General features: G+C 34.9%; 1 pseudogene; it reads left to right on the top strand.

Annotated features, from left to right (window-relative positions):
- Window positions 1-27,393: 27,393 nt before the first annotated feature.
- Window positions 27,394-49,751, top strand: LOC115845784 (YEATS domain-containing protein 4-like; annotated as a pseudogene).
- Window positions 49,752-72,089: the final 22,338 nt, after the last annotated feature.

Here is a 72,089-nt window from a genome sequence, read left to right as displayed (position 1 = left end):
AGCTTTGGATCTGCCCCTGTCTCTGTGTGTAGGTCGCCGGAGGGCAACTGTTCTTCGCTCAGACAGGATGGAGTTAAAGGAGCTGCTGATACGGGGGCTCTGGCTCACTCAGGCCAGGGGGAGGGAGGGGTACAGAGTGTGGGGCAAGCCTGTGGTGGCAGAGGCTGGCATGATGTTGCACCAGCCTGAGGCATGCCGTGCGTTCTCCCGCGGGAGTTGTCCTGGATCCCGGGACCCTGGCAGTGGCGGGCTGCGCAGGCTCCCCGGAAGAGGGGTGTGGAGAGTGACCTGTGCTCGCACACAGGATTTTTGATGGTGGCAGCAGCAGCCTTAGCATCTCATGCCCGTCTCTGGGGTCCGCACTTTTAGCTGCGGCTCACGCCCGTCTCTGGAGCTCCTTTAAGCAGAGCTTTTAATCCCCTCTTCTCATGCACCAGGAAACAAAGAGGGAAGAAAAAGTCCCTTGCCTCTTCGGCAGGTCCAGACTTTTCCCTGGACTCCCTCCCGGCTAGCCGTCGTGCACTAACCCCTGCAGGCTGTGTTCATGCCACCAACCCCAGTCCTCTCCTGGCGCTCTGACTGAAGTCGGAGCCTCAACTCCCAGCCCCACTGCCCCGCTGGGTGAGCAGACAAGCCTCTGATCCTCTGTGTAGTAATCTCTCAGCTTTTCCCTCCACACCCCTGTTACTCTGCTCTCCTCCGTGGCTGTGTAGCTTTCCCCTCCACAACCTGCAGTCTCCACCCATGAAGGCACTTCCTAGTGTGTGGAAATGTTTCCTCCTTCATGGCTCCCTCCCTCTGGTGCAGGTCCCATCCCTATCCTTTTGTCTCTGTTTATTCTTTTTTCTTTTGCCCTACCCAGGTATGTGGGAGGTTTCTTGCCTTTTGGGAGGTCTGAGGTCTTCTGCCAGCATTCAGTAAGTGTTCTGTAGGAGTTGTTCCACATGTAGATGTATTTCTGTTGTATCTGTGGAGAGGAAGGTGATCTCCGTGTCTTACTCCACTCTTGCCACTCTTATTCAACAGTTTTTGAAGACCTAGCCACAGCAATCAGAAAAGAAAAAGAAATAATAGTCCAAATTGGAAAGGAAGAAATAAAACTGTCAGTGTTTTCAGAGGACATAATACTATACATAGAATTCCTCAAGATGCCCCCAGAAAACTAGTAGAGCTAATCAATGAATTTAGTAACATTGCAGGATACAAAATTAATACGCAGAAATCTCTTTCATTTCTATACACTAACAATGAAGGATCAGAAATAGAAATTAAGGAAACACTCCCATTTATCTTTGCAACAAAAAGAATAAAATACCTAGGAATAAACCTACCTAAGGAGGAAAGATCTGTACTCTGAAAACTATAAGATGTTTTTGAAACTAATTGAGGACAACACAAACAGATGGAAAAATATACCATGTTCTTGGATTGGAAGAATCAATGTTGTGAAAATGACTATACTACCTAAAACAATATACAGATTCCATGCAATCCCTATCAATTACCAATGACATTCTTCCAAGAATTAGAACAAAAATTTTACAATTTTTTTGAAACACAAAAAACCTCGAATAGCCAAAGCAATCCTGAGAAAGAAAACTGAAGCTCGAGGAACTTCAGACTATACTACAGAGCTACAGTAATCAAGACAGTATGGTACTGGTACAAAAATAAAAATATAGATCAATGGAACAGGATACAAATCCCCAGAAATAAACCCACACACATATGGTCACCTGATCTTTGACAAAGGAGGCAAGAATATACAATGTAGAAAAGACAGTGTCTTCAATAAGTGGTGCTGGGAAAACTGGAAAGCTACATGTAAAAGAATGAAATTAGAACACTCCCTAACACCATACACAAAAATAAACTCAAAATGGATTAAATACCTAAATGTAAGGTCAAACACTATAAAACTCTTAAAGGAAAACATACGAAGAACACTCTTTGACATAAATTGCAGCCAGATATTTTTGGACCTACCTCCTTAAATAATGAAAATAAAAACAAAAATAAACATATACGACTTAATTAAACTTAAAAGCTTTTGCACAACAAAGGATACCAAAACAACACAAAAAGACAACCCTCAGAATGGGAGAAAATATTTGCAAATGAAGAAACTGACAAGACTAATCTCCAAAATATACAAACAGCTCATGCAGCTTAATATCAAGAAAACAAACAACTGAATCAAAAAATGGGTTGAAGACCAAAATAGATATTTCTCCAAAGAAGACATAACAGATGACCAAGATTCACATGAAAAGCTGTTCAACATCACTAATTGTTAGAGAAATGCAAATCAAAACTGCAGTGAAGTATCACCTCGCATGTGTAAGAATGGCCATCATCAAGAAATCTACAAAACAATAACTGCTGGGGAGGGTGTGGAGAAATGGATACCCTCTTACACTGTTGGTGGGAATGTAAACTGATACAGTGCTATGGAGAACAGTATGGAGTTTCCTTAAAAAACTGAAAATAGAACTACCTTTTGATCCAGCAATCCCACTACTGGGCATATACACAGAGAAAACCATAATTCAAAATAATACATGCACCCCAATGTTCATTGCAGAACTATTTACAGTATCCAGGACTTTGAAACAACATAAAGGTCCACGAATAGAGGAATGTGTAAAGAAGATATGGTACATATGTACAATGGAATATTAGTCATAAAAAGGAAAGAAATTGTGTCATTTGCAAAGATGTTGATGAGCCTAGAGACTGTCATACAGACTGAGGTAAATCAGAAAGACAAAAACAAATATTGTTTATTAACACATATGTGCAGTATCTAGAAAAATGGTACAGATGAACCTATTTGCAAAGCAGAAATATAGACACAGACATAGAAAACAAACATATGTAACCAAGAGGGGAAGGAAGGGTGGGATGAATTGGGAGATTGGGATTGACATATATACACTACTATGTATAAAATAGATAACTAATGAGAATCTCTGTAGCACAGGATACTCTACTCAGTGCTCTGTGTGACCTAAATGGGAAGGAAATCCAAAAAAGAGGGGCTATGTGTATGGCTGATTCACTTTGCTGTACTGCAAAAACTGACAAAAACTGACACAGCAGTGTAAAGTTACTATACTCCAATAAAAAAAATAAGTTAAAATTTTTATTTCTTTCTGCATTCTTCTGCTGGCTAATCTTAGACATACACAAATTCATATTTATGTATTTGTACCAAGGAATAATAGTCAGAACCTCATAGGATGATTGAGAGATTTAAATAATATAAATATCTGTATCTCCAGAGAACATCTACACAAGAGTCCCTTGGTAAGTATTAATTTCCTCCCCTGATCCTTAGCTTACTTTCTAGTTCTGTAGAAGAAATAAAGGATAAAGGATAGTAAATCATGCACACAATATAAAAAGGATAAAGTATAGTAAATCATGCACACAATATAAAAAGGAACTCAAATGTTAAGAAAGGTTCAATTAGGAAACCAAAAATCCATGATTATAGATGTAGTACTGAGAAGGAGGATAAGATGTTTTTACTTTAGTAATGTCACAACTTTTTCTTCACTTAAATCACATGAAGAAAAAACCTGGGATCTATAATTAAGACTTCATCTCTTTCTGTTACTGAACTCAGTTTCAGCTGCTCACTGCTCAAAAGTCAATACTTAAGGGGTAAATTTGGTAGAATGGAAAGTTGCGTTAATCAGAAAGACAGTGATCTAGGGAGCATGTGGACTCATGTCCTAAAAACCAACTCTAAAGATCCTGCTCAGCCATAACAGTTTTTAAAGGGGAAAGTACCTCTGTGAATCATCAAGGCAGAAGTCAAGCTCTGAGTCGTTTTCCTTTGCCTGCAGGCTGGCTGACTCTCATTGTCTTTCTACAGATGTTATTTCATCCCTTTGTGGTCTACCTGCAGTATTGTTAAGGGGGCTACTAGGGGTAGAAAGTTAGTCATTCTTTAACTACTTAATTCTTCATTTCTACTTCTTTTAATCTAGGGAAAGAATCAATAGGTTAGGCATGGTATTGTGTGCATTTAGCAGGGTATAAGTCAGCAGTTGTGTTAAATGTTACCTAGTAATCTCATTTTTATAATTAAGGTTTCAGTGGAACAGAAATAGACAAAATAAGAAAGGTGCAAAAGACCTGCTTACAAATACCCACTTTTTAGACATCATTCTATTTCTATGAGATTAGGGGCAAAGTTCAGTCTTGTGTAACTTCATGCTGACATAGGATACTTAAGGTGGAAGATGTTGACATGGGTCTGTACCATCTGTTTGTTGATAATTTTAGTTGCCTGATTACATAGACAGACAGAACAAGCAATATGAGCAATAGTGCTAATCCATTCTCTTAGGACAAGTTCTTGGAATTGTGCTAGCCATAGATTCAGTACTACTCAAGATGGAGCAGTTTATGTATTGGCTACAGTCTGGTCACCATGTACTTAGCCTTTTTTCTCCGGTGGCAGTTATAGTATCTGTAAAATAACTCAGGAATGTGCATCAGACACTGAGTCTGTGACTCTATAGTCCTAATTATTAACTGCTTGAGCCTGCAATTTTGTGACTCAGGGAGGCCTGGGAGACTTCAATTTTTCTACAAAAAGGAGTCAGTGGACATAGAGGGGCCTTTGTACTGGGGGGGAAAGCTGTGGGTTTCTGAGCAATTCCATTTATATTCCACAAGAATTTAAAAAAAAAACCTGCACATGAATAACTGATAGTATATGGAGATTAATTTACAGCTCTCTATTTTGTTAAAGGTAGTTAATTTGCAAAATTAGTCATTTTACATATTGTTTGTTACAAATTATGAGGAAGAGCCCTCACAATCAACCTCAGCACAGGCAGATCTAAAACATTCAAGATTTGGTTGTGACCCAAATTCTAGATCATAAATCTTAACTTCCATAAAAGTATGCAGACTATAATATAATATGATGAGATATATGGTTTTAATTATCTGATCTTTTGAGCCATTATCCAATAGAACTTTAGCCTGCCTTTTCAGCATTTAGAATTGTTGTTTTGGGCTTCCCTGGTGGCGCAGTGGTTGGGAGTTCCCCTGCCGATGCAGGGGACGCGGGTTCGTGCCCTGGTCCGGGAGGATCCCACATGCCGCGGAGCGGCTGGGCCTGTGAGTCATGGCCGCTGAGCCTGCGCGTCCGGAGCCTGTGCGTCCGAAGCCTGTGCTCTGCAACAGGAGAGGCCACAACAGTGAGAGGCCCGCGTATCGCAAAAAAAAAAAAAAAAAAAAAAAAGTTGTTGTTTTGTCTTCAGTCATTTAATATTCACTGAGTACCGACTATGTGTCAAGAATCATTCTGATCTCAGAAAACCCTAAAGAATTGTCTCAAGAGTTTTCCTTCCGATTCACTGCTATTAATTTTGGAAGAAAAAAAACAGTCTGGAATTTGTGAACATAATGTTATCAAAAAATTTACCTCATGATCATAGAAAGTTAAAATTGAAACCACTTCCAGGAAACTACAGTCTCTTTCTTGTTTTTATTTTTTATTTTTTGGTTAAGCATTGAGATTATGTATATTTGATAAAAGCTAGTTTACTTTAATTCAATTTTCAATATTTTATTATAATATTGGCTTTCTGGCTCTAAAATTTATTGCACTAAAATAAAGTATTACAAAAATAAATAACCAGTAGATATTAAATTGGAAAGATAGAGATCTTCAATCATACTGATCCTTCTGATGGAACTCTAGGAAAGTATACTTGTAAAAGAACATTAAATTGTGGGTTTTCTTCCATTCTGACATACTTTCTCCCCAACCCCTCCCATCCACTATTGGCACCTAGCCAATTAATGGCTACACTGCATGTTGAAAATTGGATTGCCACTGACTTCCAGACAATTGCTTTAGAAAATTGTTTTGTCTTTATTCACAAAAGTTTAATTAAAAATCTCCTGTCCCTCTGTTAGAGAGCCTGGTGATAACTCGGATGCAGATGGAGGCATAAATAACACTTTCCTGAAGATCTCAGCATGCTGTAGAAACATTGTGGAGGGAGGATTTTTATAGGTCTTTAATCATGATCAACCCTCAAGGAAATATATCCAGTCTCATTGCATAAACTATTTTAGTTTTAGCGTTTGTTTGTAATTATCTGTTATTCTCCACTACCCTCACACTGTCAACATATTAACTTCAGCAGTTATCAGGAGGCTATTTAGTATTCTGAAAAATATATAAATAGGGCACTTCTGTCAGGCCTTCATAGGTTGAAGAAACAAAATGCAGTTAATCAATATGTAGAAAACAAACTTATGGTTACCAAGGGGAAAAGGGGGGGGGGTTACATTGGGAGACAGAGATTGAAATATACACACTACTATATATAAAATGGATAACTAATAGGAACCTACTGTATAGTACAGGAAACTACTCAATACTCTGTAATGGCCTATATGGGAAAATAATCTATGTATGTATATATCTGATTCACTTTGCTGTACAGCAGAAACTAACACAACATTGTAAATCAACTATATGCCAATAAAATTAATTTTTAAAAAAGGATGCAGTGAATCAAATGAAATCCTACTTCTCTGCCTTCCCTGTCCCCAGTGGAGCTGTGACAATAAATTCAAATTCTATTCTCTTTTCATGGAATTGCAATATAAGTAGGTATTAAGGTGTTACAGAATAATGAGATTACAGACTGTCTGGAATAGACCTTAGAAATAACCTAGGCAAAGACTTTATCTAAAGCAAAATTTCTCACTCTTGCATTTCTCATAAATACTCATTTTTCCTATCCATTTGCACACCAAAATAAATGTCTAAAATATTTTGAATTCACTTCTTCATTTTTATTTTATTACTACTGTAGCCCAAGCTACCACTATTTCCTGATTAAACTATTGCAATAACTTCCTAATTGTTACTTTCTTATTCTCTCTCAGTCCCATGAATCTATTTTCCTCTCAGCAGCTGAAGTGATCTCTTTAATCCATGTCACTTTTTTAGAAAATTCAATGATTATGTTTTAAAAATAAAAATGAAGACTAAAACCTCACAGAACCCTGCACAGTCTGGATCCTGCTTAATTTTCTTGATCCATGTAAAGAATGCATTTCCCCATGAATCTAAAGAATATTTTTCTCCATCCATATTGATTTTATTTTAGTTTTTTTTTTATTTGCACTGAGCAACTTTTGTGTTTGTCTCCTGCTCAGGTGTTTCCTTTATCTCTTCATTTGGCAGTCTTCTCAGCTAGAACATCACGTCCACATAGAAAGCCTTCCAAATGAGCCTAATTCTCCTACTACGTGTTATTATAGATCTTGTATTTGTCTTTCATTAAGATTATCATAATTGAAATTTAAATAGTTATTTGTATATAAGTTTTATATCTACCCTCTTCATTTAGCCTATAGATTCCATGAAGTTAGGAATGTGTCTGTCTCAGTCACCACTATATCCTTGGCACTTTAAAAAATGTCTAACACATGGTGTGGCTCAACAAACATTGGTTAATCAAAAGAATAGAGGAATAAATGACACTCAGGTAAAAGTAGCATTTCCAGTTACTCTTTTGTAAATTGGTCATCTCATTTACGGTACAACAAATACCATATAATTTTAGTATGGTTCTCTGGAGCTACAAACAATTTGGTCCTATAGGAATCTGAAGATAGCACATTTCCCTTAAGCTCTTATTTCTATTTTTAAGCTAACTTTTATTAGTAACTTTAATTCTTTACATAGGATTATTTTTCTGCTGCTAGTTGCTATCCTTAGGATCTTGATTTTTGCTTTACATAAGGGTTTATATTTAAACAATTATGCACATTGACTTTAACCTGCCTAAATTGTATGGGGAGGTAAACTTTAGAGCTGAAGCACCCTGAAGGTAATTGTCCCTCTTTTTGTTTTCAGGACACTGTACTCTCCCTTATTCTTTAACCTGTCTAATCTTTTCCTCTTAGTTTCCTATATTGGATCCTTTTCCTCTGAATGACTTCTATTTTTTTGATGAATTCACAATCATATTCTCTACTCCATTCCATTAATTTTGCATGCATTCCCTTGACAATTTCATCTTCTCCCATAGGTTTTAAGAGCACCAGTTTCTGATAGCTGTCATTTTTATCTCTTTCTTGTGCTCAGCGCCTAAGCTGCAGAAAGAAGAAGCTTGATTTAAACAGCTATTTGAAAGTATTTTTCATGACAGTCTATTTTACAATATGCAAAATATTAACTTGATGCTAGTGCTATTAGAAACAGTTGAAGTTTGTTGATCAATGTACTCACAGCATGTGACATTGGGCCTCTGCTCGACGTCACTTTGGACATCAAATGCCAAGAGCTACAGGGCTTTGACTGCAGCCCTGTCTATAGTATTATTAATTAATTAATTAATTTTTATTTGGCTCATAAAGATGACTTATAAAGCAGGCATGTAAATAGTGCAAGAGACAAAAATTGCAAAGCTCAGATGCAGAAAATATGGGATATCAGTCAATTGGAAAGACATGAAAATAGAGTTAAAACTGAAAGTGTGAATTTTAATTGGGATTATAATGAAGATAATACCCAAATGTTTTGGTTCAAAAAATCATAAAACATACAGAGATGCTTGAGATCTTATTTAAAAACTAGTTCATGCAGAAGAAAAAGCAACTTATTAGATACCATGCTTAATATGATTAAAGACACAGTGGTGTGATGCAGTTACAAAAAGTGAATGCAATTTTAGGCTGAATAAATATAAAAATACTAAAAATAAGAAAGTCAGCAATTGTATTGCTCTTGGTGTATGTCAAATAACATTTGAAGACTTGTATTCAGTTTTGGGCATCACGTTTCCAAAAATATTTATCAAAGTATGCACTACTTTAAGTAACAAAGTCTAGTATCATTTCCTATTTGCATACTGACAAGATAAAAATGAGAAACACTGCTAAAAAGAGTTAAGCATAAAATTATGGAGGCATTAGCTATTTTGTAAATCCTTCCTGGGATTTAAGATATGTTTTATCGTAAAGTGACTCTTTAAACTACATATAGGGATCTTCTTTTACTTTATTCATGGTCAGGATTGATTCTCCTAATCGACTGATATTGCTGACTACACAGATGTTTATATTCTCTTTCATTTACTCTTTATGTGTGTACTAGAATCCCAAAACCATGTCGCTGTCAGGTAATTTGAAATTTTATGCCCTATCGATTTATGAAACAAAACAAAACAAGCCTGTAACATATTTCAGTTTAAGCTCTTCAAGTGGCAGTATACCATGGGTTTTGGTGCTGTCAGAGAATCATGGCTCTGTCACCACCAGCACTGTGACCTTGAGCAAGATTCTTAATCTTGCTAAGTCTTAGTTTTCATGACTGTAAAATGGAGATAATGCCATGAATCCCTTCACTCACTGTTACATTTTTAATTAAATATTTGTTAATGTCTACTCTAGGCATCTATTTAGTACTTGATAAACGTTAACTGTTCTTCTTATCAAAAGTAAATTCCAATGACTTCATCATCTCAACCTAATTTTTTTTTGGTCATGCCATGTGGCATGCAGGATCTTAGTTCCCTGACCAGAGATCAAACCCGTACCCCTGTAGTGGAAGCATGGAGTCCTAACAACTGGACCATCATGGAATTCACTCAACCTATTCTTTATTCAATCATTATCTGCTTCTTTTGGTAAATTAAACTTATTGTACCAAATTTTCCCCATCTTCCAAAGAAAGGAACTAAAGTTACATTTGTTAATTAGGAAGATGAACGGAAATAACTTTTTACATTTTGAATTCACTAACATCTATACATTTTTATTCACAGAAACAAATTATCTACCTGTAAAATTGGCATTTATTATAATTATTCAATGTATTTACTTATCAATAATATAGCAGAAGTGAAGTTTATAATGCTGAAGCTAATTAAGTTATCTTTCTATTTCTTGAAATTTTCCCTAAAGTTATCCAGACTTATAGCTACTAGCAGATACTGTTTTGAGAATGGCTGGTGGTGTCCATGAGTTTGACTCAGGTCAGAAAATTCAAGTTCTCAGTAATGCAGGAACATGTCTGAAGTATTCATAATGGCCATCAGGCTCCATTTTGAATGCCTGAACAGCAGTTACTCCATTTTTATTTTTAAATGCATTCTTTTCTTTAATGGTTAAATCATATGTACAATGTATGTTTGATAGGTCACAAGACAGGCTGTTCTAGTTCAAGCCAAATCATGTATAAACCAGAATGACCTCTGCATACCTCAATATGTGTAAGAATTTCTTCCATCAGCTGTGAGAGAAAGCTTTGGCAGATGGCAAGTGAACACAAACAGAATGGGGATCAAATCTGCAGGTGAGGGTAAGATCACCAATTGGAGCCTTAACACTGACATTGGGAAAGCAAAAGGGAAGCTGTTAGCACTTGATCATGGTATATTGCAGGATAGAAAGAAAGTATACAAGTTTAAGAATTCTGTCACAAGAGGGAGAAATAAGTGTGAAGTAGGTGTATATAGAAGGTCTGAGAAAGTCTCAGAATCCTTAGCAGGGCTGGCAGAATGTATTTCTCTCCCAAAATAGCTAGGAAAAATGGAGGAGTTACTCCTGGAAATTAGTAAAATATTAACACAAACTTCTGTATCACACATGCTGGTTATTTAGCACATTTTGAGGTACACATTCTGCTAAAATACATCAAGAAAATCTGGAAAATGATGTACTTTATAGAAAAGAGAATTTATAAACTCATGTAAAGAACACACATAAAGGACATGAAAGTCATAATCTTGTGTGAAAATTTACCACACCAGCCCCCTGTCCCATACTATTGCTAAAGAAAAGAGCTAATTATTTTCTCTCTAAAGAGAAAGGATAGTTCTATATCTTATTTCAGTATAGATGCCATGATAAAAACATCTATGTTTAAATAAACTTAAGTACACATGATTTGAATTTAAAAGATGGCTTAAAAAGAAAAAAGATAATTTAGTATCATTTTACTTGGTGAGTTACATGAAAAGGAGGCTACCAACTAAAAGTTTGATTAAACTGAATATTAGGTCTTCTGTGTTTAGTTGCACTCCCTCTTGAAACTACTTTTGTGTTACTTTGTAAATACCTGCAGGAATGTTAGGACATGTAATTTATTCATATAAATCATCCCTGGGTGTGAAAATTCATGAAACACTGGACTCAATAAATAACAATGAACAATTCTAGCAATAATCAAAATATAATCCTATTGTTCTATTTAGATTAGTTCTCTATCAGTACCAGTTACTAAATTTAAAGTGACAGTGATACTGCCAGAAATTCTAGCCTCTCAAAGTTTACAGTAAAGATCTGGCTTTCCCAAGCTCTATATCAATATCATTGCAATGAGAAAAAGCTTTCTTTAGAATATGTTTACATTGGGGGAAATTTGTATTAGATTTGACCTTGTTTTTAAGGATTTTACAATACTATTGAGATACAATAGGCAAAACAGAGAGTAAAGGTCATATATACTTATTACATTATACGACTAGTGATAAAAAGATAACAAAAATATTAAATTAAATAAAAATTGTGCTTATGTTATGTTTTGAAAAAAATCAAGTTTGAATCAATGTTTTAGCACTGGAAGGAAATTTAGAGAAAATCTGGGCTAAATTATTTATTGAAATGAAAATGTAAGGACAAGATTAAGATACTTGACCAAAATTCTATAACTAGAGATAGACTTAAATTACTTTAATTCAAATATCCTAAATACCTGTATTATTTTCTCTTAATGACACTATAAGGAAGAAGAATTTGCCACCCCAAAATATTTCTCTGGAGTATTGATTCTTTTAAACTGGTTATTTTCAGAGAAACAGCAGAGATGGGAAGGGCTCTGAAAAACAAGTGAAAATTATCCTTTTGTGAGAAACACATTTGTAAGGGTGTTTCCCTCTCTGTGCCTGAAAAGAGAGGGAGACCAAATTTCTAGAAACTCTTATCAATGGGGAAAACAATGGCTTAAATCTGCATCACAATCACTCTTATTTACTGTGCTTTTTTCTGACTGCAATGGCAGGAAACTAGAAATCACCAGCAGAAAAAGAAATGAGAAAAACTTGATTGCATGGAGACTAAACAACATGACACTAAAAAAAAAAATGGGTCAATGATGAAAGAAAAGAAGAAATCAAAAAATACCTTGAGAGAAATGACAATGAACATAGAACCAGAAAAAAATCTATGGGATGCATCAAAAGCAGTCCTAAGAGGGAAGTTCATAGTGATACAGGCCTTCCTCAAATAAACAACCTAACCTACCAACTAAAAGAATTAGAAAAAGAAGCACAAACAAAAACTAAAGTCAGCAGAAGGAAGAAATCATTAAATATCAGAGAGGAGATAAGTAAAATAAAGATTTTTTTTAAAATAGAAAAAATAAATAAAACAAAAGCCATTTTTTTGAAAAGGTAAACAAAGACAACAAACCTCAGGCCAGGCTCATCAAGAAGAAAAGAGAGGACCAAAATAAACATAATATGAAATGAAAGAGGAGAAATGACAACTGAGACTGCAGAAATACAAAACAAACAAACAACAACAACAAAATACAGAGAGAGAGAGAAAGAGAGAATACTACGAACGATTGTATGCCAACAAATTGGACAACCTACAAAAAATGGACGTTTCTACAAACATACAGTCCACAAACACTGAATCAAGAAGAAATAGATAGTTTGAATAGACCAATCACTAGACGTGCAATAGAATCTGTAATAAACATAATTCCCTGAAAACAAAAGTTCAGAACCACATGGATTCACTGGGGAATTCTACCAATCATACAAAGAAGAATGTATACCAATTCTTCTCAAACTCTTACAAAAGATTGAAGAGGAGGGAACACTTCCATAATCATTTTATGAAGTCACCATTATCCCTATACCAAAACCAGACAAAGACACTACCAAAAAAAGAAAACTACAGGCCAATATATTTGATAAAAATAGAAGCAAAAATTCTCAACAAGATATTAGCAAACCAAACCCAAAAGCATGCAAAAAATATCATATATCATGATTAAGTTAGATTCATACCAGGGTCACAAGGATGGTTCAACATACACAAAACAATCAATGTGATATGCCACATAAGCAAAAGACAGGACAAAAACCACATGATCATCTCAATAGATGAAGAAAAAGCATTTGATAAATTTCAATATCCATTCATGATAAAAACTCTTACAAAAGTGGGTAGAGAGGGAACATATCTCAGTACAATAAAAGCTTTTTATGGCAAATCCACAGCCAAAATAAAGCATTCCCACTAAAATCTGGAAGAAGACAAGGATTCCCACTCTCACAACGTCTATTCAACATAGTATTGTATGTCGTAGCCACAGCAATCAAACAAGAAAAAGAAATAAAAAATATCTAAATTGGAAGGGAAGAGGTAAAATTATCATTATATGCAGAAGACATGATACTGTATATAGAAAACCCTAAAGAATTAAAAATTTGCAGGATAATATTTAAGGTGTTTTGGAGTCAGGAGTATTTATAAAAACCCACAACAATTATTACAAATAATAAATATTGGAGAGGGTGTGGAGAAAAGGGAATCTTCCTTCCCTGTTGATAGGAATGTAAATTGGTACAACCACTATGGAAAACAATATGGAGGCTCCTTAAAAATCTAAAAATAAAGTTACTATATGTTCCAGCAATTCCACTCCTGGGTGTATGTCCAGAGAAAACTATAATTCAAAAAGATACATGCACCTCAATGTTCATCACAACACTATTTATAATAGCCAAGACATGGAAGCAACCTTACTAACCTAATTGTCCATCAACAGATGAATGGGTAAGGACAATGTGGTCTATATACACAATAGAATACTACTTAGCCATAAAAAAAAAGAATGAAATAATGTCATTTGCAGCAACATGAATAGCCCAGAGATTATCATACTATGTGAAACTTTCCAATTGTTATCTTGTTATTGAGCAGAACTTGGGTCACTTGCCTGCAAAGCCAATATATTGACATCAGGTTGTGGTTAAGGAAAGTAGAACATTTATTGCAGGGCCCAGCAAGGACTATGAGTGGCTCATTCTCAAAAGACCAGAATTTCCCAATGGCTGTCAGGGAAGGATTTTTAAAGGCAACATTTGAGGTGAGAGTTGCAGGGGTATGACTTGGTTGGTGGGGAGGTAATGGGGTGAAGTTTCAGGAATCTTAATCATCAACCTTCTGGTTTCAACCAGTCTGGGGTCTACATGCTTGTGGTCAGCCTGGCCAGGTCTTAGTTTCTGTAGAACATCTCAAAGATATCCATCAGATTTTTATGTATATCCCTTGAAGAGGAACTAGGACTTTGTTTTATAGCTGAACTATTGTTCCTTGACTGCTTTTCCTTTGTTTCTGCATTCCCTTCTACTCTCACTAGCAACTGCTTGAATCTGTTCTTTGGGGCTCTGGTAAGGCCTAGGAGACTAAAGCTTTTCTTTACAAAAAAGAAATGTGGGACATAGAGGGGATTTTGTACCTGGGAGGGCTCTACAGGATCCTGCTGGGTTTCAATCTCTCAAAAGAGGTTTTACAGTTTTCTCTGGCTTTGCTTTAGTTCGTGCCATTCTCCCAGTTGGGAATGCCAGATTCATTCCCTTCAACTTCGTGAACATGCTTAAAATTTCAGACTTTGACTTGGAAATTAAAGTAGATGACCTCAAAACACTCTTCCATTTATCAGATTTTATTTTATTGTTTATCAGTTCCTTTGGTGTCATCTGTCATTCAGCTATAGACAAAATAGATTTTGCTCTTGATTCAAGAGCAATTCTAGCATTATTTATGGTTTCCCACTGACCATTAAATGATATGACCATATCACAAATAACAATTTTGAAAGTTCTGAAACAGTTCACATTGAAGGCATATTTGTAGGAGACATATATGAGCAAGGACATGTAAAGCAGGAATTGTTAAGCAGGGCCACAGACAAAAAACAAAGAGGTGGACTAAGGTTAAAGGATACTACAAATGCCAGAGACCAGAAAGGACAATGTGTTGTTGAACTGGGAATATCACCCAGGCTGTAAAGATCTAGCAGGAGTTCAAAAACTTATATACAATAAAATGATTCAACTTTGTGTTTAACTTCCTCAATAATAGGGTCTGAATATTTTTAATATTTAATATTTTAATTTAATATTTAAAAGAGATAAATTTAAATGTAGGTAAAATTATAAATAGCCAATAGTTAAAAATAAATGCTACCTAAAAATCCACAAATTGTCATGCTTTAGTTGAACAATGTAATTAGAATTGAATGATTCATCTGAAACACATGGCAAGGTGCTAGAATTTTGGATATATGATCACTGAATAAAAGGCACAAAATATCAAGTGAACATATATACAGTGATGAGGGGAAAAAGTCAGCAAATGTTACAAAAAATTAATTATCCAAGAATGCAAAGACCCAGATTTTATGTCAAGGAAGCATAAGGTAAATAAAGCAAATATGAGTCACTTGGGTATAAATATTGAACATTCTACATAAATATGGAAGTCCTGGGCCTGGAAATAAATAAATAAGATATTTGCAAGCAGAAGAAAATTCAGAGACCTAGAAACATGCATAGTAGTGCGTTACATGTGATAGGAGCTACTTAGGCCTCTTGGTATAAATGTTAGTGTTGTTCATCATTTCTGACTTTCTCTTTTCCAGGACATAGTAGAATTGTGTATCCTGGCCACCTTTAAAGTGAGGTGTGGTCATGTCATGTGCTTTGGTCAATAAGTTGTGAGTAGAAGTTTTAAGCACTAGGATACAAGTCTTCATATTCCTATTTTCCTTCCTTGAGAATCATAAATGTACAGATAAGGAGCTTCCCTTGGTTTGAATCCCTTAGTGAGGACCACATGAAGTAGACACATAGTAGACTATGTCTCAAAAATGAAGTCTGTAAACTTTTGAATCTTCTCACGCAAAGCAAGCATTCCAATATGTACTCATTTATAATAAGTAATCATTATCATGGTTTATTATATTTAATAAAATATAATATAAATATTAATATGAAATTTGTATTTATCCTAGAGTACATATTATTAAAGTAATATATTAGTTATGTTATTTTGATATTTTATGAGTTTTTATGAAAAACAGTAATCATTTTTTTCAAAACAACATTATTGAGGTAAAATGTGTACATTTCAATGAATTTTACAAACATATACATATATCCATATAATCACCACCATAGTCGAGATATAGAACACATTGATCAAACCAAAAGGTTCCCTTGAGCCCCATCCAGGTCAATCACATTCCACCTTCAGCTGCAGACAACAACTTGTCTGCTTATTGTCACTATAGATTAAATCTGTTTGTTTTTTTTTCTTCTTTTTTTTAAGCAACATTTCTGGTATAATAATCGTGGGTAGTAAATGGAATCATAGAGTTTGTATTCTTTTGTATCTGGCTTATTGAACTCAGCATAATGTTTTTGGGACTCATTCATGTTATTATATGTATCAGTACTTTGTTCCCTTTAAGTGCTGAGTAGTATATTATTACATGGATATGCCACAATGTCCTCATCCATTCACTAGTTGATGAACATTTAAGTTGCTTCCAGCTTGAGGCTATTATGAATAAAGCTGCTATGGATATTCATGTACAAGTATGTGTGTAAACATATGTTTTAATTTCTCTTAGGTAAATATTTAGTAGTAAAATTGTTGCATGTTATGGTAATATGTTTAACTTTATAGCACACTGCCAAACAGTTTAAATGGTTTTATTGTTTTACTTTCCTACCAGCAGTTCCATTCTAACACTTGTTCTTTTAATAATTTTAGCTATTCTGATAAATATACAATGCTATCTCATTGTTTTGGTTTGCATTTTTCTGATGTCTAATGATGTTGAATCCCTTTACTTGTGCTGCACTGTCCATTCATTACTTTCTTGTGCCTAGATTTTTAACTGGGTTGTCTTTTTAATGAGCTGTAAGAGTTCTTTATATATTCTGGCTACAAGTCATTTGTCAGGTATATGCATTGTGAATGTACTCTCTATTTAAAGATCATCTTTTCATTTTCTTAACGATGTCTTTTGAAGAATAAAAGTTTTAAATTTTGATAGAGGCCCATTTGTCAATTTTTCATTTATGGTTCATGCTTTTTGGGCCCCAAGAAATCTTTGCCTATCCCAAGTTCACGAGTATTTTCTCCTGTAATTTTTCTTGAAGTTTTACAGAAAAACAGTAATCATTTTTATTAATGATGTGTCTGCTTAATATGCTCAATTGTTAAAATGGGATACTATGTATGAAATTTCTTTAAAAAAAATAAGGTATGATATATATCTGAGTTAACTTTTCAACCAGAATGAATTGGCCACACATTAACAGATTTTGAGTTGAAATACTGATGCTCAGAATGCTCAAAACCAGGCAAGCTGGATCTGTAAGGAACTTTATAATTCTACTTTTTCTTATTTTTACTTCATATTACACTTGGCACTGTGAGAAACATTTTAAAAGTATAAAATGTGACCTTTATTTCTCTCAAAAATTTGATAACCAGATTCACACATGAAACAAGAAGACCCATATGGTATAATGTATGGTGACATTTATATTTGTAAATATGTAGAAAAGAGTGAAGTCTTTGGCTAACTCAGTCATTAAATAAGTTTTGTGGAGGTCTTGGTATCTAATACTTAACCTTGAAGTTTAGCTTGAATTTGGAGATACTGCTCCAAGCAGTAATCATGTTCACTTAACCGAGGATGTCAAGGAACACAGACTGTGCAATGAACAATAAATAAAAAACACTGCAGGCATGTGGCTAATTGTAGTGAAAAGTGGATCCTGGGGAGATGTGGTCAATACAGCTGGGTAGGTAGGATGGGGCAGATTTTGGATCATCTGGACAGCACACAGCAGCATTTGGGAGCAATGTGATGAGCAAAACCATGATGTAATAAAGATAGTGCATTAAATCAACAATTAGGGTGGTTCTATGTGGGAGGAATTGGAAAGGAGAAAAAAAATTCAAGTCATAAAAGATATAGCAATCACAAAAAGGCTCATAATATTGTCTTTAAAAATGTTCTCACTTAGGGTTTTCCTAGTGGCACAGTGGTTAAGAATCCACCTGCCAATGAAGAAGACACAGGTTTGAGCCCTCATCCGGGAAGATCCCACCTGCCACAGAGCAACTAAGCATGTGTGCCACAACTACTGAGCCTGTGCTCTAGAGCCCGTGCTGCACAACAAGAGAAGCCACCGCAATGAGAAGCCCATGTGCTGCAACGAAGAGTAGTCTCCACTCACCACAACTAGAGAAAAGCCCACGCACAGCAACGAAGACCCAATGCAGCCAAAAATGAATGAATGTATTTTAAAAAATGTTCTCATTTCTCATTTCTATTTTAAGTGTTAAATGTGATAAAAATTGGACTCCCTGATGGTGCAGTGGTTAAGAATCTGCCTGCCAATGCAGCGGACACGGGTTCAATCCCTGGTTTGTGAAGATCCCACATGCCACAGAGCAACTAATCCCATGGGCCACAACTACTGAGCCTGAGCTCTAAAGCCCGTGAGCCACAACTACTGAGCCTGCATGTCACAACTACTGAAGCCTGTACACCTAGAGCCCATACTCTGCAACAAGAGAAACCACCGCAATGAGAAGCCTGCACACCACAATGAAGAGTAGCCCCCACTCGCCGCAACTAGAGAAAGCCTACGAGCAGCAATAAAGACCCAACTCAGACAAAAATAAATAAATAAATAAAATAAGTTTATTTTAAAAAGTGATGAAAATAATGTATAGAATTGAGAAAAGACAGAGCATCACATCAATACTATATAAATTCTTAGATCAGAAAAATCATTTGTTCAAAAAAAAAAACAAATTATGAAGGAAGACAGAGGTGATAAGAAGCTTGGCTTGTGATCAGAAGTGAGATATTCTTACCTCAAACAAATATTTCTCTTTCTGCATTATATGATGAAATGATATAGCTGAAGAGGAACTGGTAGCATCCAAACCATGGGAGTTACTAAATTTGTATTCACCAATTAATAAGATTATGCAAAAACAATGTAAATGCTGCAATCCCTAAATTTGTATTTTAACACTTGATGCAAAACCCCTAATTCCATTTCATTAAAATCACCAGAGATTTAGAATACCATGTAAGCGATAGGTCAAACATAGGAAAGATTGCAATTCATAAACTGTTTATTTCCAAGAATATTGTGTTAATTTCTTATTATTTTAAGTATGGTTTTCTTGTTTTTCTTCTTCTAAAGTAATCCTGTCTGTCTTTTATAATGTTGTATTCTCAGCACAGTGGGCTTTTATTATATGTTTTCTATATTTAAATAAAACATATATTTATGCATAACTCACTGTACTCTGCAAATATAAATTAATTCATTCTGTTTATGTTATCCTTAGGTCTTAAAAGGTGAAGTTCCTATTTTACATTATATAGGAAAACAATGACGTAATATATACAACTGACAGGCCTGAATTTGTTGACCAATTCCATCTGTTCACTTTATTCAAGTCAACAGAGAATTCCATAAAAACATCAACAAAAAAACAGAGAGCAATGGGTACAAAAAGATAATTAAACATGCCCAAACACACAAACACAAATCTCAAATGACTATTTGGGTCACTATTTTTTTTTAACAAAGTTACTTGAACAGCGTAGTGAAACTGTATGTGTTCTATGTAATTCCAACATGAGTATTCAATTACATTTTTAAAAATTTTACTGAAGTGTACTTGATTTACAATGTGTTAATTTCTGCTGTACAGCAAAGTCAGTTATACATATATATATATACTTTTTCATATTCTTTTCCATTATGGTTAAATCACAGGATATTGAATGTAGTTCTCAGTACTATACAGTAGGACCTTGTTGTTTATCTATCTTATATATAATAATTTGAATCTGCTAATCCCAAACTCCCAATCCTTCCTTCCTCACCCACCCACGTGGCAACTGCAAGTCTGTTCTCTATGTCTATGAGTCTTTGTTTCATAGATATGTTCATTTGTGTTATATTTTAGATTCCACATATAAGTGATATCATATGGTATTTGTCTATTTCTTTCTGACTTACTTCGCTTAGTATGAGAATCTCTAGGTTCATCCATGTTGCTGCAAATAGCATTATTTCATTCTCTTTTATGGCTGAGTAATATTCCATTGTGTATATATACCACATCTTCTTTCTTCATTTATCTATCAATGGGCATTTAGGTTGTTTCCATGTCTTGGCTATTGTTTATAGTGCTGGTATGAACATTGGGGTGCATATATCTTTTTGAATTACAGTTTTGTCTGGCCATATGCCCAAAAGTGGCGTTGCTGGATCTTATGGCAACTTTACTTTTAGTTTTCTGAGGAACCTCCATACTGTTTTCCATAGTGGCTGCACCAATTTACATTCTTACCAACAGTGTAAGAAGGTTCCCATTTCTCCACAACCTCTAAAGCATTTATTATTTGTAGACTTTTTAATGATGACCATTCTGATTGGTGTAAGGTGGTACCTCATTTTAGTTTTGATCTGCATTTCTCTAATAATTAGTGATGATGAGCATCTTTTCATGTACCTTTTGACCATCTGTATGTTTCCTTTGGATAAATGTCTAATTAACTTGTCAATTACATTTTAATTTCACCACTGGCATTCAGCTTTAGTTCAGCTTGATCAACAAATATTCATTCATTTGTTCACTAACTTTTAAGTGCCAGACATGTAGGGGGTAAAATTTGCCGTCCCAAAATGTGTGTGTGTGTGTTTTTTAACATCTTTATTAGAGTATAATTGCTTTACAATGGTGTGTTAGTTTCTGCTTTATAAAAAAGTGAATCAGTTATACATATGCATATGTCCCCATATCTCCTCCATCTTGCATCTCCCTCCCCCCAACCCTCCCTATTCCACCTCTCTAGGTGGTCACAAAGCACAAAGCTGATCTCCCTGTGCTATGTGGCTTCTTCCCACTAGCTATGTATTTTACGTTTGGTAGTGTAAATATGTCCATGCCACTCTCTCACTTTGTCCCAGCTTATCGTAAGCCCTCCCTGTATCCTCAAGTCCATTCTCTAGTAGGTCTGCATCTTTATTCCGGTATTGCCCCTAGGATCTTCTGACCATTTTATTTTTCTTTTCTTAGATTCCATATATATGTGCTAGCATACGGTGTCTGTTTTTCTCTTTCTGACGTATTTCACTCTCTATGGCAGTCTCTAGGTCCATTCACCTCACTACAAATAACTCAGTTTTTTTCCTTTTTAAGGCTGAGTAATATTCCATTGTATATATGTGACACATCCTCTTTATCCATTCATCTATTGATGGACACTTAGGTTGCTTCCATGTCCTGGATATTGTAAAAAGAACTGCAATGAATATTTTGGTACACGACTCTTTCTGAATTATGGTTTTCTCAGGGTATATGCCCAGTAGTGGGATTGCTGGGTCATATGGTAGTTCTATTTTTAGTTTTTTAAGGATCCTCCATAGTGTTCTCCATAGTGGCTGTATCAATTTACATTCCCATAAACAGTGCAAGAGTGTTCCCTTTCTCCGCACTCTCTCCAGCATTTATTGTTTCTAGATTTTTTGATGATGGCCATTCTGACTGGTGTGAGATGATATCTCATTGCAGTTTTGATTTGTATTTCTCTAATGATAAATGATGTTGAGCATTCTTTCATGTGTTTGTTGGCAATCTGTATATCTTCTTTGGAGAAATGTCTATTTAGGACTTCTGCCCATTTTTGGATTGGGTTGCTTGTGTTTTTGATATTGAGCTGCATGAGTTGCTTGTATGTTTTGAAGATTAATCCTTTGTCAGTTGTTTCATTTGCAAATATTTTCTCTCATTCTGAGGCCTGTCTTTTTGTATTGTTTATGGTTTCCTTTACTGTGCAAAAGCTATTAAGTTTCATTAGGTCCCATTTGTTTATTTTTGCTTTTATTTCCATTTCTCTAGGAGGTGGGTCAAAAAGGATGTTGCTGTGATTTATGTCATGGAGTGTTCTCCCTATGTTTTCCTCTAAGAGATTGATGGTGTCTGGCCTTACATTTAGGTCTTTAATCCATTATGAGTTTATTTTTGTGTATAGTGTTAGGGAGTGTTCTAATTTCTTTTTTTTACATGTCGCTGTCCAGTTTTCCCAGCACCACTAAATGAAGAGGCTGCCTTTTCTCCACTGTATATTCTTTGCTCCTTTATCAAAGTTAAAGTGACCATAGGTGTGTGGGTTTATCTCTGGGCTTTCTATCCTGTTCCATTGATCTATATTTCTGTTTTTGTGGAGTACCATATTGTCTTGATTGCTGTAGCTTTGTAGTATAGGTTGAAGTCAGGGAGCCTGATTCCTCCAGCTCCAGTTTTCTTTCTCAAGATTGCTCTGTCTATTTGGTGTCTTTTGTGTTTCCATACAAATTTTGAAATTTTTTGTACTAGTCTGTGAAAAATGTCAGTGGTAGTTTGACAGGGATTGCACTGAATCTGTATATTGCGTTGGGTAGTAGAGTCATTTTCACAATGTTGATTCTTCCAATCCAAGAACATGGTATATCACTCCATCTATTTGTATCATCTTTAATTTCTTTCATCAGTGTCTTATAGTTTTCTGTATACAGGCCTTTTGTCGCCTTAGGTAGGTTTATTCCTAGATATTTTATTCTTTTTGTTGCAATGTTAAATGGGAGTGTTTTTTCAATTTCAGATTTTTCATCATTAGTGTATAGGAATGCAAGGAATTTATGTGCATTAATTTTGTAACCTGCTACTTTAGCAAATTCATTGATTAGCTCTAGTAATTTTCTGGTAGCATCTTTAGGATTCTCTATGTATAGTATTATGTCATCTGCAAACAGTGACAGCTTTACTTCTTTTCCAAATTGGACTCCTTTTATTTCTTTTGCTTCTCTGATTGTGGTGGCTAAAACTTCCAAATCTTTGAGAATAATAGTGGTGAGAGTGGGCAACCTTTTCTTTTTCCTGATCTTAGCGGAAATGATTTCAGTTTTTCACCATTGAGGACGATGTTGGCTGTGGATTTGTCATATGGCCTTTATTATGTTGCGGAAAGTTCCCTGTATGCCTACTTCCTGGAGGGTTTTTATAGTAAAACAGTGTTGAATTTTGTCAAAAGCTTTCTCTGCATCTATTGAGATGATCATATGAGTTTTCCTTCAGTTTGTTAGTATGGTGTATCACATTGACTGATATGCACATATTGAAGAATCCTTGCATTGCTGGGATAAACCCCACATGATCATGGTGTATGATCCTTTTAATGTGTTGTTGGATTCTGTTTGCTAGTATTTTGTTGAAGATTTTTGCATCTATGTTCATCTAACATCATCTATGTTCTTTGTGACATGTTTGTCTGGTTTTGGTATCAGAGTGATGTTGGCTTCGTAAAATGAGTTTAAGTGTGCTCCTCCATCAGCTATATTTTGGAAGAGTTTGAGAAGGATACGTGTCAGCTCTTCTCTAAATGTTTGGTAGAATTCGCCTGTGAAGCCATCTGGTCCTAGGATTTTGTTTGTTGGAAGATATTTAATCACAGTTTCAATTTCAGTGCTTGTGATTGGTCTGTTCATATTTCTATTTCTTCTTGGTTCAGTCTTGAAAGGTGGTGCATTTCTAAGAGTTTGTCCATTTCTTCCAGGTTGTCCATTTTATTGCCATAGTGTTGCTTGTAGTAATCTCTCATGATCCTTTGTATTTCTGCACTGTCAGTTGTTACTTCTCCTTTTTCATTTCTAATTCTATTGATTTGAGTCTTCTCCCTTTTTTTCTTGATGAGTCTGGCTAATGGTTTATCAATTTTGTTTATCTTCTCAAAGTACCAGCTTTAATTTTATTGATCTTTGCTGTTGTTTCCTTCATTTCTTTTTCATGTATTTCTGATCTGATATTTATGATTTCTTTCCTTCTGCTAACTTTGGGATTATTTTGTTCTTCTTTCTCTAATTACTTTAGGTGTAAGATTAGGATGCTTATTTGAGATGTTTCTTGTTTCTTAAGGTAGGCTTGTATAGCTATAAACTTCCCTCTTAGAACTGTTTTTGCTGATTCCCATAGGATTTGGGTTGTTGTGTTTTCATTGTCATTTGTTTCTATGTATTTTTTGATGTCCTCTCTGATTTCTTCAGTAATCTCTTGGTTATTAAGTAGTGTGTTGTTTATCCTCCATCTGTTTCTATTTCTTACAGATTTTTCCCTGTAACTGATATCTAGTCTCATAGCCTTGTGGTCGAAAAGATACTTGATACAATTTTAATTTTCTTAAATTTACCAAAGCTTGAGTTTTGACCCAAGACATGATCTGTCCTGGAGAATGTTCCATGAGCACTTGAGAAGAATGTGTATTCTGTTGTTTTTGGATGGAAGGTCCTATAAATATCAATTAAGTCCATCTTGTTTAATGTATCATTTAAAGTTTGTGTTTCCTTATTTATTTCATTTTAGATGATCTGTCCATTGGTGAAAGTGGGGTGTTAAAGTCCCCTACTATGATTGTGTTCCTGTTCATTTCCCCTTTTATGGCTGTTAGTATTTGCCTTATGTATTGAGTTGCTCCTATGTTGGCTGTATAAATATTTACAATTGTTATATCTTCTTCTTGGATTGATACCTTGATCATTATGTAGTGTCCTCTGTGACTCTTGTAATAGTCTCTGTTTTAAAGTCTATTTTGTCTGATATGAGAATTGCTACTCCAGCTTTCTTTTGATTTCCATTTGCATGGAATATCTTTTTCCATCCCCTCATTGTCAGTATGTATGTGTCCCTAGGGCTGAAGTGGGTTTCTTTTAGACAGCGTATATACTGGTCTTGCTTTTGTATTTATTCAGCCAGTCTACATCTTTTGGTTGGAGCATTTAATCCATGTACAATTAAGGTAATTATCGACATGTATGTTCCTATTACCATTTTCTTAATTGTTTTGGGTTTATTATTGTAGGTCTTTTACTTCTCTTGTGTTTCCTGCCTAGAGAAGTTGCTTTAGCATTTGTTGTAAATGCTGGTTTTGTAGTGCTGAATTCTCTTAGCTTTTGCTTGTCTGTAAAGGTTTTAATTTCTCCATCAAATCTGAATGAGATCCTTGCTGGGTAGAGTAATCTTGCTTGTAGGTTTTTCTTCTTCATCACTTTAAATATGTCCTGACACTCCCTTCTGGCTTGTAGGGTTTCTGCTGAAAGATCAGTTGTTAACCTTATGGGGATTCCCTTATGTTTTATTTGTTGTTTTTCCCTTGCTGCTTTTAATATTTGTTCTTTGTATTTCATTTTTTATAGTTTGATTAGTATGTGTCGTGGCATGTTTCTCCTTGGATTTATCCTGTATGGGACACTCTGTGCTTCCTGGGCTTGATTAACTATTTCCTTTCCCATATTAGGGAAGTTTTCAACTGTAATCTCTTCAAATAATTTCTCAGTCCCTTTCTTTTCCCTTTCTTCTTCTGGGACCCCTGTCATTCGAATGTTGGTGTGTTTAATGTTGCCCCAGAGGTCTCTGAGACTGTCATCTATTCTTTTCATTCTTTTCTCTTTATTCTGCTCTGCAGTAGTTATTTCCACTATTTTATCTTCCAGGTCAGTTATCTGTTCTTCTGCTTCAGTTATTCTGCTATTGATTCTTTCTAGAGAAGTTTTAATTTCATTTTTTGTGTTGTTCATCACTGTTTGTTTGCTCTTTAGTTCTTCTTTGTCCTTGTTAAACATTTCTTGTAGTTTCTCCATTCTATTTCCAAGATTTTGTATCATCTTTACTATCATTATTCTGAATTCTTTTTCAGGTAGACTGTCTATTTCCTCTTCATTAGTTAGTCTGTTGTGTTTTTGCCTTGGTCCTTCATCTGCTGTGTGTTTCTCTGTCTTCTCATTTTGCTTAACTTACTGTGTTTGGGGTCTCCTTTTTGCAGGCTGCAATTTCGTAGTTTCTGTTGTTTATGGTCTCTGTCCCCATTGTTTGAGGTTGGTTCAGTGGGTTGTGTAGGCTTCCTGGTGGAGGGGACTAGTGCCTGTGTTTTGGTGGATGAGCCTGGATCTTGTCTTTCTGGTGGGCAGGTACACATCTAGTGGTGTATTTTGGGGTGTCTGTGGACTTATTTTGATTTTAGGCAGCCTCTGTGCTAATAGACGGGGTTGTGTTCCTGTCTTGCTAGTTGTTTGGCATAGGGTGTCCTGCACTGTAGCTTGCTGTTCATTGAGTCTTGCTAGTTTTTGGCATTGAGATTGAGATATCTGGGTGATGTTTGCTATTTGATATTATGTGGAGCTGGGAGTCTCTTGTGGACTAGTCTTCTGAACTTGGCTCTCCCATCACAGTGGCACAGCCCTGATGCCTGGCTGGAGCACCAAGAGCCTGTTCTCCATACGGCTCAGAATAAAAGGGAGGAAAAAAAAAACGGAAGAAGAAGATAAAGTAAAGTAAAGTAAAATAAAATAATTAAATAAAAACTATTTTTTTTAAGAAAAAAATTTTAAGTAATTAAAAGAACCCCAAAAACAGACAGACAGAACCCTAGGATGAATGATAAAAGCAAAGCTATACAGACAAAATCACACACAGAAGCATACACACACACACACTCACAAAAAGAGGAAAAGGGAAAAAAAATATATCATTGCTTCCAAAGTCCACCTCGTCAATTTGGGGTGATTCATTGTCTATTCAGGTATTCCACAGATGCAGGATTCATCAGGCTGATTGTGGAGATTTAATCCACTGCTCCTGAGGCTTCTGGGAGAAATTTCACCTTTCTTTTCTTTGTTCCCACAGCTTCCAGGGATTAATTTTGAATTTGGCCCCGCCTCTGCCTGTAGGTCACCTGAGGGTGTCTGTTCTTCACTCAGACAGGGTGGGGTTAAAGGAGAAGTTGATTGGGGGACTCTGGCTCACTCAGGCTGGGGGGAGGGAGTGGTATAGATGCGGGGCAAGCCTGCAACAGCAGAGGCCAGTGTGATGTTACACCAGCCTGAGGTGCACCATGCGTTTTCCTGAGAAAGTTGTCCCTGGATCACAGGACCCTGGCAGTGGCAGGCTGCACAGGCTCCCAGGAGGAGAGGTGTGGATAGTGACCTGTGTTTGCACACAGACTTCTTGGTGGCCGCAGGGGCAGCCTTAGCATTTCATCCGCTTCTCTGGGGTCCGTGCTGATAGCCATGACTCACGCCCATCTCTAGAGTTCTTTTAAGAGGCTCTCTTAATCCCCTCTCCTTGCGCACCAGGAAAAAAAGAGGGAAAAAAGTCCCTTTCCTCTTCGGCAGCTCCAGAATTTCCCGAACTCCCTCCCGGTCAACTGTGGCACACTAGTCCCTTCAGGCTGTGTTCATGCAGCCAATGCCAGTCCTCTCCCTGGGATCCGACCGAAGGCGGATCCTCAGCTCCCAGCCCCCAACCGTCCCGGCAGTGAGCAGACAACCTCTCAGGCTGGTGAGTGCTTGTCAACACCAGTCCTCTGTGTGGAAATCTGTCCGCTTTTCCCTCTGCACCCCTGTTGCTGTGCTGTCCTCTTTTGCTCTGAAGCTTCCCCCTTCCACCACCGTCTCCGCCCAGGAAGGGCCTTCCTAGTGTTTGGAAACCTTTCCTCCTTCACAGCTCCCTCCCATTGGCGCAGGTCCTGTCCGTATTCTTTTGTCTCTGTTTTTTTTCTTTTTTCTTTTGCCCTACTCAGGTATGTGGGGAGTTTCTTGCCTTTTGAGAGGTCTGAGGTCTTCTGCCAGCATTCAGTAGGTGTTCTGTAGCAGTTTTTCCACATGTAGGTGTATTTCTGATGTATTTGTGGGGAGGAAGGTGATCTCCATGTCTTACTCTTCCACCATCTTGAAGGTCCTCCTCCAAAAATGTATTGTTTTTGATATGAGGGCGAATTTAGGCTGATTATTTTAATAAACAGAAGACTCTGGAAACTTTCCTTTCACTTTCCCATTACCTGCCTAATTAGTTTAAAAAAAGGGCCTGTCAGGAAAGAATATGATCTAGGTGTAGTGGGGGAAACTCAGCAGATCCTAGAAATCAGAGTCCACTCTGTGTCTCACTGTCTCTGTATGGCCCAGCGTACATTTGTTTACCAAATATTTGTTTTTTCATCTCTATGTGAATTGCCTACTTAACATATTGTGTCCCCAAACCCTACCTTCAACTTCTTTTGTCTTTAGATGAAGATGGTATTTAAGATGAAGTCTTAAGCCATTTTGACAAATTACTCAGTTTTTCTGGGTCTCTCCCATGTACACGTTATTAAATTTTTGTTCGATTTTCTCGTAATAATCTGTCTCATGTCAATTTAATTCTCAGAGTAGCCAGAAGAACCTATAAAGGTAGAGAAAATTTTCTCTTTCCCCAACAGACAGTATACACATTGTTAGAGATTTTAAGATGAATATATATCATCATGACTCTGACCTTGAACAGAAACTGAATGTTTAAATGTAGAACATGGAAATAAGGCAGTTTTACATAGTGGTAAATTCTGAAGATTTTTACAGAAAAATGCATGATGGGGCATAAATTCATTCATTGATTTATGCATTTTTATTCAAGAAAAAGAGGGGACATAAATTCTTTCAAGAATGAAGTATCCAGGAGTCAGAGAAGCCTTGTTAGGATTAGATGAAACTTTAGCTTCTTGAAGGACAAGTCGGAGTTTTCCATGTTGGCATTTTTGAGCTGTTCCAGGAAGCAGGAATAGCATAAGAAAAGGAGCAAAAGAATAAAAAAGCTTTGTATGCTTATAGAATTCAAGGCTGTGTAGGGTTAACCAACTGTAAAGTGCAAGTTGAGAAAAAGTGAAAGATTACACACATGAGATTATTGACAGCAAAATTATCAAGAGTTTTGTACACATACCAAGAAGCTAGATAACTCTGGAATGTTCATGTGATAGTGTCATGATTAACATATCTATTCCAAAAGATCACAAATGGTAATATGGAGACTAAATGGGAGAGGATACTAGTATGGAACAGACATTAACTAGCAAGTTATAGTTCATCTCACCATATAGTTTTTATTAAGCACAGCATATGCAGGGACCTGGGAGTTCACTGTGGGTGCAGTCACTCCATTGATATTTTACCCATTTTTTCCTTCAGTTTCTCCCAGGGCTGACATAGGCAAATTACAATTGAATTATATTAATTCCATATTGGGGGGGGGAGTCACTACCTTAAGCCCCACAAGAGCTTTTCATTTGCTATTCCACTCATATTTGTCCCTCCTTGGGCCCCCCACCAAAATCTTATGGGGATATTGTTCTTACTGCTCTAAGCCTATGGCCAATACATTTTTGGTGAGTGGGTGCCAAAATTATATGCACTGTTAACTATTTTTAATATTAATCCTACTAATCATTTACCTCTCATTTTACATATCCCCCTCTTATTCTTGACTCTTGGCTCTCTGTTTTATCAACTTGCTCTTTTCTCTTTTGACTTTGCATTATGTCTCTCTAGCTACTGGCTTGTTTTATGATCTAACTTGGAGCTATTTGATATTTTCTTTCTGCTTTGGACTAACTTATTAGTACTGTTGGCTTCTGAGAACTACTTCTAATTCCTGGCCATAGAAGCACAGGACAGATTTCAGCCAGTTCTCACTTACGGTACACAAAAGATAGGAGATTCTGACAATAGGTAATGCAAAGATGCCCAGGGTTTCTTATATAGCACATTACAAGAAGGATGAGATATAGCAAACAGATTTGAGAGCTACTTAGAAGATAAACTACAATGGATTTATAAATGACTATCTGTGGAGAATTAGAAAGGTAAACTGGCTAGAGTATTGGTTTAGAAGATTATTCTGAGGTCTTTGGTTTTTGATGATTCTGAGGTAGATAGCGTTGTTCTCATTTGACACAAAGAAACCAGGAGAAAATGTTACTTTGGGAAAGAAGAGAGACAGTCATCTTAATTTTGAAAAAAGTTTAGTTTGAGGACCTCTGCAACATCACATGACCATGGATTGGCAATATAGATTGAAGAATTATGAGCATGTAGGTAGGAGTTAAATAAATAAAAATATACAATATTGTCTAGGAAGACTATTTGTGGCAAAAGAGAAATGAATCTAGAGAACATTTCCACTTATAAGGTTCATTGAGAAGACAGGACAACATAGAAAAGAAGGAATTGTCAGAGAATTAGGAAGAGTATAAAAGATTCATTGTTTTAATCAATTCATTGTTTTAATCTTTAATCAAACTGATTAAAGATAGAGTTTAGTGAAAGGAGTTGTCAATATTATCAAGCAATGCAGAGTGTCATGACAAAAAAATGAAAGAACTTCTCTACAGATATAGAGTTATATCAAACCAAATTCAATGCCATGAAGAAGGTGGTAGGCTAATTACATGGGGTTGATGTATAAATAAGATGTGAGAAGAAGGAAACTACACTTTGCTTAAAGAAGCTGTTTCAAGATAAGAAGAAAGCAAGCATGAGATCCTTGTACTTGTTGCTCTTTCCACCTGGAAATCAAAATTAATTTAAACAATAACAAAATATTATAAATAGTTTAAAAACTTGTCTCTAATAACCAAATATGTCCAAGAGAATATGCTACAATTAAAACACAGTCCCTGATTTTAAAGACCTTCAGATTCACTGTAATTTGTGTGCTAGCTAGCAGGCAAACAAGGATTTGTTTTAAAAAAACAAGTAAAGCCAATTAAGGAAGAACTATTGTCTGCCATTGAAGCTAATTTCACAATGATAATGTAAATTATATGTTTACATTAATAACAGGGCCATTCTGCTTTGTTTACAAAGGTAGAGAGAAAAATTGGGCTAAATTAACTTCGTTTTGTTTTACTAGCTTCACTTTCTATCCTTCTCCACTCTGATCTCTACCCCAATAGTTTGACTCATAGGCGCTATATTAATAGTTTTTCTTATTCTATAATTTTCTGTATGGTTCAGTCAATGGGGAACTATGGAAGGGATTCATGTGAAGAAGAGTGACATCAGAGTGCTTATTTCTCTGACTTCCTTCCTAAGAGGTCACCTTGGTTTGCCTTGGACCCTCTACTGAAAGTCACAGAATGTATCAAGGTGACTCTTTCTTCCTAGGCTTTGTTAACAATTCCATTTCTCTATCCTGTCAGGCCTTAGAATCTTAACAACTGTGGGATACTGCATTATCCCCCTTTTTTTCTTGCTTACACTCTGCCTACTTCTGTATATATTTCTTTTATCCTTATTTGAGATGTTCTCTGTTTCCTGCTAAGACCCTGACTAATAGAGAAAGCCTCATCTGACTGCTGAGAATCAGAATCAGGCTCTATCGTATGAATAATATTTGAGGAAATTAAGTAGAATGAGGAAATTTAAAGAAGGAACAATAAAAATACTACCTCAAACAATGGCATAAGGATGGTACACTGTAGATTTATATGACTGTAAATAGGTTAGCTTTGATATAGACAATTCATGCTGTGAAAATATGAGAACTAAGAATGTAACTATTTCTTTAAAGCAATGATTGTCAATCAGAGATGATTTTGCACCCAGGGGACATTTGGCAATGTCTGGAGACATTTATGGCTGTTAAGACCTGGAGGTGGGGGTATGGAACAGGAGGAAATGATATTGACATCTAGTGGCTAGAGGCCAGATATGATGCTAAACATCCTACAATGCACAACACAGCACAGAAAAGAACGATCTAGCCTAAAATTTCAATAGTGCCAAAGTTACCAAACCTTATTTGACAGCTAACTTTGGAGTACATTCAGTACTTCTTGACCACTTGCCTTTCCATAAAATCTTAGTTAGGCAGGGAAGATTCATAAATTAATTCAAAAAATACTTGCTGATTACATATTTTGTGTACAACACTGTGCAAGTCACTGTATTACAAGAGCATACAAAAAGGAGAGAACTTAGAATCAAATGCCAAAAGAAGTCATTAATTAACTACACAAGTAAATGTAAAATAGAAGCTATGTTAAAGGAGGCTGTTGAAAATATAGCAACTTAAGATGGGGGATGGTAGTTGCTGGTCTAATCAAGGAGGTCAGAAAAGGCTTGCCTGAACAAGAATTCAGTAGGAATTGAGTTAGGTAGGGAAGAAATATGAATACAGAGGAGAGAGCATGTGCAGTGTTTGGAGGTCTGAGCAACTGGCCAATTCCAAATATGTATGTACATAAGTTGTAAAGTATATTATTTCCTTGTTAGAGTATTTTTATTTCATGGTTGCATTTGTATTTGAAACTGTTTTATCTCCAAAAAGAGTAAATTGTCCAGAACTAAGAACTGTTTCTTATTCCATTCAAAGCTTCCATACGTATGAGTAATGTTCTATAAATGGTACTAATTATAATTAGCTCAATGGCCAATCATGTGCAAAACTCTAGATCCAAAATTTAGGCTCTGAAGTTGTTTGATAACTTCACTCATTTTAAAAAAAGCTTGTGTGCATGTTTATGGAGAGAGATGGGGGTGACAGTTTGAAAAGGAACTGTCTCAAGTTTTCTTAGATGTAATATTCCAGTCTGTTTCATCTCTAGTGCTTGGTTTCAATGATTTGTAGTTCATTAATAAAGACAACAGAGCACAATACTCCAGTCTAGAGTACTGGCGGGGTGGCAGAAGACCAGGAACTTACCTCCAGCTCGGCTCTAATGACCCTGTGATATACAGAAACTTCCTGAAACTATGTGTCTGTCTCTCTGCTAAAGATGTTTCTAATAATATTCTTATTATAATTTTTAAGGATACAATGACACCATACCTTTGAGGCCATACTAAAATCCATAAAATACTATGTAAATATAAGGGTGTATGCAGCAATTTTAAAATAATAATTGGAAATTCAAAGCTGTATCCACATGAAATCCAAAATATTGGCCAGTATCCAAACAGGATAACAACTATAATAACGCTTGCAAGGCAGGCGTAAATAAACCCTTGTACGCACAGTTCAAAGACAAGAAAGAAGCTGACTGATTCCCACTATTGAGACTGTGCCATTGAAGGTTATGGAGAGAAGCCCATCTGTGGCAAATAAATCAACATTGGGCTAGCAACAATGTGGCATCTAGACCCTGTGGAAGTTCTGATAAGCCAGATGTATAGGTAATCTCAAATCAGACAACTGTGAAGCCTACTTTTTGACAAGTTAAGAATGAAAAATATCCACTTAGAGCTTTAGTTAGAAAAAGCTTCATGAGCACTCCCAAAAATAAAAGTGCAGAGCCAGCCAACTAGAACTGTTGGGACAATTATCAGAAAATGTCCCACATGTTTGCTTAAAAATTGTGAAGATGGATATGGCAAATAACAAATCTTTGACTAATATTTAGGTTTTACCCTTACACAGCTTGGCTAAAGAGTCAGTGAGAGGAAAATGAACTTGTTATATAGACGTGTTTAAGTTCCACAGGCATTTATCAAATACATATTTTGTGCAAGGCACTTTGGTGAAAAATGCAGGAGCAATATTAGGTAATAAAATAATTGCTAATATAAAAGGCAAATTTGGGTGGAAATACCAGTGTAGTAGAGTCAAGAGATCAAGCTCCTACTTCTGATTTCTGCCTAATAGGCTTATGCATCAGGCTGACAACTTACCACTATATACCTGCTTCCTAATTATAAAAAGAAAATAAAATGGTTTAGAATAAAAATAATAGTAACCACAGAAGGTAAAATTTATTCACTGTCTATTATGTCCTGAAACTATATCAGGAGTCTTTACATCCATCATCTTATTTAATGCTCACAGCAAATGTTTGAGGTAGATACCTATATTAAATTGATAAGGAAACTGAAGGAATTTATAGAGCCAAATTCACAAAGTAAGCAAGAGACAGAGCTGGGATTAGTTTTTCTTTACCTACATCTACCCTTTTTCCATTCTAGTATTAAGGAGTTTGGTAAACAAGCGTGTGTTCAATCTTAAAATTATCTCACAAGATTCTATAGATATAAAGCATAATTACATATCAGTTATGTTTTCAGATGAAATATTTTCGTTCATATTCATATAGCCTCCATTATTTCCCTGTTTATTAATATCAAAATAAACATGGATAAATAAACAACAAAAAAAGATCAACTTTGCTACTACTAATGGCTTCTAGATTCACAAGTTTAGGACTTTGTTAGAAAGATTTGAACTTTCAACATTCTCTTTCAACATGTAGCACAATGTTAACTTCAAATGCCATACACTGAAGGAAGTGAAATTTGGTTTGATAAATTCTCTTGCTTTAATTTCATACATTCACAATTTAAAAGTAAAAGAATGAGTGATAAGTCATAACACAGTAAGTCAAATAAACTGTAACAAAGAATACACACAAACAAGGAATGACTTATGAAGATGTGTGCTTTTTTCTCAAAGATACATAAAATTATATGCTAGTTTAAGTATTAAGTTGAGGAGATAATAACTGACATTTCATATCTAATAATGTAAAGTTATAAATCAGATAATTTTATACCTCCACAGATATATTAATGTAAAAGTCCATTTGAAGCAGTGGGATTTTAATAATGATATTCATATCAAATTCTTCTCCTAGGCGAATCTCTTGCTAAAGCTAGTTTAAATCCTCTTTGTTTTCTTTTTTCTCTTTCATTATAGGGAGAAAAAATTAAGGAGAAAAATTGTAAGAAAAGAAAAATACACACCTCATAATATCACTTCTTTATTTATAAAATTTTAACAAGTTATGTTTGTGTCTGATAGCCATGTTCAGATGATCATGTATATGAAGTTGAACTAACTTCTGCTTTCAGGCTAAAGAAAAAATATTGGATTGGACCATTCTCATCAATTCTGCTAATTGTTGGAGTTTGACATTTTGCACACATAATCAGTTTTATAATTTTGACTGAATCATAATTGTGTTTAGTCCAATAACTTGATGATTTAGTTAAACTTGTGTTTCTCGATTTAATGAAAAATGTCACTACAGGTTTTTTTTTTTTTTTAGGTTGGTCAAAGTCATTTCCATATATATATATACATATACATATATTTCATTAAGACAAAACAAGCATTAATTATAGGGAGAAAATGAAACAAATAAAAGATAAAAGTAAAATGCATAAAGTCAAATTCCTTCCATAGTGCCTTAAACATAAGCTTGATGTAGATTATAAATTTAGCTCTAACCTTTTAACAGACAGTTCAAACAGGGAGAACAACCACATAAGTCAAGGTCTTTATGATAGAAATTAAATGATTACTTGGTGAAAATAAAATATTTCTAGTACTAGGACCAAAGAGAAATTTTTCCCAAAGAAGTAGTGCATTTAGCCAATGTCCCCTAAAACTTCCTCCAAGTATCCACCATAGGAACACTACTGCATTACTTTGGCTAGAATATGTATGATTAAATAATATATGGGCAAAGCATTCCATAGATAATTATAGCCCAATTTACTTAAGTATATGGTTGTAAAAATGCTAAAAAAATTATGAGCAAATAAACTTTACCAGTATGTAAAATAATACCAATATCAGTAACAGTAGTAAAGAACTCTAATCAAAATTACAGTTTTGGGGCTTCCCTGGTGGTGCAGTTGTTGAGAGTCTGCCTGCCGATGCAGGGGACATGGGTTTGTGCCCCGGTCCAGGAAGATCCCACGTGCCGTGGAGCGGCTGGGCCCGTGAGCCATGACTGCTGAGCCTGCGCGTCCACAGCCTGTGCTCTGCAATGGGAGAGGCCACAGCAGTGAGAGGCCCACATACCACAAAAAAAAGAAAAAAAAATTACAGTTTTAATTGTATGCCTTGTACAACAGTCTGTGTGTGTGTGTTTATAAATATATGTATATATGTACATATATATATATATATATATACACACATTGCCACAACAATTTCTAAATAAAATTGATAGATTTTTTTTTTAATGGAATAAAAAGGTATTGAATGTGTTCAGCTGAAGACTTGGGATCGTGTATCATACATTCTGGGTCTATCTGATTCTATGGAGTCTCTGTCTTATATTGTCTTTGAGCTATTTTACAACTCCATAATTTGTGGAAAACTGATTTACTGCAAATAATTCTTGAATATATAATAACATGATTTGTGTCTTGTGGAATGTATTTTATTATTGCACTGTGAATTTACCTGTTTGGCATATCTTTGTAAATTCATTTCAGCATTGCTTATTGACTATATGCGTGGTACTATTAATTCTCATTTGAATCAGTTGTAACACTTTGCTGGCTTCCTCATGAATTAGTTAAATAAAATCATGACAAATGTTCGTTATATATTTGTATGAGTCAGGACTTCACCTTTTCTTATATGTATTTATGAGTACTTAATGAGGTAAGCACTCTTTGACACTCATAGAGATATTAAGTAACTTCTCCAAAGCTAAGGAAAAATCTCATTGGTAAAGGCAAACATACAGTAAGGTAATAGATCAACCAATTTCAAAACTAGGAGAAATATTAAGTACAAAATTAGAAAAATCATCTCTGTCCACAATAAGAGGTTAAGAAGCACACAAAACCAAACATGTAAATTATGATATCAGAAATATTAAATGTGGGAGAGGGGAGTAAAAATGCTGGATTGTTAAAATGTGTTTGAACTTAGGAGATCTTCAACCTAAAATAATCATGTGTGTGTGTATATATATATATATGTGTATATATATCCACATATATATTTCTATATATAATCTTCATATAAACAAAAATCTATAACTGGCATGTACACAAAAAAAGAGAAAGAAATTCGAGCATAACACTAAACATAATCATTAATTCACAAGTGAAGGGAGAAAAAGAAGAAGAAAGAAAGAAAAAAGAACTACAAAAAAATGAAAATAATTATTAAAATGGCAATAAGTACATACCTATCAATAATTACTTTAAATGAAAATGGATCAAACTCTCCAGTCAAAAGATATGGTCTCAGAATAAATATTCTTTTTGAAAGACCCATATATATCTGCCCACACACTTCTCACTTCAGATTTAAAAACACACACAGACTGAAAGTGATGGGATAGAAAAAGATATTTTATGCAAATGCAAATGCAAATAAAGCTGGGGTATCAATACTTATATCAGATGAAATAGACTTTAAAACAAAGACTATAACAAGAGAAAGAGAAGGACATTACATAATGATAAACAGAGGAATCCAACAAGAAGATATAACATTTGTAAATATATATGCATTCAGCATAGGAGCACCTAATGCATACAGGGTATATTAACAGGCATAAATGGAGAAATTGACAGTAATATTTTAATAGTAGGGGACTTTAACAACTTACTTATATGAATGGAAAGATTATCCAGACAAAAATATCAATAAGCAAACAAGGAAACATTGGATTTAAATCACACATTAGACCAGATGGGATATATATATATATAGATAGATAGATAGATAGAGAGAGAGAGAACATTCCATCTGAAAGAAGCAGAATAAAAATTCTTTTCAAGTGTACATGGAACATTCTCCAGGATAAATTACATGCTAGTCCACAAAATATCTCAATAAATTTAAGAAGATTGAAATCATATCAAGCATCTTTTCTGACACACTGCTATGAGACTACAAGTCAAGTAAAGTAAAAACTTGCAAAGAACCCATGGAGGCTAAACAGTACACTACTAAACATCTAATGGATCAGTGAAGAAATCAAAGAGGAAATTACAAAAAAAAATACCTGGAGACAAATGAAAACAAAAACACAATGATCCAAAATATATGGGAACCAGCTAAAGAAGTTCTAAGAGGGAAGATTATAGTAATAAAAGTCTACCTCCAGAAACAAGGAAAATTGCAAATAAACAACCAAACTTCACACCTAAAGGAACTAAAAATAGAAGAACAATGTTTGTATAAGGAAATAAATCATAAAGAGCAGAGCAGAAATAAATGACAAAGAGATTGAAAAAATAATAGAAAAGATCAGTGAAACTAAGAGCTGGTTCTTTGACAACATTATAAAGAAAATTAACAAACACTTAGCCAGACTTATTATGAAAAAAAAAAAAAAAGAAAAGAAAAGAAAAAGAGAAATGCCCCAAATCAATAAAATCAGAAATGAAAGAAAAGTTATAACTGACACCATGGAATTACAAAGGATCATAAGATATTAATATAAGCAATAAATTGACAACCCACAAGAAATGGATAGATTCCTAAAATGTACAATCTTCCAAGACTGAATCAGGAAGAAATAGGAAATATGACCAAACAGTTTACCAGTATTGAAATTGAACCAGTAATAAATACATCCCAACAAACAAATCCAAGACCACAAGCCTTCACAGGTGAATTCTACCAAACATTTAAAGAAGAGTTAACATCTATGCTTCTCAAATTATTCCAAAAAACTGAAGAGAAAGGAATACTTCCAAGCTGATTCTCCAAGGACAACAACACCCTGACACAAAAACCAGTCAAAGACACCACAAAAAAGAAAATTACAGGCCAATATCACTGATGAAAATAGATACAAAAACCCTCAACAAGATATTAGTAAACCAAATTCAACACACTATGTGAAAAGAATCATACACCATGATCAAGTGAGATTTATGTCATAGATACCAGAGACATCAGTATCTGTAAGTCAATCAATATGATACACCACATTAACAAGTTGAAGAGTAAAAATCTCAATAGATTCAGAAAAAGCTGTAGATGAAATTCAACATCCATTTATGATAAAAACTCTCCACAAAGTGGTTACAAAGGGAACATACCTCAGCATAATAAAGGCCATATGTGGCCAATATCATGCTCAACAATGAAAAGCTAAAAGCATTTCCTCAAAGATCAGGAACAACACAAGGATGCCCACTCTCACTACTTTTTTACATATCATTGGAAGTTCTAGACACAACAATCAGACATGAAAAAGAAATAAAAGGAATTCCATTGGAATTGGAAAGGAAGATGTAAAACTGTCATTGTTTGCAGATGATACGATACTATATATAGCAAATTCTTGGAAAGGAGGAGGGAAGAAGTAAAGGAAAGGAAAAAGTAAAACTGTCATTGTTTGCAGATGATATGATACTATATATAGCAAATTCTTAAGATGCTACCAAAAAGGCTATTAGAACTAATAAATACATTCAGTAAGGTTGCAGGATACAAAATTAATATACAGAAATATGTTGCATTTCTATACACTAATAACAAACTATTAGAAAGTAAAATTAAGAAAGCAATACCATTTACAATTGCATCTAAAAGAATAAAGTACGTGGGGAGAAATCTAACCAAGGAGGTAAAAGACCTGTACTTGGGAAACTATAAGACATTGATGAAAGAAATTGAAGATGACAAAAACAGTTGAAAAAATATATGGTGCTCATGGATTGATAGAATTAATATTGTTAAAATAACCATATTCCCCAGGGAAATTTACAGATTCAGTGCAATCTCTATCAAAATACCAATGACATTTTACACAGAGCTGGAACAGATAATTCTAAAACTTAAGTGGAAAGAAAAAAGACCCTGAATAGCCAAAACAATCTTAAGAAAAAAAAAAAAGAACAAAGCTGAAGGTATCTTGCTCCCTGTTTTTGGGCTATACTACAAAGCTACAGTAATCAAAACAATATGGAACTGGCACAAACACAGACACATCGATCAAGGGAACAGAGTAGAGAGCCCAGAAATAAACTCATGCTTATATAGTCAATTAATCTATGACAAAGGAGGCAAGAATAAACAGAACTTCTGCAATAAATGGTATTGGGCAAACAGGACAGCTACATGCAAAAGAATCAAACTGGACTACTGTCTCACAACATATACAAAAAATAAAACCAAAATGTATTTAAAACTTAAATGTAGGACCTGAAACCATAAAACTCCTAGAAGAAAACATAGGCAGAATGATTTTTGACATTGGTCTTAGCAATATTCTTTTGGATCTATCTCCTCAGACAAGGAAAACAAAAGCAAAAATAAACAAATGATACTACATCAAACTAAAAACTTTTCCACAGTGAAGAAAACTATGGACAAAACAAGAAGATAGCTTGCTAATGGGTAAATATTTTTTGCAAGCAATATATCGGATAAGGGGTTAATATCCAAAATATACAAAGAACTCATACAACTCAACATCAAAAAAACAACTTGATAAAAATAGGCATAGGATCTAAGTAGACATTTTCTCAAGAAAGACATACAGATGGCCAACAGACACATGAAAATATTCTCAGCATCAATAATCATCAGGAAAATGCAAATCAAAACTACAATGATAATTCTATTTTTAGTTAGTTTTTTTTTTCCCAGCAATCCCACTACTGAGAAAACTATAATTCAAGAAGGCACATACACCCCAACATTCATTGCAACACTATTTATAATAGTCAGGTCATGGAAGCAACCTAAATGTCCATTGATGGATGGATAAAGAAGATGTGGTATATACAGTGGAATATTACACAACCATAAAAAGGAATGAAATTGGGTCATTTGTAGAGATGTGGATGGACCTAGAGACTGTCAGACAGTGAAGTAAGTCAGAAAGAGAAAAACAAATATTGCTTATGAACACATATATGTGGAATCTAGAAAAATGGTACAGATGAAACTGTTTGCAAGGCAGAAATAAACAGAAGCAGAGGACAAACATACGAACACCAAGGGGGGAAAGGGGGGGTGGGATGAATTAGGAGACTGGGATTGACATATATACACTAATAAGTATAAAACTGATAATGAATGAGAACCTGCTGTATATCACAGGGAACTCTATTTAATGCTCTGTGGTAACCTAAAAGGGAAGGAAATTCAAAACAGATGGGATATATGTATACATATAGCTGATTCACTTCACTGTACAGCAGAAACTAACACAACATTATAAAGCAACTATACCCCAATTAAAACACATACACACACACACACACACAATGAGATACCACATGGTACATGTCAGAATGGCTATATCAAAAAGATAAAAGTAAGAAGTTTTGGTGAGGATGTGGAGCAAAGGGAATCTTTGAGTGCTGTTGGTGGGATTGTAAATTGGTGCAGACTCTTTGGAAAACAGTATGGAATGTTCCTCAAAAATTAAAAAGAGAACTGCCATATGATCTAGTAATTTATCTTTTGGGTGTTTACCTGAAGAAAACAGAAACTCTAATTATAAATAATGCATGTATTCCAATGTTTTTTGCAGCATTATATATAATAGACAAGAAATGGAAGCAACCTGTGCCCATAGATGAGTGGATAAAAAAGTTGTGACATATATATATATATATATATCAAGGGAACAGAGTAGAGAGCCCAGAAATAAATAAGTGAGGAAGATTAAGAGGTCCTGTTATAAAATAAATGAAACACAAGGATGTAATGTACAGCACAGGGAGTATAGCCAATAATATTGTGATAACTTTGTATAGTGACAAATGTTAACTAGATTGTCATGTTGGTCATTTTGTAATGCATAAAAATATTGAATAACTATGTTGTACACCTGAAAGTAATATAATATTTTAAGTCAATTACATTTCAATAAAAAAGCAAGAATGTGTGAAAGAATTATCACCCCAACAATTTAATATTATACAGGAAGTCCAGGCAGTATCAAGATTGAAAAGACATTTCACAGTTGGAATAAATATGCTATTTATAAATATCATTATGATTATCTATATAGAACATACTAAGATTTTTGAGAAGGAATAAAAGAATTAGTAGAAACGGGGCTTCCCTGGTGGCGCAGTGGTTGAGAGTCTGCCTGCCGATGCAGGGGACGTGGGTTTGTGTCCCAGTCCGGGAGGATACCACGTGCCACAGGGCGGCTGGGCCCGTGGGCCATGGCCACTGAGCCTGTGTGTCTGGAGCCTGTGCTCTGCAGTGGGAAAGGCCACAACAGTGAGAGGCCCACGTACCGCAAAAAAAAAAAAAAAAAAAAAAAAAAAAGAATTAGTAGAACTCAGCAAATTTTTTGGATATAATATACATTATCAAATATCAATAGTATTTTTACTATTTTTTACACATACTAATAAAAATTATAAAAATAAAATATGAAAAAATAAATTCATGTTAGCAAAATAAACTATAAACTATATACTATTCCTGATATACTCAGGAACAAATACAACAAAACTATAGGTACTTAAAAGAGAAAATTACAATATATTTTTGAAAACTTACAAGAGAATAATGATTATGATAGTTACTGGGTTATTTAAAATGTGTCAGTTCTCCAAATTCACATGAAAATGTCCAAGCATGCAAATCTTATTTATATTTATTTATTTATTTATTTATTTATTTATTTATTTATTTATTTATTTATTTATTTATTTATGGCTGTGTTGGGTCTTCGTTACTGTGAGAGGGCTTTCAGTAGTTGCAGCAAGTGGGGGCCTCTCTTCATCGTGGTGCACGGGCCTCTCACTGTTGTGGCCTCTCTTGTTGTGGAGCACAGGCTCCAGATGCTCAGGCTCAGTAGTTGTGGCTCATGGGCCTCGTTGCTCTGCGGCATGTGGGATCTTCCCGCGCCAGGTCTCGAGCCCGTGTCCCCTGCATTGGCAGGCAGATTCTCAACCACTGTGCCACCAGGGAAGCCCCAAGCATGCAAATCTTAAAGCAAACAAAAATCAAAGAGAGAAGACTTGCCCTAGTGAGTTCAAGGTTCAGTATAATGCTATCTTTCCACAGTAATTAGAACAGAATAATGTTGGTGCAAGGATGATCAGAAGAGACACTGACAATTGTATGGACAATGTTATACTTTAGAAGATGTAGTAGAAATTTGGGGGTAAAATAAGAATGCTTTAACAAACTGTGTTTGAGAAAATTGCCTTTCTTTTTTTATATACAACAGGTTCTTATTAGTTATCCATTTTATACATATTAGTGTATATATGTCAATCCCAATCTCCCAATTCATCACACCACCACCACCCCACCTCCACTTTCCCCACTTGTGTCCATGTTTGTTCTCTACCTCTGTGTCTCAATTTCTGCCCTGCAGACTGGTTCATCTGTAGCATTCTTCTAGGTTACACCTATATGCGTTAATATACAATATTTGTTTTTCTCTTTCTGACTTACTTCACTCTGCATGATAGTCTCTAGGTCCATCCATGTCTCTATAAATGACCCAATTTCATTTTTTTTATGGCTAAGTAATATTCCATTGTATATATGTACCACACGTCTTTACCCATTTGTCTGTCAATGGGCATTTAGGTTGCGTCAATGATCTGGCTACTGTAAATAGTGCTGCAATGAGCATTGGGGTTCATGTGTCTTTTTGAATTATGGTTTTCTCAAAAACCATGGGTATATGCCCAGTGGTGGGATTGCTAGGTCATATGGCAATTCTATTTTTTCTTTAATAACCTCCATACTGTTCTCCATAGTGGCTGTACCAATTTCCATTTCCACCAACAGTGCAAGAGGGTTCCCTTTTCTCTTTCTTTGTAGATTTTTTGATGATGCCCATTCTAACTGGTGTGAGGTGATACCTCATTGTAGTTTTGATTTGCATTTCTCTAATAATTAGTAATGTTGAGCAGCTTTTCATGTGCTTCTTGGCTATCTGTATGTCTTCTTTGGAGAAATGTCTATATAGGTCTTCCTCCCATTTTTGGATTGGTTTTTTTTTTTTTTTTAATATTGAGCTGCATGAGCTGTGTATATATTTTGGAGATTAATCCCCGTTGATTCATTTGCAAATATTTTCTCCAGTTGTGTGGGTTTTCTTTTTGTTTTGTTTGTAGTTTCCTTTGCTTTGCAAAAGCTTTTAAGTTTCATTAGGTCCCATTTGTTTATTTTTTTTTATTTCCATTATTCTAGGAGGTGGATCAAAAAAAGATCTTGCTGTGATTTATGTCAAAGAGTATTCTTCCTATGTTTTCCTCTAAGAATTTTATAGTGTCCGGTCTTACATTTAGGGCTCTAATGCATTTTGAGTTTATTTTTGTGTATGGTGTGAGGGAGTGCTCTAATTTCATTCTTTTATATTTAGCTATCCAGTTTTCCCAGCACCACTTATTGAACAGGTTGTCTTTTCTCCATTGTATATCCTTGCCTCCTTTGTCATAAATTAGTTGACCATAGGTGCATGGGTTTGTCTCTTGGCTTTCTATCCTGTTCCATTGATCTATATATCTGTTTTTGTATCAGTACCATACTGTCTTGATTACTGTAGCTTTGTAGTGTTGTCTGAAGTCAGGGAGTCTGATTCCTCCAGCTCCGTTTTTTTCCCTCAAGACTGCTTTGGCTATTCGGGGTCTTTAGTGTCTCCACAAAAATTTTAAGATATTTTGTTCTAGTTCTGTAAAAAAATGCCATTCATAATTTGATAGGGATTGCACTGAATCTGTAGATTGCTTTGGGTAGTATAGTCATTTTCACAATATTGGTTCTTCCAATCCAAGAACATGGTAGGTCACTCCATCTGTTGGTATCATTTTTAATTTCTTTCATCAGTGTCTTATAGTTTTCTGCATACAGGTCTTTTGTCTCCCTAGGTAGGCTTATTCCTAGGTATTTTATTCTTTTTGTTGCAGTGGTAAATAGGAGTGTTTCCTTAATTTCTCTTTCAGTTTTTTGACCATTAGTGTATAGGAATGCTAGAGATTTCTGTGCATGAATTTTGTATCCTGCAACTTTACCCAATTAATTGATTAGCTTGAGTAGTTTTCTTGTGGCATGTTTAGGATTGCTATGTATAGTATCATGTCACCTGCAAACATTAACAGTTTTACTTCTTCTTTTCCAATTTGTATTCATTTTATTTCTTTTTCTTCTCTGATTGCCATGGCTAGAACTTCCACTGCTATGCTGAGTAATATTGGCAAGAGTGGACATTCTTGTCATGTTCCTGATCTTAGAGGAAATGTTTTCAATTTTTCACCATTGAGAATGATGTTTGCTGTGGGTTTGTCATATATGGTCCTTATTATGTTGAGGTAGGTTCCCTCTATGCCCACTTTCTGGAGAGTTTTTATAATAAATTGGTGTTGAATTTTGTCAAAAGCTTTTTCTGCATCTATTGAGATGATCATATGGTTTTGTTCTTCAATTTGTTAATATGGTGTATCACATTGATTGATTTGTATATATTGAAGAATCCTTGCATCCCCGGCATAAATCTTACTTGATCATGGTGTATGATACTTTTAATGTGTTGTTTGATTTTGTTTGCTAGTATTTTTTTGAGGATTTTTGCATCTATATTCATCGGTGATATTGGTCTGTAGTTTTCTTTTTTTGTGGTATCTTTGTTTGGTTTTGGTATCAGGGTGATGTTGACCTCATAGAATGAGTTTGGGAGTGTTTCTTCTACAAATTTTTGGAAGAGTTTGAGAAGGATGGGTATTAGCTCTTCTCTAAATGTTTGATAGAATTCACCTGTGAAGCCATCTGGTCCTGGATTTTTGTTTGTTGGAAGATTTTTAATCACACTTTCAATTTCATTACTTGCGATTTCTCTGTTCATATTTCCTCTTTCTTCCTGGTTCACCCTTGGACATTTGTCCATTTCTTCCAGGTTGCCCATTTTACTGGCATAGAGTTGCTTGTAGTAGTCTCTTAGGATGCTTTGAATTTCAGTGTCTGTTGTAACTACTCCTTTTTTATTTCTAATTTTATTGATTTGAGTCCTCTCCCTCTTTTTCTTGATGAGTCTGGCTAATTTTTTTTTTTTTTTTTTTTTTGCAGTAGCAGGCCTCTCACTGTGGTGGCCTCTCCCATTGCGGAGCACAGGTTCTGGATGCGCAGTCTCAGCAGCCATGGCACACGGGCCCAGCTGCTCCGTGGCATGTGGGATCTTTCCGGACCGGGGCACGAATCTGTGTCCCCTGCATCGGCAGGCGGACTCTCAACCACTGCACCACCAGGGAAGCCCTGGCTAATTGTTTATCAATTTTGTTTATCCTCTCAGAGAACCAGCTTTTAGTTTCATTGATCTTTGGTATTGTATTGTTTGTTTCTATTTCATTTATTTCTGCTCTGATCTTTATGATTTATTTCCTTCTACTAAATTTGGGTTTTTCTTTTTCTTCTTTCTCTAGTTCCTTTAGTAGTAAGGTTATATTTTTTTTATTTGAACTTTTTCTTGTTTCTGGAGGTAGGCTTGTATTGCTATAAATTTCCCTGTCTGAACTTCTTTTGCTTCATCCCATAGGTTTTGGATCATCATGTTTTCATTGTAATTTGTCTGTAAGTATATTTTGATTTCCTCTTTGATTTCTTCAGTGATCTCTTGGTTATTTAGTAATGTAATGTTTAGCCTCCATGTGTTTTATGTTTTTTTTCCCCATAATTGATTTCTAATCTCATAGTGTGGTAAGAAAAGATGCTTGATATGATTTCAGTTTTCTTAAATTTACTGAGGCTTGATTTGTGAGCCAAGATGTGATCTATCATGGAGAATGTTCCATGCACACTGAGAAGAAAGTGTGATCTGCTGTTTTGGGATAGAATGTCCTATAATTATCAATTAAATCTATATGGTCTACTGTGTCATTTATAGCTTGTGTTTCTTTATTAATATTCTATTGGGATGATCTGTCCATTGGTGTAAGTGAGGTGTTAAAGTCCCCCACTATTATTGTGTTACTGTTGATTTCCTCCTTTATAGCTGTTAGCAGTTGCCTTAAGTATTGTTCCTATGTTGGGTGCATATATATTTATAATTTTTATATCTTCTGCTTGGATTGATCCCTTGATCATTATGTAGTGTCTTTTCTTGTCTTCTGTAACTTTCTTTATTTTAAAGTCTATATTATCAGATATGAGTCTTGCTACTCCAGCTTTCTTTTGATTTCCATTTGCATGGAATATCTTTTTCCATCCCCTCACTTTCAGTCTGTATGTGTCCCTACATATGAAGTGGGTCTCTTATAGACAGCATATATATGGATCTTGTTTATGTATCCATTCAGCAAGCCTGTTTCTTTTGGTTGGAGCATTTAATCCATTCACCTTTAAGGTAATTATTGATATGTATGCTCCTATTACCATTTTCTTAATTGGTATGCATTTGTTTTGTTGGTACTTTTCTTCTCTTGTGTTTCCCACTTAAAGAAATTCCTTTAGCATTTTTGTAGAGCTGGTTTGGTGGTGCTGAATTCTCTTAGCTTTTGCTTGTCTGTAAAGCTTTTGATTTCTCCATCAAAACTTAATGAGATCCTTGCTGGGTAGGGTAATCTTGGTTGTAGTTTCTTCCCTTTAATCACTGTAGTTATGTCATTCCACTCCCTTCTGGCTTGTAGTTTCTGCTGAGGAATCAGGTGTTAACATTATGGGAGTTTCCTTGTATGTTATTTGTCATTTTGCCCTGGTTGCTTTCAATCATTTTTCTTTGTCTTTAATTTTTGTCAGTTTGATTACTATATGTCTTCATGTGTTTCTCCTTGGGTGTATCCTGCCTGGGATTCTCTGCACTTCCTGGACTTGGGTGGCTATTTCCTTTCCCATGTTAGGGAAGTTTTTGACTATAATCTCTTCAAATATTTTCTTGGGTCCCTTCTCTCCCTCTTCTCCTTCTGGGACCCCTATAATGCATATGTTGTTGTGTTTAATGTTGTCCCAGCAGTCTCAGGCTGTCTTTATTTCTTTTCATTCTTTTTTCTTTATTCTTTTCTGTGGCAGTGAATTCCACCATTCTGTCTTCCAGGACACTTATCCCTTCTTCTGCCTCAGTTATTCTGCTATTGATTCTTTCTAGTGTATTTTTCATTTCAGTTTTTGTATTGTTCACATCTGTTTGTTTGTTCATTAATTCTTCTAGGTGTTTGTTCTTTAATTCTTCTAGGTCTTTGTTAAACATTTCTTGCATCTTCTTAATCTTTGCTTTTCTGAGGTCCTGGATCATCTTTGCTATCATTATTCTGAATTATTTTTCTGGAAGATTGCCTATCTCCACTTCTTTTCATTGTTTTTCTGGGGTTTTATCTTGTTCCTTTGTCTGGTACATAGACCTCTGCCTTTTCATCTTGTCTGTCTTTCTGTGAGTGCAGTTTTTGTTCCACAGGCTGCAGGATTGTAGTTATTCTTGTTTCTGCTTGAGACAGTTGGCTTTCTATTTGGAAGAAAAAAGCAAAATAGCATTTTATTCCTGTATTGAATCAAATACAAAATAAATATCAATTGGGTTAAAGACTCAAGAAGCAAAACTTTGTAACGTTTAGTAGAAATTATAAGAGATTGACTTTAAGATCTCAGGTAGTAAAAGATCTCTTAACTCAGACTCAAAAGAAAATAATCATACACAAAATAAGACTTATTTTTGTATAAACTTCAAACACTTCATAACAAAGGAATCCAAGAACACTAAAAATTAAAAGATAAGTAACAACCTATGTAAATATATTTGCTTCATAAAACAAACAAGGAATTAATTTTGGGGAAAAAATGTATGACCTCCCACATGAATCAGTAGGAAAAGGAAATGCAACACAATAGAAAGTGGATATAGGTTATGAATAAGCAATTCACAGAAGAATAAAATGTAATTTTTACTAAGCATATGAAGTTGTTCAATCTCATAAGAATAGAGAAAAATATAAAATAAAACTATAATGAGGAATGCTGTCAATGTTGAGGATTTGGTGGTTCCTCAGTGTCCTGAGTCCTGCTGGCTTATTCTCCTTTAGCCAGAAACCCTCCTCCTGGGCCTGTGTGGGAGGAGCAGGGCCTCTGAGGGATGCTGTGAGCCTGCTGGCCCTGGTCTCTCCTTAGCAGTGGAGGCTTTTCAGTAGGACAATTTGTTCAAGAGAAGGGCCGAATTTGGGCTTGACTCTGGCAGGAGAGTGAAGGAGGTTACTATCATTAAACCAATAGTTTATGGTAATGTTGCTCAATATTTTGGAAAGAAAATAGAAGAGGATGTTCACACCCATCAGTGGACAGTATATATAAAATCATATATTCAATAGAAATGAGGATATTTCAGCATATGTGAAGAAAATCCATTTTAAATTACATGAAAGTTATGGCAGTCATTTTAGAGTTGTTACTAAGCCTCCATATGAAATTACTGAAACAAGATAGGGTGAATTTGAAATAATCATCAAAATATTTTTCATTGATCCTAATGAAAGACCTTAATCTTGTAATATTTATTAAAGCTATTTCAATCAAACACCAAAGCAATGCTGGGAAAAAAGTCAGTGGTTTCAGAGTTCTATGATGAAATGATATTTCAAGACCCAACAGCAATAATGCACCAATTATTAACATCTTGTCAGCTTACTTTAGGAGCCTATAAGCATGAAACAGAATTTGCAGAACTTGAAGTGAAAACCAGAGAAAAATTAGAAGCTGAGGGAAAAAAAAAAAGAAAAAGAAAACAAGCTTTAACTGAGACAAAGTGAGATAGTAGCATTGACATATATACACTACCAAGTGTAAAATAGATAGTGAGAAGCAGCTGCATAGCACATAGAGATCAGCTTGGTGCTTTGTGACCACCTAGAGGGGTGGGATAGGGAAGGTGGGAGGGACACGCAAGAGGGAGGGGACATGGCGATATATGTATACATATAACTGATTCACTTTGTTATACAGCAGAAACTAACACACCGTTTTAAAGCAATTATACTCCAATAAAGATGTTAAAAAACAAACAAACAAGCTTTGAAATTGCAGAGCTTAAAGAAAGATTAAAAGCAAGTTGTGACACTATAAATTGTTTAAAAAATGAAATCAAGAAACTTGAAGAAGATGATCCGGCAAAAGTAATATAAACAGTTCTGAAGAGAACTCAATAATAAGGGAAACTAAAAATAAGATAGAAGTTAGAGAGATGGACTACAAATGCTGTGATGTTTCTTAGAAAAACTGCATATATAGTTGTTTACCATAGATTTCTCAGCAATGAAGTCAAAGTATTTGTACTTTACAAGCAATCTTTAAGGTGAAATGTATGTGTATAAAAAGAATGAATGTTGTATAGGCACTTAATCAATGCATTTTGGGGTAGTTCTATGATATTAAGCACAATTTTAAAACACTTCTATTGCATTGTATGTGTAGCTTATCCTTTTGACAGGCATCAAAATTTCACTATAAAGTATAACTTGTAAAAATTTTGTACTTCCTTAGTAGTTAGAATTAGTGGTAACATTAATGTGCATATTTAATTTCTTAAGTTCTTACCTGCCCCTATCCCATATCTTTTGTATCTGATGTGCCCAGTGTTCAATAAGCCTTCAATAAGTGTAGTTTACAGAAAAAAAAATACACTGAGATACCATTTCATCCCCATCACATTAAGAAAAAAAAAAAAAGGAACAATTGGACAGTACAGAATGTTGATAAGAATGTATTTTGGTAACGAACTCTGAGACCCTGCTGACAATAACATACATTTTTACAACTTTGGAGAGTGGTTTGTTAATATAAACACAAAATATTTGTATACATATATATATAAATTCTATAGAGTGCTATTATTATCAAACTGTTACAGCAGTTGTTAAAATAAAACTCACACTTGTGTGCTACTAGAATAAATATATTATCTTGAACATTACTTGGAACATCCTTAAAAATCACCTGTTTGCAACATATATACTTAGGTGACTTGTTTAATTTACCAGTAAGTTTCTCAACTGCCACTCAGTTATATGATGAGAGGCTTCTATTTAGAGTGATAACTTTGTTTTTAGAACAGTTGTCATGTAGCCCTTCACTTTGGCAGAAATTAACAAAAGCAGTTGGCTATTAAAGCAATGAAATTTGTAGAGTTAGTGTAAGAAATCAATAAGCCAAGTTGGATATTAATGGCCCAAGACCCTTCATGGCATGAGAACTGAAACTTGGTGGTATCTTGAAAGGACCCTCAACATCAATTCCAGGGAAACAAATGTGGAAAGTCAAGGGAATTGTCATCATGGCCTGGAGACTAAAGATTTATAGAGTCCTGCTCTCCCATGGGAAACAGATTGAAAACTGAAAAAGCCTAGCCTCAGCCTTGTCATGTTACAAAAAATTAAATCTATGTTCTAGAAGTGAAATTAGCATCCTTCTTTTTAGGCTCTGATATTCAGGAGAGGAATACACTATCTAAAATAAGTCTTGAAAAACTAAGAGTTTCTTCCAACAAGGGCATAGCTGTTGCCAGTTTTAAGAAGCCTTTTCATCCTGGTCTATTGGAAGTGAGCACTGAGAGAAATTCCTTGGGACCCTGCCTAAGTTGTTGGAGGAACCATTTGGACATATGGAAGTAAGCATATTAGAGACTGGTTGATGCTAGAATCTTGACTGTTTCCTTTACATTGGTCCCTTCTCTGGAGATCTGATTCTATTTGATACTTCAGCAAAACCATCCTGGCAGAGGAGGATGGTAGAGAGAAAAAAAGTCATCTCTTTGAGGAAGACCTGCTTTTTTACCTTTGTGGTTCATGGCTTCAATTAGAAGAGTTTTAAGCATAGTTTTAAAAACTATAATTACAAAAGTAAAATTAGCATTAATACTATAAAACACACATCTCCTTATATAAAGTCTAGACAGTGTGAGATTCCAAGAAATAATACCCTCACAAAACATCACATTATGTTACCTATACATTAGCCCTCATTGGACAGCTGACCTTTGTGTTTCTTGTATCTCTAGGTGGAGCCTAAATGACAGGGAGATCTTCTGAGGGTGAGGATGAGAGCTCAGGTGTGGCTTCTGGTACTGAGGTGCATGTGGTAGCAGTTAAATGTCAAGAAAGGTCCCCTGACTATTTGTTGTAGCATTAGAATTTCTCAAACCAACACCATCTTTCTAGATATGCTTCTTAAAAATCAGCAAAAAAAGCACTCAAACTCAAGGAAACTTAAGAAAAACTACAAAATGACAAGAAACAAAGAAAATATAAGAGGTGTGTGAGGTGAGGAGATAGAAATTAAAAAGTAATTAAAACTAAAATAAATAGTAGTAGGAGTAGCAAAAGCAATGTATATATAATGTGGTATAACTTAGAGAGTTAAAATACCAGGAAATAAATCTATGGCAAAATTGAAATAAAAAAATAAATAAAATTAAAAAGTAATAGTAATAGTAGTGTAGTATAAAAAATAAAGAAGGTTGAAGAAAGCCATATTTAAATGAAAAAACATCAAATATTGAGAAGATGAGAGATGGATGAGGAAAAGGTGGGGGGATTAATAAAAATTACTAGAAGCAACTAAGGAATGAGAATTTTTAAGAGTTCTCAGATCTGTCCAACTTTTGTTCTAGAGAGATACTGCACCACAACCCCCTACCATGTGATTTCCATGGGCAGAACTTAGGGGTAATAACTTGCCAGCAGTTTTCACTCCCTTAAGGGGCAGGCTGATAAAGGCACTATCTGAAAAGGTGAAAACATGAGTTAATATCACAGAGCTATTTGTACAGTTTCTGAGTTTCAAAAGCAACAGGCAATTTAGGCTAAGAAAACATCCTACTTGCTGCCTAGTTGTAGACTGGTGCTGTCTGATCAGTTGTTTCCTATTCACAATAGTTATTTGGAGTGGAGTTTATACTACTCTCCACTATAAGATGGTCAAATAGTAATGTTTTCACATGATTCACATAAATGGACAGGGTGAGAACTTCAGTAGAGACTTCAGCCAGATGCTGAGGAATTTTCCAAGAAGGAAGAGCCTTCATAAATGCCCCAGGGGAAACTATACACTGTTCACGGAATTTGCTGGAATAGTGGTGGAAGATTAAACTCTGTATCCTAAAAGTGTATAGACCCAAGCTCTACTGGAACTAAATAAAGACAGAATTTTCCTAATAATCTGGAGCTGAAAATAGGGCTTCCAAATGAGACTAGAAATCAGGGATTCTCCCCATCATTCTGTCCATCTTGCCTGAGTGTCCTGTAAATGTAAAACAATGGACGTTATAAGAATTTGAGGCAAGGTAGTGTTTAAATGGGTTTATTATAGATGCTTTTTGATGGTAACCTGCTGTTTTCTTTTTCTTTTCTAGGACCATTAAATGAATTGATGTTGATTGAGGTATCCACTTAAAATCAGAATCACTGGGTCACCAATTTTACTTTCTTTTGGAAAGTAATTGGTAGAAATGGATTATTCCTCCCACAGTATTTTCTAATTTACTCTTCTAAATAAGGGCACAGAACAAAGATGTAGGAACTGGAAGTACTTTTCCTTATTGCATAATGAAATTCAAGTGTGCTGACCTCCTGACCATGATGTATATGTCTAATGATTTTAAAATTACTTTTGCCTGCTGAGTTGTACATCATAGCTTGGGACTAACTAATTATCATTTTAAACTGAACAGATTATATAAACGAGTGTGTTTGTCAGTTTATTCCTTTCTTTGTGTATACTATGAGAGGCAGGAATGGTTTCTCAAATAAAACAAATTAAACATCTGTGCTTAGGATCATCTCAGTGTTAAAACACTTGTTTTCTCATAAAGCTGGTTTTATATCTAAACAAGCAAATACTTCAGAGGAAGATTGTTTTGAAGGACAGTAGGAAGTTCTCATTCTCCACAAAATTAGCTCTTGTTTTTGTTTTTGCTTTTTTCCCAGATTTGTCCTTTTGTCCTCATTGATTTTTTTTTAATTTATGTCTACTGGTAGTTGGGATATTTTTGTTTTGATAGGAAAAATGGTTTATTGGATCCTTTCCTCTAAGTGACAAGAAGGGGTTATGCTCCGTGTGAGAGTAGAGTAGAGGCAGGGTTAGTTTGAGGCCCTAAAGGAATAGCCCCCAAAGAGCAGAAAATGTGAAGAGTCAAGGGACATGAGAGGACTGGAGACAGAAAGAAGAAAATTGTTTGCAGCTGTGAATGTTAACAAGTCTTATATTTGACCCAATTCCTGTAGGTATGGAACATAGATATATAAACACAAGCTAAACTTGGAAAGTGATGCCCAAGGAGAGTTGACTATTATTTCTTTCCTGCTCCCTAGCATAGAGTTTGAATCTTAGTTTGGAAAATCATTTGAGTGATTAACCCTTTCCCTGCTCTTTGCTGCCTCTCCTCTTCCCTGCAACAGCTATGATTCTTCATTGATTTCTTTGTTTCTAGATTATTAACTTGAATGACCAGGCTTGAAACACCACCTGATTTTCTTCTGATCTTACAAACAATCAGGTAAGAACAAGCCGCAGTGTGTCATGTCTTCTATTTTTATACTCAACTTTCTTTTCCTAGGTCAAATGCAGACTCAGAGGAGAAAGCTTCAGGGCATGCTATTATCAGAAGAGCAGTTGTACAGGAAATGCTGGAAATGGGTTGGAAATGAGGAATCAGAGAAAAGGATGGTGAGGAGGCAGGTTTTAGTCTAGTGTGTGCTACTAGTTTGACTCAATCTTTTAGCGTTTGGCACAGATAAGAAATAATTCAACCATCATGTTTAATCTTGAGTCTGAGGCAGCAACAAATGACCTGGTGTTAAAATAAATATGTGATCAAGCTATTTCCAAATAATGGTAAATATCAAGTGGAAACCATCAATGAAATAAACTTATCCACCCTACCCACAAAGTGAAAGAAAAAACAGATATTCTCCTTCTAAATTTATTTAATGTAATTTTCAAGCAGCTCTTACTGTCAGAATATACTTTACGTGTACTCCCAAGAAATAGTATTGTAAAATGACCCTGAATGCAAGTCTCATTTTTTAAATGAGAGGATAAACTCTGTCAGCAATAAAGTTATTTTAATTTGTATAGCATTTTACAGTACACATACATTCACATATTCTAGGTCAACTAAAATAAGTAAAATAACTTGTACCTGTGATCATGCATCTTGAAAGTCATGGATCACTCAAACTTATTCTGCTGAGTCAAAATCTGAAGTTATCTCAATTACAAATTAAGCTACAGTCACTTATTCAATGTATTTTTATTGATTGATTCAATTCAACCAGTCAATATAATTCAGTAAGTATTTATTGAGTACCAACTGTGCCCAGCATTTTCATAAGCATTAATAGAAAATTTTAAAAGGAAATAGATATGATACTGTACTGCTCACAAGAAGATTGTACAGAAAGATTGTGTAGGAAGACAATAGTAAAAAGGTGTAAATTTGAGAAAAGTGGAAAGGGAGAAGAAGTGAGTTGCTCTGACTGCCTGGTGCCAGGTAATTTAAAATGTGCTATCTATTTTAACCTTTCTAACAATCATTCAAAGCACATACTGCTTATCTTTTACATGGTGGAAGTGCAAACAAAGAGAAGTTACACAACTTGCCCACCCAGCCCCCAGTGGGTATGGATTCAACTCCATCAGCCTCATCTTCTCCCCATCAAACTTTTCTCTTTCCCAGGAATTATAAATAAATGAAAGGCAAAACTCATTTACTACATAAGTTAATGAGGAGGAGAGAATAGGATTGATTATTTTGTCTAAGGTCCCTGACTGGTTTGTCCATGATATAGTTGAAAGTTTTCTAGATTGAGAATCAAATAGTCTGCAGTCTAGAATTTATCTGTTTTTGTAGACTTGGGCAATACATGTAAACCATGAATTATGTGAACCTTAGTTTTTCTCAGCTATAAATGGATGGGTTAGACCTAAAATCTGTCCTATTTCTGAAATAACACTTTGACTGAACTTGACCCATTATATTACTCAATAATTATATTACTGGATAAATTATATTACTGGATATTTGCAACTCCACTATTTATATATGCAATGGTGTATAATGAAAAGTTTAGAATTTTGCTACCACTTGCTTGCTTTCTCTCTCTGTCTCTCTCTCTTACACACACACAGAGACTTCTACAATGGTTTTGAATAGCTTTCAAAAATTTTTTCCAATGAAGATTTATATATATTTATGTATATGTAAATAAATTTCTATTAAGTAATAAGGATTTCGAATTATAGAAATAAAAAAATTAATTGAAAGAAATTTTAAATATACAGTTATACAATGGATAAATCTCACTCCAATAGGTATGTTCCATATTTTCTCTACTTAAATATGTACCTACAAATTAAGCTAAAAGCAATTGACGCCATGGTGAATTCATTGCATCTTTTAGAATGCTTTTGACATGCTTGACATAAATTAGTCTCATAACAGACATGATTGATAAATTAAGCACAAAACAAAATTCATTTAAATTTGCTGAAAGAACTGGTCAAGAAGGAGTCTTCAAACTGTCCTCGTTCTATTGTTCCACATAAGGAGAAAAATAATTCTACATGAGGTCCATATGAAATTATAATCCATGAAGTTACCAATTTATATATCTCATGAGAAATATCTCACTATTTCTAACTAGAGTAAAATATCAAGTCAAAATTATTCTGAAAATCTGTTCTGGTTTGACCACACTCCATGCACTTGTAAAGACATTTCTCCAAATATTACATTAGTTCATTCTACTCATTTTCCTTTCCCTTTTATTCATTTATTTTAAATTTACATTTGTATAATTTTTAATTGAGGCATAATTGACATGTAACATTATGTTTCAGGTATACAACATAATGATTCAATACCTTATACATTGCAAAATTATCACCATAAGAAAGCTAGTTAACTATCACCTTACATAATTACAAATGTTTTTTTTTCTTGTGACCAAAACTTTTAAGATTTACCCTTTTGCAACTTTCAAATATACAATACAGTATTATTAACTGTAATCACCATTCTATACATTACAAACCTATGATGACATTCCCTTTTAAAAACTTCCACTTTTACTTGTTTTTTAAAGGTTTCTGCCCAATATTCAGTAGATAGGCCAAAAGGACATGTACAAACGTGCAGAGAAACACAAAGTTGGAATAGTACCTTATAATGATAACTTTCAAAAACAAGGTTTTCAATGTGAAGGAATGAATGCCTGTAAATTTTGGAGCCAACATTAGAATTCATGGGGAACATGTACTTTCAAAATGACTGGAGATTAATAAAGAAGTGTAAATTAATGGGTACCATATTGTCCTGGCCAGAATATTTGTTGTTTGATCAAATGGAATTATTTAACTAATTAATAAATTTGTATTCAACCAAATATGAAATTGTTTCATTACTAACAATAACGCAGTAAAAGTATCCAAATTATTTCACTTCTTAGGGCTTCATTTTTCTATTTTGTAAAATGATGGTGGAGAACGAGATGATTATTAATTTCCCTTTCTAGGTGTAATATCCTGTTTCTTACATAAGGAGTTACTTATTTCTTATATAAATACTATTTTCACTTCAGAGTTGTGGACAGAAAATAAATTGGGATAGTAATAATCCATATGGTATACAAATTTTAACCAGACCAAAAATAAATTAGTAAACGTTCATCTCATACTTGATCTTCCATTATTTCTCCCAAAAAAGTCTTCGTACTTCCTTGTCTTTCAGGTCACAAATAGTTTAATATCTCCCTGGAAACAATGAATCACAAAACTGCTAATTTAGATTTAGACTTATCAGTGTCTGAGCTAAGCTCAAGGAAACTACACAGAGTAGGGTGGTGGGGATAGGGGTTCAGCTATACCTTATCTGTTCTGTCTTGTGGGTCTTTGCCTGGGGAATCATCACAGAGACTAGAAGTCAGCATGAGAGCCCTGGGCACTGGAGATCAGAAAGTAAGACAACAGAAGAAAAAAAGGTGATAAGGAAGCAAAGTAGGCAAACTTCACTTTCTTTAGAGTTTTACCACAAAATGGTAGTAATGGGAGACTTCTTCTGGGAACAGTAAGTCATATTTTCCCATGTTGGGTTAATAAAAACAAGGAAAAGGAAAATTAAACCCATAGAAATATAAACAGTAAAAGAGAGGAATATGATACCAGGCTTTTTTTTGCTCCTGTTGAGGAATAGCAATGTACTGGTAATGTTTAATTTACTTTGAAAGTACCAAATTATTGTGAGGTGGTATATCATTCTATATCCCATGCATCCTTCAAAATGAAATGAGTTATGATTTGAGTATCTCACAGCTTTTAAAATATGTTGTGATTCCCCCAAGGTGAAGAATGTCAAGAATGTTGTTTCTGATGGTAAGGGCTCTGTGACTATGTGCATTACAGGCAGTGACTAAGAGAAGAAATGGACAGACCCACTAAATTCACTAATGCATGGTTTTGCAAACTATCTGTAGGGAGGGATTATTTTTGTTTGTTTCTTTCTTTTATTTTTTAAGCGGTCAAAGTTGGATACAGAGTCCTACTATGCCTGTCTCCTATTTAGCTCAAGCCACAGGCAACTTATTATGTGTATTCAATCATATTCAAAATGATCTAAACCGTCTTCAGGGGAACAATTCAACTAATTATGCCCTTGAATGACAGTGTTAAATTGCTATAAAATTTTTGAAACACCTTCAAGTTCTGTACTTATCTCAGCATATACTAATACTGTTCATGGACAGGTTCAGGGGGCTACTTTGAACAGAAATGCTATTCAGAGTAATTAGGTGATTTGTTAAAAATTTGCCAAACCCTTCTTCAATAAGAACTTGTCAAACTCTTCTCTAACAACAGATTATCTCTAGATTTGGACACAACAACATGAAAGGAACATGAATTTAAAAAATACTGGAATTTGGGGCAAATCATTGTTTTTCTTCTTCTTCTCCTTCTTCTTTTTCTTCTACGGGCAGCGTTATTATGAAGTGTTAAAAACAGCTCTTTCTGGGTCGAAAACCTAATTTCTTCATCTTGCGGTGTTTTCCCTATAAACCATGTTACATTTTTAAATGTCTAGTATCTTCTATGAAGTCTCAGAATTTGAAAACCTGTGGCCTCACTTAGAAACCCTAAAACCCATGGGTTCTGATCAAGCACTAGATGGTTTGCTTCAGCTATTATTTACAACCAAAAGAGATAATCATCAGAAAAGCCTGCATATGTTATTGAAACTGACATGCATAAATTTCCCTCACTTGAGAAGAGGAGCTTGTCAGTTAGTGCATACCTCACCTTTAGAACAACTTCCAGCAACAACTCACTCAAGCCAGATGGGTTCCGGCAATATGTAACACAACACTCAGCTCAGAATAACAAGGAAGATGTTAACATAACAGAAACCAGATCAGCTAGTAAACACGTCAAAAATCTTCCTTCATCCCAAACTAATTCAATGGACACTGGAAAATGAGAACAGCAAAATTCCAATAAACAAAGTTTTAAAAATCAAGAAAGGGCCAAGCTACATATCTAACTTCAGCTGACCTCCATCAGAAGGCCATTGCTTCAGGATCAACACCCCTAGTGCATAATTACAGGCACCCATCAATCAATGGAAAAGGATAAAAGAAGCAGAAACAATAAACATTACAAAGGAAGGAGAGAGCGAAGAAAGAAAAAATACAGTGAGAATACTGGACTTTGCCGAAATGAGAGGTATGGGAATTGCTTGAAAGCCACATGCTTTCTCATTATTCTAAACTGTTTCCTCAACCTGAAAAAGCTTGTCTTGGCCTCAGTTGACTTTACGAGCAGATGGCTAATAGCATAGTGAAGACTTGATTGACCTAAAAAGTTCTCTCAAGAAAATTTCATAGTCTGGAATTACATCATAAGAGACTGACTTTGTCACATTAAAGTATTGTGTTCTCATTGGTCTTATAAAATGCAAGTGCTCTTGGGAGACTACTATTTCATGTCATTGTCATTGGAATATTAGTAACATAGCATCAACCATTTAGCTAGTATTGATACTTTATGTTAGTGTTGCCAGATAAAATTCAGAACACAATGCAATATTTTTGGTTGAGAGACTGAATATACAAATGGACAATAGACCATATATGAAAATAGAACTCTGACCCACAACCTTTGGCAACCTGTCAAGAAAACGAATCCCTTATCTACAATAACCAGTCCAGGAAGTCAGCCTCTTATAAGTCAGAGTTATGCAAGATCAGACTGCTATCTCTAGGGACAATCCAGAAATCTAAGCAATAATGTTTTTTAACAATCAGCTTACAATGGCCAGGACTTGATTAATAGCTGACTAAGCTTCCCTAATTTGCCCCTGCTTATAATTTAGAATCAGCCACAGGAAGCAAAATATGTACCCCTAATGAATCACATAGGATGCCCATTTCTAGTTAATACACCTGCAGCTTTCTCTTGCCAACAGCCTCTATCAGGGCATACCTGAAAACTTTCCTTTCTTCTACTGTAAAGCTTTCTAATTTCTCTGCCTACCTTTAAGCTACTGCCAAAATGCAAGTAACAATGGCTGACTCCCTTGTTATGAATAAACTTTGTTTATTATCATGTGTTGGTCTTTATTTATTTCCACAGGACATACTTATACTAAAATATTGTTTATCTGAAATTCAAACTTAATTGGGCACCCTGTATTTTTATTTGCTAATTCTGGCAACCCTACTTACTATATAACAAGAACTGCTGTGAGAGTTTTGATATATATTGCATTTAAATTTCACAATATTCCAAAGTGGATATTGTCATTCCCAAGTGGGACAACTGTGGTTTAGAGATATTTAACAATATGCTTGGGTGCTAGAATGAGGGATTAAAAACTACATCTGTCAGATAACAAAGCTGATGTCCTTTACCATTAGACTAGCTTTCAAAGTTAAGACTGGCATTTCCACAATGAAATTTGCAAAAATTTCCTGTGTAAGGAGGCCTGAATGCTGCTCTATGAGCCAGAGAGGAGGGAGAGATTTGTATATAAGGATCCTAAGTAGAGGGATGTGATAGATTTAGGAAGAGAAAGAAAATGAGAGTAAGTGAGTAATATCAATGGCAATGTTTCAATGAATACTCTGATGAAAACCCCATTAAAAATTTCATATAATAAGCGTAATAATTGTGACAGACAAAACAGAGATGCTTACACATATTTTCCTTTCTCTTCCATCCCTTACACACTTTAAACTTGTAAAAAAGAACAGCCTTCAGTTGGAATTACAGCAGCTTCTCATCTGAAAATCTAAACTAAATAAATCATTAGGTTCATTTAGGAAAATGTACAGTTTTAAAATTACAGAATGATAAAATCTTGTTTTCTAACTTTCCTTCTATAAAGAGCTATATGATGAATTTAGGTGAAATGTGGTTTCTAGAAAAAAAACTGTTTCTTACCCTGATGATTTGCCTCTTTCATCTAACAATAAAACTATAATACCCATAATTTTTCCCTTTATATCCTGGCCACTCAAAATTAGAGTCAAATTTAAGGCTAATCTGAATTCTAATCTAAACACTGGGTTTCAGATTGCATACCCTAAACTTCCTTTAAGACCTTACCTTCTCTACATAATTCTAAATCTACCATTCAATAATAACATCACACCAGTGGAATAAATATATTAATTTAGATTGTGTCATATTTATTGCCCATTCCATTTGTGAATTTTAATAGTCTCTTTTAATATTATACAATACGTATATGTTTCCATGATTGTACAAGAAAGCAATTTCCTTATTTTTATTAATTCAGCCTAAGATTTCTCAAGCTCTTAATCAGCTGATTTATACCATTAGGCCACATTGAGTCTCTGTTCTCACTCAACCTTCCAGAGCTTTTCATTAAACTTGTTACCCAGGTCTTGCACATCCTGCATCCTGTATTCATATAAATAATTATTATAAGCATAAAGTTAAGACCACATTTATTCCTACTAAATTTCATTTCTGTGGTGTTTCCCCATTGTTCCAGGCTACTTCCAGCCAATCAAGGAGTTAATAAAAACTTTTATTTGCTAAGGGCAAATATGCAAGTAATTTGTCTATAACTTACATTTTCCTTCAGAGGAGGTATTCCTTCAGGATCTTTCCAGATTCACCTTCTGTTATGGTGCATGTCTGATTGTCATTTATTAATTTTATTTTCATTCTTTGTTCGATTAATACATATCACCCACAACTTAACTTAGTTTCCACCTGTTCAAAAGGGTACAGGGATATTATCAAACTGTCTAGGAAATAAAATTGCCTTGGTTCTCATTATCAATGTCTGTCATCCTCTAACAAAAGTGTGTAAATTACCTAATCAGAAAGAGGTTGAAATAGAATATGTAAATATAAATTATTTTGGTAGTGTATATATGTCCATGCCACTCTCTCACTTTGTCCCAGCTTATACTTCCCACTCCCCATGTCCTCAAGTCCATTCTCTACGTCTGCGTCTTTATTCCTGTCCTGGCCCTAGGTTCTTCAGAGCCTTTTATTTTTTTAATTGCATATATATGTGTAAAACAGATAGCTAGTGAGAAGCAGCTGCATAGCACAGGGAGATCAGCTCGGTGCTTTGTGACCACCTAGAGGGGTGGGATAGGGAGGGTGGGAGGGAGATGCAAGAGGGAGGAGATATGAGGATATATGTATATGTATAGCTGATTCATTTTGTTATAAAGCAGAAACTAACACACCACTGTAAAGCAATTATACTCTAATAAAGATGTTAAATATATATATATTACTTATATAAAATATTTGACTTTACCTTACTTTTTAAATATAACTCTGTATTAGAAAATTAACTTGTTTATTAAAGGAGGTAGGGTGACTAGAAGTCTTATAAATATGTTCCTCAGATGTTTCTCAAATACACAGACAGAGCTGGGACATTAAACGGAAACTCATTTACTTCGTCTGCCTACCTCAAGATGAGATAAATTTTTAATCCCTCATTTTAAGAAGCTTCATAAAGAAAGTTCTAAGTCCTGATAGCTTCCATTATGGCAAAACTAAATTTCCACCAAATCACTTAGCAGCTTAATCAACAAATAAGTCAATGCACATGTAGTTAGTGTATGATGAATGCCCAGTATTGGCTTTAAGACTATGATGGATGTGAGGAAATATAAACATGTGACACTATTTTTTATGAAATAAACCAATAACAGATGTATGTCAAATAAAGGACAATTGAAACAAACATTTTTAATACTGCATAGGATCCATATTCCTTCTAGCCTAAAATAAAGTTTCTAAAATACATATACAAGAACAGTATGATTTCTCTCAAATGTTAAACTTTCATTTAATATTTTAGGGGTAGGAAATGTTAATATTTATGACATCCCTTCATTACAGTGAATATCTGTGAAGTTGTTTTTTGAATACTCACCACACTTTCTCCCTCTGTAGGTTAATAACATCAAATTCCCCATATAATAATTATCTTATTATCCACTTATGTGTTTTGAATGAGGCTGACTCAACCTCCTAATCCAGATGTGAGTGCTTGCCTCAGACCTAAACCAATTAGTGAATTATACCCCCTCTCAAAACAATCATGATGGACATAGGACCCCATTATTCAGGTCAATAAGGATCAGGTACAAGAATTTTGTTCAAATTATTATGGAAGAGAAGATCTCTTTCCTGCTTGTGTAACCCCTGAGAGGTACTGCTGGCAATTGTGAGAAATGACTATTTGAAAATGAAGTCATCCAAAAGAAGATGTGTTCAAGAAATAATGAAGGCCAGGTCCTGATGACTTCAGTTGAATTGCAATCTATTAGAGCTGAAAAAAGAATTGTAGATGATCTCTTCTAATATCATTCTAAGGAACAGTAAACCAAGACCCAAAGGAATTTAGTGACTCAGATTTCCATCAATGTAAAGCCAGTGGTATTTATATTATCATTTCTTTGTTGGAATCAATTTAATTTAATGTATTGACCTAGAACCTATTGTAGAGTAGATATCATTTAAGCATCAGTGATATAAGGAGAGAAACGTTAAGTCTCTTTCATCAACTAGCTATAGACTAGTGGTCAAGGCTATTAGGTAAGCAGGCAATTCGCACAGAATGTCATAAGTGCTACAGTAGGGGTAAGCACAGGGCTTACTGGGAACCCTAAAGAGACACCATACTTGAATTGTGGAAGAGAATGAGAAAGTGACACCATGTTAAACTAAAAACACCATCCACTAAGACTCCATATACTAATGAGTACATGCCTAAAACCCATGAACTTTAAAACCTGCCATCTCAACTTTTCAAAAATCCCCAGGTGCTTACAAGTCTCTTCTATAAACTTCTTATATGTCCCCACTAATAAGATACAAAAGGGAAGCAATAAAATATTAATCTCAAGATAATTTAGAGACTATAAAATACAATTTTATAGAATTCTTTGATGCTCTGACCAAGACCCCTTCCAGGGCATGACTACCTGTCTAGAAACTTGATGCATAGAATTCAGACACACAGAGTTACAAAGAAAAGAGCTGAAGTAGGAGTATATATCTACATCTATATAATATATAATTTATATATATATATATATATATACTCCAGATTCAAAGCATAACTCTGCTTATTTACCATTCTGTTGGCCTCAGTGACTTTGGAATAAAACAAGCAAACTTAGGGTTTTCCCAATTTAGAAAGTTATTGAGACCTATTTCTCTAGAATGTTGGCAGGTATACAACTGACACTTGGATATCAGAAAATTGTTGATGTTTGTAGCAATGACTGCAGAGACAGTGATGAAACAGGACCTCTCAGCTCAAGAGAAGTCTCAGAACATAGATTTAATTTTCCAAAGGAATTGATGTCTAAGACAGCATCTGAAAGCCAATTAAGTTATTTTGGTAAAGAAAAAGGATACAAATAGTCCTAGAACAGATTCTATGTTACCTGAAGCAGAGATAGAAAGACTAGAATATTTTAAGAAACATTAAATAGATAGAATCTAATTGATAATTAAAACAGTGTCATACATATAAAAAACAATTGATATATATGTGCTTATTAATGGTATGGGAGGATGGTGAGGTAGTCAAAGATAATATTAAAGTTTTTGATAGGGCATCTTAGACACTGCTGCTATTTATTGCCACAAAAGAATAAGTATGTTTCAGAAATGATAATAAATTCAATTTTGATTACTTTCAATTTGAGTGACCTGTAGGATATCAAAATTGAGAAGTTGGATTTATAGGATTCTAATGCAGTCAAAAAAAATCTTGATGGTCATATGGATTTAATAGTCACTAGCATATTGAAGACAATGGGAACAATGAAACTAGGAGAGATAGCTCAGGCATCATCTGTAGAGAAAACAAAAAGAGTTGAAGTGAAACTCCATGGGGCAGTAAAAATTAAAACTAAAAAAAAAAGAAGAAATTACAGAGTCTATGCAGTAGTGAACCATTTCAAATGGTGCAAAGAGGCCAAATAAGATACTAAATGAAGACAGTCTATCAAATTAGACAATAAATAAATGATTGGTAATCTTGACTAGGGTAAATTCAATATTATATTGAAAAAAGAGGGCAGAATGCAGTGAGAATGAATAAGAACTAAGAAGGTAATGACCATGGTTTCTTTTATAATGAACTAAGCCACCTTTATAATTTTATAAATGGCTAAGCCAACATCCTTTGAGAACCTACAATGAAGATTCCCTGATTTCATGTCTATGGGATTACTCTCACGTGTAGCTTGCATTTGGTTTGTTTGTTTGTTTGCCATGTAACAAATTAACACACAATTAGTGTCTTTTTAAATTGTTTTTATTGGAGTATAGTTGCTTTACAATATTGTGTTTGTTTCTGCTGTACAGCAAAATGAATCAGTTTTATATATATATATATATATATATATATATATATATATATATTCTTATTTAGATTCCCTTCCCATTTAGGTCACCACAGAGAATTGAGTAGAGTTCCCTGTGCTATACAGTAGGTTCTCATTAGCTATTCATTTTATATATGTAGTTTGTATATGTCAATCCCAATCTCCCAGTTTATCCCACCTCGCCTCCTGCCTTCGTAACCAGAAATTTGTTTTCTACATCTGTGACTCTATTTATGCTTTGCAAAGGAGTTCATCTGTACCGTTTTTCTAGATTCCGCATATAAGCGATATTATACAATATTTGTCTTTCTCTTCTGACTTACTTCACTCTGTATGACAATCTCTAGGTCCATCAATGTTGCTGCAAATGACATTATTTTGTTCTTTTGTATGGCTGAGTAATATTCCATTATATACCTGTATCACATCTTCTTTATCTTAAAAGCAGTAATACAATCTCTCCAACTTATCTTCTGCCACCAACTGGAGAAGACTCTCTTCTTTTAAGGAGTTCACGTGGTTAGATTGGGCCTACCTGGATAATTTTCCTTTTCCCAAATAATGTGTCTTAATCACAGGAGTGATATTTCATCATATTCACAAGTTTTACCCATGTTCAAGTGGAGGGAATTACATAAAAGACAAGGATCATTTGGGATCATTTTTAGATTTCTGTCTACCACACACACTTCCCCTCTTTATTTCAGGAGAGTAGCATAAATTTTATTAGAATTATTGCTTTTCTTTAGTGTATGGTAGAAACCAATTATAATAATCATGAAATCTTTGTATTATATATTGTGTATATAAAATATAGTGATTCTAAAGTAAAATTTGGCCCATAAACTTGTTCTATGAATAACAGGAATAAAAATAATCACTCTGGGGCTTCCCTGGTGGGGCAGTGGTTGAGAGTCCACCTGCCGATGCAGGGGACACGGGTTTGTGCCCCGATCCGGGAAGATCCCACATGCCGCGGAGCGGCTGGGCCCGTGAGCCATGGCCACTGAGTCTGCGTGTCTGGAGCCTGTGCTCCACAACGGGAGAGGCCACAACGGTGAGATGCTCAAGTATCAAAAAAAAATAAAAAATAAAATAAAAAATATATTTAAAGAGCATTATCCACAAACAACCTTATTCATGTACAGAATATTGCACCCAATAACTGTAATATACAGATCATTTTCAAGTACACATGAAACAATTACAAATATTGCTCATATATTTGCATGATACAAGTTTCATCATATTCCAAAAAATAAAAATTAATGAGTACATTGTCTCATAACAGTGGAATTAAGTTAGAAATCATTAAAAACAAAAAAGTAGGAAATCTTTTCATATTTAGATATTAAAAAAAAATCATATAAATAACCAATACATCAAAGAAGAAATCAATAGGGAATTTAGAAAATTCTTTGAAATAAATTATAAAGAAAATTATATGTTTTAAAACTTGGAGGATACAGCTAAAGCTGTGCCTACAGGGAAATTCAAAGTTTTTTCTTTTTATGCATATATGAGAAATAAAGTAAGCTAAATATTAATCAGTAAGAAATGAGAAAAATAATATGAAATTAAACCCAAAGATGTAGTAAGAAGAAAATAACAAATATAAGAGCATAAAAAATTCTAGTAAAGGCAAACTTCCCCCCCCAAAAAATGTGAAAAAAACTAATACCATTGAAATAATTCCTGGACATATTAAGCAAAGTGAAAGAGAGAAAGCAAGCAGAAAATAAGCAAAATCAGGAAGAAAATAGATGGCAAGATATGTTTCCACCAGACACTGAAAAAAATATATAAAGAAGGATGATAAACAACAACACTGAAAATTTGTGTTAAATGGATAAATTCTCAGAAAAAAATAATACTTAAAACTGACACACAAAGAAAAAAATTAGGATAGTCTTATAATTGTGACAGAAAATAAATCTGTAACTAAGAATCTTTACCAAAAGAAATGGCTTTTCACCATGAATAATCTTGTATAAATTCTTCAAGCTTGGTATTGTTTCAGCTTTGATAATAAATGTAGCAAGGGAGTTACAAGAGAAAAAAAATATAGACAGGTGGAAGAAATTTTCATATTGAGGTATGGAAAAGTCATTCTGGCTTATACATGATTTGGCCTAAACTTTATGCCTAACCAGAACAGCCTGTCTTATGGCCTGTCAAATATGGCCTGTCAAAAACATCTGTTAGTAGCTTCCAGCTATAACTGTATGGTCTCAAGTTATCCCCTTGTAACTCTACAATCATTTTGGGCACCAAATAATCCTTGTTTAACAAACACCCTTACTTCTTGCTAGCTCCAATTCTAATTCTTAACAAACAACTTTTGTAATTTTGTGGGTTTTGCCTTAATAAGCCTCCCCATATTGTAGTCAGGCAGAACACAATTCAAGTGCTCCTTGAATCTGTCTCCCAAGTTATAGTCCTCAGTTTAGCAAAAACAAACAAACAAAGAAAACAACAACAACAAAAAACCTATCTTCTATTCTTATTGTAGATTATTATATTGATATTCCCATCAACAAATCTAATCTCACAAACACAGATGGCAACATTCTAAATGAAATATCAGCAAACCAAATCCATTAATGTATAAAAGACAATATATTATAAGATGAGTTTATTCTAGGAATTCAAAGATTAATATTCAAAAACCAAACAATGTAATTCATCTCATGAATGGAGCAGAATAAAGGAAAAAATACACAATAATCTAAGTAGATGCAGAAAAACATAATATAAAATACATTATTTATTCATATTAAAAATATTTAGCAAGCCAGGAATAAAAAGAGAACTTTTTCACTCTTATAAGAGGTAAAAACAAAAAATCCAAACAAACATTACACTTAAATTTAAATGTTGATACTTTCCCTTTGAGTTGAGTTTGAGTTTTCCTTTGATTTTGGAAAAGTGCCATGAATAGCCATGACTGTTTTTCTTCATTTGGACTACATAGTAAGTCAGGTTAAGTTTAAAAAACAAAGTGGCAAATTTTCTTTCAGTTTAAAGATAATTTTCTGTCATAAATAAGTTGTAGGAAATTCCTGATGCACCTCAATATGGATGGTCAAGCTTATTGGTTCACAAATTGGACCCCGCACAGGAAGGGCATGAAGAAAGAGGCAAACACTCCATTTTGGTAAGTGGAGGGTTTAACAAGAAAGGTAACTTACATTTGAGCCTTGTCTTGGGTGCTGCAAGATGAGTAGATCCTGCCCTGGCTCAACCAGAATCTTAAGAGTTTATAGAGAGGCCTTAATGGGGTCATCATTTATACCATCTAGAAGGTCTCAACAACACATTACTCAAGGCTGCATCCTTGAAAATTGCTCCCACTGTGGGAATGGTGGACAGAGTGTACATTCCAAGGATGGGAGATGAGGAGATTTATCTATATCCAGCTTTCAGTTCAACTGCAGTCATGTTCTCTCTATTAACTCCTCCAATAAAACCATCTGTCATTCTTCACATTTCCAGTCCATATAATCACAATTTCTAATCTTTTTTAAAATGTATATATTTTAATCAAGGAAATTTAAGTCTTTTAGTTTATATTTTCATTACTGGACAGATAGGTGGAATTATTTATAACCATGTTCTAGGTAGGCCTTTGGGGAGTAAAAATTACAGTTTGGAGTATTACTGGTTATCAGGCTTATAGACCTGATTTTTAAGAATTTATAAGGAATTGTCATAGAGACTATGATATACTACCTAGGTCACCCTATAATAAAGGACTTGTTGCCCAGCTTCTTGGAGTGCAGTCACTGGATTATCTTCACTATCAGCCACTTTGTTAACTGCCTCTCTCCAAACTGCCCAGCCCAAGTCCTATCCCAGTGTGTCCCTTATCCAAAGCCTGATCAGTGTTGAAATATAAAGGCCTAGTCATCTTGATTCAATTCAATACAACCCTGGAAGGCAACTCCCTCTCTCTCTCTCTCTCTCTCTCTCTCTCTCTCCCTCTCTCTCTCTCTCTCTATATATATATATATATATATGAATATATATTCAAAAAAACAAAATTATTGATTATTATGATTCATCAAAGATAGGTCTGTAAACATGTAGATCACAATTTCTAGGTTTTTAATTTTCTTGTAATTATGAATTTAGATAACAAGAAACCAGAAGAAATAGCTCTTGAATTAATGTCTATGTTTACCAGTGCATATAAATATATTTTAGTCAGACTACTCAAATTCAAATCCCACCACCCCCATTTACCAGCTTTAAGACCTTAAGACCTTATGTAGGTTATAACACATTTTATTCTCAGTTCTCCCATGGATAAAAGTGGACTCATAATTTTTTTAGGCTATGAAGGTTAACTGAGATGATGTATGTTAGTTGTTGATCACAGTGTGTCGCATGTAGTAAGCATCCAATAGAGTTACTGATTATTATTAACATTTATGTAACTGACAGACCCCTAATGGGCCTTTTCATGACAGATCCCTCCCTCTTTGTCCTCTGCCTGCCTCTTGTTTGTAGAAAAACTGTAGATTTTCAGGCCTCCCCTGTGTTACAAAAACCTGACTCAAGAATTAATGATTGAAAGATTGTAGGGCTTCCCTGGTGGCGCAGTGGTTGAGAGTTCGCCTGCCGATGCAGGGGACATGGGTTTGTGCCCCAGTCCGGGAAGATCCCACATGCCACGGAGCGGCTGAGCCTGCACGTCCAGAGCTTGTGCTCCACAACGGGAGAGGCCACAGCAGTGAGAGGTCCGCGTACCGCTAAAAAAAAAAAAAAAAAAAAAAAGGAAAGATTGTGAACATGTAGTGACAACATAGCAGTTGGTCCAGGAGAAATGGTAACAATTCAACCAGTAAATCAGCCATATGGTAGTCACAGAATCTTTAGTTCCTCCCTGAAATATATAAATAACAGTATCTGATGCACATTTCCTGAGTTGTTTTACAGATGCTAAAAGCCCCATCAAATGTAAAATGTTAACTATTGATGACCATGAACACATAGCCTCCATACCTAACAGAGCCTGAGGATTGATAATGTTTAACCTATGACACTGCCCTATTCCCTCACCATCAATCTCTAAAAGAATTGTGCATAAGCTGATCACAAACCCTCTGACTACCCTCCCTCACCTTGCCTTTAAAAATGCTTTCCTGAAACCCATCAGAGAGTTTGTGTTTGTTTGTTTGTTTGAGCATTAGCTCCCTCAGACTCCTTGTCTGGTGCCTTACAATAAGTGCTGTACTTTCCTTCACCACAACCTGGTGTCAGTAGATTGGCTTTACTGAGCAAGGGTAAGCAGACTCAAGTTTGGTTTGGTAACATTTATATTAATACTACTGCAGCGTAAAATTTTCTTCAATTTGAGAGTGGACTTCAACAATAAGAAGATCAAGATAAACCATCTTCAATAAAGAACTCTCTAAATCGTGCAGTGAATCATGGGACATTCATCCAGCATCCCCTCATATAAACCTAAGGAGGATAATGTCCATGAGTTTCCTATCTCTAACCCAACCCAGCACAATGTGCTGGGAAATTCTAGGGAGGCAGGAAATATACCAGGTCCTCAGCTCAGACAACAATAATCTGTCTGACCTGGGGTAAGCCATTTAATATTTTTGTACCTCAGTTTTCTCATCTATACAATTAGGATGGTTTCAGATACATTCTAAGTTTCCTTTGAAATATAATAATCCATAATTCTCATGCTAAGTATTTTTTTTCAATTTTTATTGAAATATGGTTGATTTACACTGTTGTGTTAGTTTCTGCTGTACAGAAAAGTGATTCCTATATATATATATATATATCATATATTCATTTCCATTATGGTGTACTAGTGGATATTGAATGTAGTTGCCTGTGTTATACAGTAAGACTTGTTTATTTTATATATAATATTTTGTATCTTCTAATCCCAAACTTCTAATTTATCCCTCCCCACCTTCTTTCCCCTTTGGGAACCATAAGTTTGTTTTTATGTCTGTGAGTCTGTTTCTGTTATGTAAATATGTTCATTTGTGCCATATTTTAGATTCCACATATAAGTGATATCATATGGTATTTGTCTTTCTCTTTCTGACTTACTTCACTTGGTATGATAATCTCTAAGTCCATTCATGTTTCTGCAAATGGCATTATTTCATTCTTTTTTATGAGTGAGTAGTATTCTATTGTGTGTATATACCACATCTTTATCCATTCATCTGTTGATGAACATTTGGGTTGCTTCCATGTGTTGGCTATTATAAATAGTGCTGCTATGAAGTTGGGATGCATGTATCTTTATGAATTATACTTTTCTCCAGATACATATCCAGGAGTGGGATTGCTGGATCACATGGCAACTCTATTTTTAGTTTTTAAATGAACCTCCGTACTGTTTTCCATAGTGACTGCACAAATTTACATTCCCACCAACAGTGTAGGAGGGTTCATTTTCTTCACACCCTCTCCAACATTTGTCGTTTGTAGACTTTTTGATGATGGCCATTCTGACCAGTGTGAGGTGGTACCTCACTGTAGTTTTAATTTTCATTTCTCTAATAATTATCATGGTAAGTATTTTAAAACGAA

This window comes from Globicephala melas, chromosome 13 (genome assembly GCF_963455315.2).
Source record: "Globicephala melas chromosome 13, mGloMel1.2, whole genome shotgun sequence".
Taxonomy (NCBI): Eukaryota; Metazoa; Chordata; class Mammalia; order Artiodactyla; family Delphinidae; genus Globicephala; species Globicephala melas.
Note: the sequence above shows the minus strand (reverse complement) of the source record. Positions and strands in the feature narration are given on the sequence as shown.